The 72089-nt window shown below is 45.8% G+C and overlaps 2 protein-coding genes across 3 annotated transcripts; one reads left to right on the plus strand and one right to left on the minus strand.

Moving 5' to 3' along the window:
• The first annotated feature begins 4740 nt into the window (after positions 1-4740).
• Positions 4741-33283, plus strand: MTX1 (metaxin 1). Of its 2 annotated transcripts, XM_030188158.1 has the most exons (8): positions 4742-4862; positions 20917-20986; positions 21438-21517; positions 27573-27665; positions 27863-28045; positions 28479-28555; positions 31773-31927; positions 32020-33283. In XM_030188158.1, exons 1-8 carry the CDS (start codon positions 4782-4784, stop codon positions 32238-32240), a joined length of 960 nt encoding a protein of 319 aa, XP_030044018.1. In that variant the 5' UTR covers positions 4742-4781; the 3' UTR covers positions 32241-33283. The 2 variants fall into 2 exon arrangements, with proteins under 2 accessions (XP_030044019.1, XP_030044018.1); XM_030188159.1 differs by lacking the exons at positions 20917-20986; positions 21438-21517 and having other exon boundaries at positions 4741-4862.
• Positions 33284-37868: 4585 nt separating this feature from the next.
• On the minus strand, positions 37869-56809 carry GBA (glucosylceramidase beta). Its single transcript, XM_030186877.1, is given in 14 exon segments — positions 37869-39520; positions 39708-39824; positions 39908-40071; positions 41551-41775; positions 50408-50654; positions 50978-51141; positions 51528-51661; positions 54340-54439; positions 54441-54487; positions 54755-54839; positions 54841-54930; positions 54932-54954; positions 55068-55196; positions 56800-56809. Coding segments are annotated over 14 exon segments (1641 nt in total). The 3' UTR covers positions 37869-39414.
• Between the last annotated feature and the right edge of the window lie 15280 nt (positions 56810-72089).

Below are 72089 nucleotides of genomic sequence, written 5' to 3' on the forward strand. Positions count from 1 at the left end.
TATGACCCCATCCCACGTGGGTTCTATTACCAACTGCTGGAATAGTTCCCCCCTGTAGAGAATCCAGGATCTCCCTCCTAAAAGACCCCACAATTGGGATACCCCAATCAACATCTGGCATTCTAAAATCACCTATGAGTAGTACTTCCCCTTTCACACCTATATTTTGAGTGTTTTCAATTAAATCTCTGTCCTCTTCTTCTGTCTGTGAAGGAGGCCTGTATATCACACCAATGTAAGCACATTTGCCATTGTCTTTTCCAGATTGACCCACAGTGCCAGGTCTTGTAATTGTCTTTAACCTACAATGCCACTCCCCCTCCCTTTCTTCCCACCCTGTCTTTCCTGTACAGATAATACTGTCACGTTTCTCCGTGACCCATGTCTCTGTCTCACCGAAACCAGTGCTAAAAATACCATAAATGCACCATGATGACTCCTTCACCTAGCATAGACTCAGCCAGGCCGGGTTTTAGAAACAGTGCATTGTGGGGAATTGTAGTCACCAGGCTCAGCACCCTGTCATAACCTCACCACATCCTCCCGAGGAAGGAGGGCGGGGCGGACTTCTGGCACACGTGCTTGAGCTGCGCTGCAAGATAGGACGAAGGGGGCGGTGCTGAACAACTAGAATAAATAAGCGGGTGGTTACTAAGGGTGGAGGCAATGAGGTTTAATAGACAGGAGACCAAGTGAGGTCAAAACGTTGAAACCAATGAGGTCAGTCTCAGTTTCCCCTTCCCCACGCAGCCATCACATCGCTGTACTTTCAAAACAAAGCAAGCAAACTTATGAGCTGCTGCATCCACGTTGTTGTTCTTTACTGTTGGTAGCATTTGTATTTAATCTCACTTATATTTTCAAACATGCCGGCTTCTGCAACATACGGACGTACACAGAAGTATAATAACAGAATAACTTTTCATAGCTAGAGTAGTAATTTGTTATAAATTGTAATCGTTTGAAGGGGATAGTTATAGGGAAGCCATGTTATATTCATGCAGAGATTTTTTTTCTCCTGGTAAAGAGCCACTAAAACAGACATCATCTCATGAGAATTAGGTGCTCAAAACATTCAGAGTTTCTATCTATCTATTTATTTACTTATTTATGACATTTATATCCCACATTAAATATGAATTAGGTTGAAACCTGGGAACATTTGAAATCCTTTTTTTTTTTCTGTGCCTAGATGAAAAGCAAAAGATGGCATGTGGGAACTTGCTCCTTTTCTTTTGTGGATTGCAGAGGTATATTATAAAAATGCACTTGAAATTTTTATTACTATTATTTAAAAGGCATAGATTGACTAATGAGGGCAGAGCTACCTTCATGCAGAAGTCTAGAGTCAGTCTAAATGTGCCCACATTGTCCAGTTCAGCACACTATTAGCCTCCAGGTTCATACAAAGTTAATTATGTTCAGTGAAAAATAAATCTGTGGGCTCAGGCTGCCTGCTATGTGAATATTTAATCATTGCTTCATTATTGCTACCATGTATTATATATGGGCATTTGCTTTAAACTTTGATTGTTTTAATTTGTGTATCCAGACCTTACATACACATGGTTTGCTTTTTAAACCCAAAGGTGAATCCTAAGGGTGGTTGAACAATTAGGTATAAACTGTGTTGTTTCTGACTTTACCTGTTTTGGAGGGCTTTGGGCCCTGCTGATCTGTACATCTGCTGTCTGGAATTTTGGAAGATGGAAAAAAGGAAATAACAATTACATTTTGGATGTTCTCTGTAGAAGCTGTTGTTTATTTTTGCAATGCTTGTTCTGGTGTGTACATGTGATAATCTTTGAATAACTGCTTATATTTATGGCTGTGATTTCTGAACATGTGGTATCATTAAAGGACAAACTTTTAAATGCACAGTTGGGTATATATGCTAATCTCAACTTTGTTAAATGTTTCAGACATATCCATCTATTTGTTCCTATTATAAAACTGAATTATTCTGTCTCACTATATTTTCAAATGTAAGCCACATTGAATTCCACTTTGCTTGGGATAATGTGTGATATAAATGTTTTTAAAAAATCCTTTATCTTCCACCTTTTAAGACACTGCCTACCTGCTGGATAGTGATGGCACAAGGAAAGCAAACTTGGTCCAGTGAAGACTAACTCAAAATAACCTGTTCCTTAACTGAGCCCTAGTATTACCATATTGAAACTGCGACCATACCATGCCTCTGTGGTTATGTTCCATGAATAAGTTAAATGATTAACTGGATTTCTTGAAAGGATTACATAACTTAGGATGCATGACTAGGGCACAAACATACAGTTATTTATTCAATATCACAATTTCTCATGTACAGCCACAAAATAACCTTTTAGGGTGGATAGTGTCCTTTTATTATCGACCAGATAGAGATAAGAGTTTTAAGTTTTGGCACAGTATAAGTCATCACAAGAACAAAATATAAGAAAACCAATGGGCTGCATTAGGGGCTTATAGCCCTAGTTATGTTTAAACAAAAGAGATCTGCATGAAACAATTTGACTTATAAAACCACTTGCCCCTGAAACATGTTCAAAACAGAATAATCCATTTGTGTATCTAAAAGGTAGAGGAGTGTGGTAGCCGTGTTAGTCCACTCTTAAGGTTATCAATAGAAATCAAACAAAATAAAACATGGAAAAGAAAATAAGATGAGACCTTTTTTATTGGACATAACTTAATACATTTCTTGATTAGCTTTCGAAGGTCGCCCTTCTTCCTCAGATCGGAAATAAGCAAATGTGCTAGCTGACAGTGTATATAAGTGAAAACATTCAAGCATTACTATGACAGTAAAATAGATACTATTGGAGATTCTACATAGAATGTTGCTACTATTGGACATTCTACATGGAATGTTGCTATTCCACTAGCAACATTCCTGCGCAGGCTTCTGTTTCTGTGAGTCTGACGTCCTGCACGTACGTGCAGGACGTCAGACTCACAGAAGCAGAAGCCTGCGCGGCCACATTGGTGATCTACAAGGGCCGACTTCTACATGGAATGTTGCTAGTGGAATAGCAACATTCCATGTAGAATCTATAGAAATCATACAAAATAAAACATGGAAAAGAAAATAAGATGAGACCTTTTTTATTGGACATAACTTAATACATTTCTTGATTAGCTTTCGAAGGTCGCCCTTCGTCCTCAGATCGGAAATAAGCAAATGTGCTAGCTGACAGTGTATATAAGTGAAAACATTCAAGCATTACTATGACAGTAAAATAGATACTATTGGAGATTCTACATAGAATGTTGCTACTATTGGACATTCTACATGGAATGTTGCTATTCCACTAGCAACATTCCTGCGCAGGCTTCTGTTTCTGTGAGTCTGACGTCCTGCACGTACGTGCAGGACGTCAGACTCACAGAAGCAGAAGCCTGCGCGGCCACATTGGTGATCTACAAGGGCCGACTTCTACATGGAATGTTGCTAGTGGAATAGCAACATTCCATGTAGAATCTATAGAAATCAAACAAAATAAAACATGGAAAAGAAAATAAGATGATACCTTTTTTATTGGACATAACTTAATACATTTCTTGATTAGCTTTCGAAGGTTGCCCTTCTTCCTCAGATCGGAAATAAGCAAATGTGCTAGCTGACAGTGTATATAAGTGAAAACATTCAAGCATTACTATGACAGTCTGACAGGGTGGGAGGATGGGGGTGGGTCGGAGGTATGCATGGGGACATCAAAGCATATCATTGATATTCTAACAGGATGGGTGTGGATAGGTGAGGGGTGGGGTGATCAACAGAGACATACAGCTAAAAGGTAAACATCTACAAAACAGATGATGATGTGATTCCATGTGCCCCAATGAAAGGAGAGTTTAATTCTTCTTCCATTTAATTTCAATATATTCCATCGTCTTTATAACACCAGGCTTCCCAAGGCAGATTACAACAACATTTAAAATGAACCCATCAAGAAACAGGATATCCTCACTGAAATTTGGCCATTTGTACTGTATATAGTGTATTTATTTACTTTTTAGTGTAGAAAAATGAGCAGAAAATACAGAGTTTAAAATTGCTGTTTCAACTAGCAGCTATAATAATTTTAAAGCTGTTTTAGTGATCTTCAATTGTTAGATAAATCAAGGTCAGGTAAAAAGTAGCACAGGTGAGTTTATCTTGTTGGGCAGACTGGATGGACCGTGCAGGTCTTTTTCTGCCGTCATCTACTATGTTATGTATGTTATGTGATGATATTTATATCTACATATGGGAAGCTTTGAAATAAATTAAAAAGCTGTCCAATAAGTAAAAAAAAAAATCGTGCACCTTTTAAGACGCTGCCTATCCAATTGAATCAGATGGAGCAACAACAAAAAAAACCAAACGACAATGTGGCTGTAGCAGCTCATAGGTTTGATTGCTTTATTTTGAGTTTACGACAATGACGAATGCGCGAGGAAGCGGAAACTGAGATTAACCAAACCGGCTTCCTTGCTTAAAGTGGACAAGATAGGCTCACTTGCACTCCTTGGGTGGAGGCCTCACACTTGGAAGGAGTGGTGGGCGGTTGCTAGGACACGAGACAATATGTTGCTAGGGGAAGGGGCGGGGAGCGGGGCGTGGTCCGGGGGCCACACATCTGGAAGCAGGAGGCGGTGCTTTCCAGGCGCCACCCCCTCGCTCAGGTCCCATCGGTTGTTAGTGTGAATAGGCTCGGAGGTTGCTGGGAGCGGGCGTGGTCTGACAAGAGTACCCGGAAGGAGGGGGCGGAGTTACAGTGTCGTCTGGAGGAGCGAAGATGGCGGCGCCCATGGAACTGTTCTGTTGGAAGGGAGACTGGGGGCTGCCAAGCGTGGACGTGGACTGCCTGGCCGTGCTGGTGAGTGGGGAAAGGGAGAGGAGACCCCCGGGATTGTGAGTCTCAAACTGCAGAGGCGAGGATGTGCTTCCCTATACACATCTGTACAATTATAGACACAGGGTTAATATTTACACACGTGTATAATTTTGTGTCTATATATTATACAGATGTACATAAGTACATAAGTAGTGCCATACTGGGAAAGACCAAAGGTCCATCTAGCCCAGCATCCTGTCACCGACAGTGGCCAATCCAGGTCAAGGGCACCTGGCACGCTCCCCAAACGTAAAAACATTCCAGACAAGTTATACCTAAAAATGAGGAATTTTTCCAGTCCATTTAATAGCGGTCTATGGACTTGTCCTTTAGGAATCTATCTAACCCCTTTTTAAACTCCGTCAAGCTAACCGCCCGTACCACGTTCTCCGGCAATGAATTCCAGAGTCTAATTACACGTTGGGTGAAGAAAAATTTTCTCCGATTCGTTTTAAATTTACCACACTGTAGCTTCAACTCATGCCCTCTAGTCCTAGTATTTTTGGATAGCGTGAACAGTCGCTTCACATCCACCCGATCCATTCCACTCATTATTTTATACACTTCTATCATATCTCCCCTCAGCCGTCTCTTCTCCAAGCTGAAAAGCCCTAGCCTTCTCAGCCTCTCTTCATAGGAAAGTCGTCCCATCCCCACTATCATTTTCGTCGCCCTTCGCTGTACCTTTTCCAATTCTACTATATCTTTTTTGAGATACGGAGACCAGTACTGAACACAATACTCCAGGTGCGGTCGCACCATGGAGCGATACAACGGCATTATAACATCCGCACACCTGGACTCCATACCCTTCCTAATAACACCCAACATTCTATTCGCTTTCCTAGGCGCAGCAGCACACTGAGCAGAAGGTTTCAGCGTATCATCGACGACGACACCCAGATCCCTTTCTTGATCCGTAACTCCTAACGCGGAACCTTGCAAGACGTAGCTATAATTCGGGTTCCTCTTACCCACATGCATCACTTTGCACTTGTCAACATTGAACTTCATCTGCCACTTGCACGCCCATTCTCCCAGTCTCGCAAGGTCCTCCTGTAATCGTTCACATTCCTCCTGCGACTTGACGACCCTGAATAATTTTGTGTCATCGGCGAATTTAATTACCTCACTAGTTATTCCCATCTCTAGGTCATTTATAAATACATTAAAAAGCAACGGACCCAGCACAGACCCCTGCGGGACCCCACTAACTACCCTCCTCCACTGAGAATACTGGCCACGCAATCCTACTCTCTGCTTCCTATCTTTCAACCAGTTCTTAATCCATAATAATACCCTACCTCCGATTCCATGACTCTGCAATTTCTTCAGGAGTCTTTCGTGCGGCACTTTGTCAAACGCCTTCTGAAAATCCAGATATACAATATCAACCGGCTCCCCATTGTCCACATGTTTGCTTACCCCCTCAAAAAAATGCATTAGATTGGTGAGGCAAGACTTCCCTTCACTAAATCCGTGCTGACTTTGTCTCATCAGTCCATGTTTTGTATATGCTCTGCAATTTTATTCTTAATAATAGCCTCCACCATCTTGCCCGGCACCGACGTCAGACTCACCGGTCTATAATTTCCCGGATCTCCTCTGGAACCTTTCTTAAAATCGGAGTAACATTGGCTACCCTCCAGTCTTCCGGTATTACACTCGATTTTAGGGACAGATTGCATATTTCTAACAGTAGCTCCGCAAGTTCATTTTTTAGTTCTATTAATACTCTGGGATGAATACCATCAGGTCCCGGTGATTTACTACTCTTCAGCTTGCTGAACTGACCCATTACATCCTCCAAGGTTACAGAGAATTTGTTTAGTTTCTCCGACTCCCCCGCTTCAAATATTCTTTCCGGCACCGGTGTCCCCCCCAAATCCTCCTCGGTGAAGACCGAAGCAAAGAATTCATTTAATTTCTCCGCTACGGCTTTGTCCTCCTTGATCGCCCCTTTAACACCATTTTCGTCCAGCGGCCCAACCGACTCTTTGGCCGGTTTCCTGCTTTTAATGTATCTAAAAAAGTTTTTACTATGTATTTTTGCTTCCAACGCTAATTTCTTCTCAAAGTCCTTTTTTGCCCTCCTTATCTCCGCTTTGCATTTGGCTTGGCATTCCTTATGATCTATCCTGTTACTTTCAGTTGGTTCTCTTCTCCACTTTCTGAAGGATTGTTTTTTGGCTCTAATGATTTCCTTTATCTTACTGTTTAGCCACGCCGGCTGACGTTTAGTCTTTTTTCCCTTTTTTCTAATACGTGGAATATATTTGTCCTGAACCTCCAGGATGGTGTTTTTAAACAGCATCCACGCCTGATGCAAGTTTTTACTCTGCGAGCTGCTCCTTTCAGTCTTTTTTTCACCATTTTTCTCATTTTGTCGTAATCACCTTTTCTATAGTTAAACGCTAGCGTACTTGATTTCCTAGTTTCACTTCCTTCAATGCCAATATCAAAACCGATCATATTATGATCACTGTTATCAAGCGGCCCTCGTATCGTTACCCCCTGCACTAGATCATGAGCACCACTAAGGACTAAGTCTAGTATTTTTCCTTCTCTTGTCGGCTCCTGAACTAGCTGTTCCATGAAGCTGTCCTTGATTTCATCAAGAAATCTTATGTCCCTTGCGTGTACAGATGTTACATTAACCCAGTCTATATGCGGGTAATTGAAATCCCCCATTATTATTGTGTTGCCCAGTTTGTTTGCGTCCCTGATTTCCTTTAACATTTCCGCATCCGTCTGTTCGTCCTGGCCAGGCGGACGGTAGTACACTCCTATCACTATCCTTTTCCCCTTTGCACATGGAATTTCAATCCACAGTGATTCCAAGGAGTGTTTTGCTTCCTGCAGAATTTTCAATCTATTTGATTCAAGGCTCTCGTTAATATACAATGCTACCCCTCCACCAATCCGATTCACCCTATCACTACGATATAATTTGTACCCCGGTATGACAGTGTCCCACTGGTTATCCTCCTTCCACCAGGTCTCAGAGATGCCTATTATATCTAATTTTTCATTTAGTGCAATATATTCTAACTCCCCCATCTTATTTCTTAGGCTCCTGGCATTCGCATATAGACATTTCAAACTATGTTTGTTGTTCCTAAGTACATCATGCTTAGTACTTGACAGTATTAATTGGCAATCTTTTGTCTGATTTTTATTGTTATTTAAAGATACCCGATCTACTACAATCTCTTTTGCAACCTCACTATCAGGATACTCTATCTTCCCTGTTATGGTGATATCTTTGAAAGATACCTTATCCCGAACCATGCTCTTTTGAGCGACTGTCGGCCTTCCCCCCATTTCTAGTTTAAAAGCTGCTCTATCTCCTTCTTAAACGCCGATGCCAGCAGCCTGGTCCCACTCTGGTTAAGATGGAGCCCATCCTTTCGGAATAGGCTCCCCCTTCCCCAGAATGTTGCCCAGTTCCTAACAAATCTAAAGCCCTCCTCCCTGCACCATCGTCTCATCCACGCATTGAGACTCTGGAGCTCTGCCTGTCTCTTGGGCCCTGCGCGTGGCACAGGTAGCATTTCAGAAAATGCTACCCTGGAGGATCTGGATTTCAGCTTTCTACCTAAGAGCCTAAATTTTGCTTCCAGAACCTCTCTCCCACATTTTCCTATGTCATTGGTACCCACATGTACCAAGACAGCGGACTCCTCCCCAGCACTATCTAGAATCCTATCTAGGTGACACGTGAGGTCTGCCACCTTCGCACCAGGCAGGCAAGTCACCAGGCGATCCTCACGTCCACCAGCCACCCAGCTATCTATATGCCTAATGATCGAATCACCAAGTACAACAGCTGTCCTAACCTTTCCCTCCCGGGCAACATTTGGAGATATATCCTCGGTGCGAAAGGATAATACATCCCCTGGTGGGCAGGTCCTGGCTACAGGAGTACTTCCTACTTCACCAGGGTGATGCTCTCCTTCTAGGAGACCTCCCTCCTCCAAGGTAGCACAGGGGCTACCTGACTGGAGGTGGGACTTCTCTACAACATCCCTGTAGGTCTCCTCTATGTACCTCTCTGTCTCCCTCAGCTCCATCAAGTCTGCTACTCTAGCCTCAAGGGAACGGACACGTTCTCTGAGAGCTAGGAGCTCTTTGCATCGGGCACACACATATGACACCTCACCAATTGGGAGATAATCATACATGTGACGCTCAATGCAAAAGACTGGATAGCACCCCTCTCGCTGCTGGACTGCTGACTCCATCTTAGTGTTTTTTGAGTTTTTCCGTAATTTAAAACTTGCTAAAGTATTAAGGATATCAGCCTATCACTAACTTACAGTTCCTCCTTTAAACCCCAATCTTCAAGTTCCGAAAGCACAAGCAAAATTTGTTCACTTACCAGAGAAATATCCTCTTCTCCCAGAACTTATTAGAAGGAAAGCTTTCGCGCGCCGTTAGGCGCGCGGCACCTTGAGCAGAGGTCCCGAGTGGATCGGAACGGACCTGGGAGTCACTCTGGCGAAGGCTCCGAGGATATGCAGATGAGCTGCAAGTCCTCCACGGCACCTGAGAAGGCAACCGGTGGGAGAGCTGGGCACCTCTCAACCAAGAAAAGGCTTTATATATATATAATACACACACACATATAATCCTAAATCTGTATTATAGAAAAAAGACAGATTATACTTATCTGTACAATATAGAGACAGGATTAGGGTTAGCATATTTTTCATGACAAAAAAGAGGACACAATAAAATTCAGCCCACCTCGCCACACCCCAACTCTGCTACACCACACCGCTTTCACACCCCAGCCCTACCCCTGTCACACCGTGTTCCCACATTGCAGTGTCACCTTTACCCCCTCCCCCAGTCACATTCTGTAAGCAGGAAAAATACTGGTAAAGTAACAGAAATGCATTTTTTCCGTGCTAAATACAAAATGAACATGACATGCTCATAAAATGCTTAGAAATGTACATTTCATGAGCTTGTCCCCTTTTCTTTTCCCTCCCATCCATGAGCAGCATATCTCCCTCTCCTCTTCATCTTCTATGTATTCCCCTCTTTTTTTCTCCCTTTTCCCCATTTATGTCCCCTCCTCAATCTTTTTTCCAGCCTCCCTCCACCCACCTTTTTTTTTTTTTACAGCTCCCGCCACCCACCCACATGACTCCATCCATATCCCCTCCCCGTACCTTATTGTGCTTGGTGGTCTAGTACCATCTTCACGGCAGGAAAGAGCCCCCTCTTTTTTGCCCATTGCTGCTGCTGATCACTCACTGCTGGCGCTACTTCAAAATGGCTACTGAGAGTTCCAGCGGCAGCCTCGCAAGACTTGCAGAAGTCTCGCAAGGCCACCACTGGCCCACCCACCAGCCAGCTCACAAACCCGGACAAATGGGCAGGCTGGCAAAACCCACCCGGATGCCCCGTGGTGTCCTTGAAAAGAGGACATGTCCAGGTAAACCCAGACATATGCTAACCCTAGACAGTATGTATGTATTAATTAAATTTACCCCACATTAGCCCGAGTGACTCAGATTCGATATGCTGAACTCCTAGACTGTCTAGACCCAGACCCTGGAATTTACCCAGCAGACAGAACTTGGACCAATTTCGAGACACTATCAGAGGATACCGTCTCCCAAACGCTCAAAAGATTTGCCAAATCTCATTGCAAACTAGACATATGTCCAAACAACCTTATGACATCCGCTCCTCAACAATTCATAACAGACATAACGAAACACTTGAATTATATGTTACAAAATGGGCTCTTCCCAAAGGAGAAAGGAAACATTCTACTCACCCCCATACCCAAAGACACAAAGAAAAGTGACAGTGAACTAACCAACTACAGGCCAGTAGCATCCATACCCTTAATAAACAAGCTAACGGAAGGGTTGGTGACCAAACAACTCACAAACTATTTAAATAAATTCTCAATACTCCACGACTCCCAATCAGGATTTCGGTCTAACCACAGTACTGAAACAGTACTAGTCACTCTCATGACCAAATTCAAACAAATTGCAACTGGAAAGAACATACTACTTCTACAATTGGACATGTCAAGCGCTTTCAATGTGGTTGATCATGGAATACTATTGCTTTTGACTCATAACCACTTGTAACCACTCGCCTCCACCTACCCTCCTCTCTTCCTTCCCGTTCACATTAATTGATTTGATTTGCTTACTTTATTTTTTGTCTATTAGATTGTAAGCTCTTTGAGCAGGGACTGTCTTTCTTCTATGTTTGTGCAGCGCTGCGTACGCCTTGTAGCGCTATAGAAATGCTAAATAGTAGTAGTAGTACTACATATCCTTGAGTACTTCGGAATTGGAGGCAACGTTCTCAATTGGTTCAAGGGATTCCTAACCACACGATCATACCAAGTGACATCTAACTTGACCACCTCAGCCACATGGATACCTGAATGCGGAGTCCCACAGGGATCCCCCCTCTCACCGACTCTATTCAACTCTTAATGATGATACCCTTGGCCAAACTACTATCAAATCAAAACCTCAACCCATACATATACGCAGACGACGTAACGATCTACATCCCATTTAAACAAGATCTAAAGGAGATTTCCAACGACATCAGCCAGTCTTCATATCATGCATTCATGGGCGGATGCATTTCGGCTGAAACTTAATGCAGAAAGAAACCCAATGCCTAATACTCACCTCTCAACATAATAAGAACAAATTTACCGCCATTAACACACCAAATCTGAACCTTCCAATTTCGGATACCCTAAAAATTCTTGGAGTTACCATCGATCGACACCTAACACTCAAGAACCACGTGAAAAGCACAACCAAGAAGATGTTCCACTCAATGTGGAAATTAAAAAGAGTAAGACCTTTCTTCCCAAGGACTGTTTTCCGTAACCTGGTACAATCAATGGTGCTCAGTCATCTAGACTACTGCAACGCACTCTACGCCGGCTATAAAGAGCAAATAATCAAGAAACTTCAAACAGCCCAGAATACTGCAGCCAGACTCATATTCGGCAAAACAAAATATGAAAGTGCTAGACCCCTACGAGAGAAACTACACTGGCTCCCACTTAAGGAACGCATCACGTTCAAGATATGCTCCCTAGTTCACAAAATCATACACGGAGATGCACCAGCCTACATGTGAGACCTGATAGACCTACCACCCAGGAATGTCAAAAGATCATCCCGCACATTCCTGAATCTGCACTTCTCTAACTGCAAAGGTCTAAAATACAAAGTAATGCACGCGTCAAACTTTACCTACTTGAGCACACAGTTATGGAATGCATTGCTGCGCAATATAAAAACGATTTACGAACTAACGAACTTCCGCAAACTATTGAAGATCCATCTCTTTAAGAAGGCTTACCACAAAGATCAACCAATGTGAATATACACAACTCCCCCACATATATTCAGAACTGTCTTATAATAGTTGCTTGTTATACTACTATCATGTTTTATCATTATCATGTTACCCAAGATCCTTCTGTAACACTAAATGTCCATTTTCTAATATATTTCCATTACTCATGATGTATTGTAAGCCACATTGAGCCTGCAAAGAGGTGGGAAAATGTGGGATACAAATGCAATAAATAAATGATACATATTAAAAATTATATGAACAGATTATAAAGTACAATAAATAATGCTATAACATTGGCTTTGTAAAACAAATATAACATATATGGTGAATTAACCTGGATGCAACTGTTCTTAAGGGTAGATGGAAAGAGAAGAATATTAAATCATAATTAAGTTTGTAAACAAAGAAGTGAAGATGAATAAATATGGTTACAATTAGGGCTACATAGGATTAGGGAGGAAAGAAGAAGTGAAATTAATTGTATGAATGGATAATGTTCAAATAGAATTCTTTGTTTTCTGAAAGGCTAAATTGAAAAAAAATGAGTTTTCAGTAGGTTTTTGGTAGAGAATTTCAAATGTTAGTACTTTGATATGAGAAACTGGCATTGTGAATTGTTTTATAGATTAAATTCCTACAAATAGGGAAATGCAGAATGAGATATTCTCTGAATGCTGATACGGCATTACGTGGGGGTAATTCAGTGAGATTGTTCATGTATGATGGAGCAGAACCACGTAGAATTTGGTGAATAAAAACACAGAACTTGAAAGGTACAGTACTCTATCTTTTATTAGTAACCAGTGTAGGTTATATAAAAGAGGAATTGCTTTGGTGAAGCGAGGTGATCTACATTTAAGGCGTGCAGCGATATTTTGAGCAGTTTGTAATTTTTTGATAAGGCCATCTTTAATTCCTGCAAAAATTGATTTGCAGTACAGTCAAATTTTGTTAGTTTTAGGGATTGAACCAAAGAGTAAAGGTCTTGACCTCTTTAGTTTGCAAAGTGAATTAAAGACATGAGACCATGTTAGAAACTTGAGTTTCAGGGTAAGCAATTAATCGTGATCCCTAATTTTTTTCATTGATGAGTCAAGGGGATAAATGATGTTTTCTAATGTAACATTTTTAAGATTTATAGGGTGATGATGGTTAGTTACTACTTAAACTTAGTTTCTTCAGTTTTGAGTTTTAATTTAAAATTAGATGCCCAATTTGATCGAGTTCATTATTTCATATAATTCTTATAGATGTAGAAATATTTATGTATTCATATTTGTATCCCACAGTTATCCAAAATCAAGTTTCAGTTCAATGTGGCTTACAATTTAACAGTTGTTAGAGATTACATTGATTCAATTACATTTACAAGATTGTATGATGCTGTGTTTTACAGTGGTTGGCAAGATAACTATTAGTGCATATGGAATAGTCAGTGGATTTCTTGAGAAGATATGTCTTAGTTCATTTCTTAAATGAAAAGATGCGTTACAGTTAGAGGTTGTGTTGTGTATTGTTGTTCCAGAATAATTAGTGCATATTTTACTCATAGAATTTCCTGAAGAGGTAGGTCATTAGGTCTTTTCTGAATTGGAGGTAGTTCATGATGCTTCTTATGACTATGGGAATTGAGTTCCACCAGGTAGCTAAATCCTGCCATGTAGGTGGACTTGTATAGGACATTTTTGCAGTAGGACAGGTGAAGTTGTAGATAACCTCTGGTTCCTGGGTTTGCATTTCTTGCTGCTAGTTTGATCATGTCTAGTATGTAGTCCAGTGACATACTAAACAGTATTTTGAAGATGATCGTGCTTGTTTTGAAAAATAGTCTGGCCTTGATAGGAGCCAATGTAGCATTATGAGTAGTGCAGTTGCTCTATCATATTTCGACTTTTTGAATATCAGTCTTGCTGCTGTGTTTTGGACAGTTTGCAATGATCTTAGTAGGTTTTCTTTGCAGCCTACATATGCTGCATTACAGTAGTCTAGTTGGGACAATATCAGCGTCTGTTCTACAAGGCGGAATGACTGTCTGGGGAAATAGTCTCTGATTCTTCTCAGTTTCCATAGTGTTTTGAAGCTTCTTGACATGATTGTGGCAGCTTGGTCTTCAAAGGTCAGATGTTTGTTGAGAATGATTCCTAGTATTTTTATTTGTGTTTTGATTGTATAAGATTGTTGATCTATTATGAGGGTTCGGTAAGTAGTGGGATTGTGCACGCTAGATAAAACCATGAGTTTGGTTTTGTCTCGGTTCAGTTTGTTTGACAGTGGTGGCCTAGTTTTCCATGAGGTTGAGTGTGTGTATGTGTATATGTGTATATATATATATATAATCTTGTGTCTATATTGTACAGATGTGTATAATTCCTCTTTTTCTATAAAAAAAGACACAGGATTATATATATATGTGTATCTCTCTCTCTCTCTCTCTCTCTCTCTCTCTCTCTCTCTCTCTCTCTCTCTCTCTCTCTCTCTCTCTCTCTCTCTCTCTCTCTCTCTCTCTCTCTATATATATATATATATATATATATATATAGAAAGGGAGATTATACACATCTGTACAATATAGACACAGGATTATATGCATGTGTAAATGTATATAATCCCCCTTTCTGTATAGTTACACACGTGTTAATCCTATGTCTGTATTACACAGATGTGTGTATAATCCCCCTTTCTGTATATATCTTTATTTACACAGATGTATAATCTTGTGTCTATATTATACAAATCTTTTGTTCCATGGTCATACATCTGGGAATAATATTGAAAGAAGAACTAATCCGTGCAGAAAGTGGATATTTTGAGTATTTGAGCTGGCGCATACAGTTAATTGTACATGTGATTTTTATATAAATGTTATCAATAGAAATAAAACATGGAAAAGAAAATAAGATGATACCTTTTTTATTGGACATAACTTAATACATTTAATACCCACCCAAACGACCGAGGTATCGTACTGGGAATGGCTGTCGATTTTGGTGTGTGCTAAGACAGTTATGTCCAAAAAAAAAAGGTATCATCTTATTTTCTTTTCCTTGTTTTGTTTTGTTTGATTTCTATTGATTACCTTTAAAAGTGGACTAACACGGCTACCGCACCACTATATACATGTTGGAAGTCTGCTGGACTTTAGGGGCTCTGATACCTAGTTCATCTCCCAGTGCTGATGCTGAACAGCAAAGCGATGCCCGGGTTTGTTCCAGAGCAGTGGGACAAACTGCTGCTGCTGCGTAGTCAGTACACTTGTCCATTCAGGGGATGCACATATTTCTGGGGAGAGGTTGCTGGGCGCCTGCAAAAGATTTCCATCTGTCTGTGGTGAGAAGTTGAGGAGTGAAGTGGTCAGGCAGGAGGAAGCTTCTGGGTGGACCTCGTTTGGTATCAATAAAGTCCACTGTTCAGAGCTGCAGTGCACACGGGAGCATGGAAACAAGTTTTGCTTAAAAAGATATTTAAATAAATAAAACAGGCCTAGTTTCCTCTGAGGTTCAGGAAAATATTTCACAGGGCAGCTGCTTTTACCTCGATTGTGAAAATAGCAGACCCACCCAAACAACCGAGGTATCGTACTGGGAATGGCTGTCGGTTTTGGTGTGTGCTAAGATGGTTATTGTATGTGTGGATATGCAAATGTAAGCTGGCAGACAGTCTTAAGCAGATGTTATCCTGGATAGTTGGTGCTGTTAGAAATGTGGGGATTCATTTTATAAAGCTGTTTCTGCATCGTATAGAATTTCACAAGCCTCTGCATAATGTGGGCATGGTATGGGAAGTCTATGCTTAATTTTACGCATTCCCAGCAGCTCTGCTCCCATTCTGCTGGGAATGCTCAATTTCACTAAAAGGAGCGTGCAGGATGTGAGGGAGAAGGGAGAGCAGGGCAGGCAACACGGTGGGTCCAGAGATTGGCGCTGGACAAGGGTTCAGCTGGCGGAGGTTGGGGACCCCTGCCAGCAAAACCAGGGGCCCGGAGGAAATTGGGGGGGGGGGGGCAGGCCCCATGTAGCTACACCACTGTTACACCCATTCCTAAATCTACTAACTCTGATCTATGTCAGGTAGATAATTACTGACCAGTAGCGAGAATACCGTGCATTGCAAAGCTTTTAGAATTTCTGGTCTGTCATCAATTTCTTAAGTTTATTCTTTCTAATGATTGTTTGCAATTACACACTACATGGATTTCGTCCTTCATAGAGTTCCGAGACCTTACTTCTTTAACTTCAGAAATCAGAAATATCTTGAGTAGAGGAGGTCAGGCACTTCTACTGCAATTTGATATCTCTGCGGCCTTCGATGCTGTAGACCATTCTTTGTTGTTGTACAGGCTTGCAGAATTGGGTATTGGGGGGAAAGGTACTGAAATGGTTTTCAGAGTTTGGGGGAAAAAGATCTTATCTGGTATATAAAAATGTTGTTGTTTTTTTTCTGATTCCTGGCTGCTGGTTGTGGAGAATCCCAGGTGTCTTCTTTGTCTCCACTGTTGCTTAACATTTATATGAGACCGTTAGGTGCTTAGTTATCATCTCTTGGATCACAAATAATGAAATATGCGGATGACATCTTTTTACTATGTCCTGCTTTGGATACTTTTAAAAACACTTTATTTATGTTAATTAATTAACTTGATTGAGCCACGGGCTGGTGCCAGTTTTCTGAAGCTGAATAAGCAAAAGACAAACATCGTGTGGTCTGCTGATTATGATTCATTACCTAAGAAAAGTTTGAAATTGGTTATGGGGATGTTTTGCAGATAACTAATAGGTCTAAAATCGTAGGTGTTATACTTGATTCATATCTATCTTGTGATGAGCAAATCTGAAGCCTTGGCAAAAAAATATTGAATTTCAGATTGCATCAGCTAAGAGCAATACAGTCTAGTTTAAGCAGATTATGCTTTTGGGCTGTAGCTCAATCAGTCCTCTTGCCATGTTCAGATTATTGTAATTGTTTATATTTTATTTATTTGTTGCATTTGTAGCCTACATTTTCCCACCTATTTGCAGGCTCAATGTGGCTTACATTATTCCGTAATGGCGATCGCCATTTCCGGATGAGAAATACAAATGGAGGATTAACTTCAAAACGTTTGCACAGAATACTGCTGCTAGACTGATTCTGAAAGCAAGTAGATTCGATAAGAGTTTCTCCCCTTCTTGAAAGATTAAATTGGCTTCCAGTTTATTCACGTGTAAAGTTTGAAATAGCTTGTATGACCATTAAAAGTTTAGCAGGTCAAAATGCAGCCTGTCTTATCTACAGGGCGAGCTTCTCGATCAACTCCAGTCTGCTGGCGTTTCCAAGTATTTGCTTAATTCTTTTCAATATCTTGGAGCAAAAATTTGGAATAATATACAGCATCAGGTTAGGTCTATTCAGTCTTATTTTCTATTCAGAGAGCAATTGGAGTCTTTATTATTTTCAGAGATAAATATGGTTTGACTAATGTTATTAATTAACGCCTGCAATTCCAGCTAATTGAGATGTTTCTTGCCTTGTAATACACAGTGAATCCATTTACAGATACAGCAAAATCTAAGCTAGGACTAGAATAGAAGCCAGATGGGTTGAGCTGAGGCCCAGAGGAAAGTGCTATAAATATTTCCAATGTCTCTTGTCCTGCTAATGACAGCCTTGTTTGATTGCGGATAATTTACTGACACTAAACCACCCCCAGGTGGATAAATGCCCCCATCTTAGCTTGTTTTACTCAGAGCTGGCTACCACACCCTCGTTTAGAAACATTTGGACTCATCCTCCTTCTGAGCTCAGACTCCCATGGTTTACAGATTCCACCGCACCAGTAAGACCTCCACGTGTCGAGCAGCCTGTGGTTTCAACAGTGTCCCAAATCCCTGTCACACAGGCCACAATTCATCCATCTTCTGTTTGGGAGATCCTGGCTTGATGTTTCTTGTAAATATGCTCTCACCAAGAGCCACAAAATAAACATGTAGGCCTTTCTTTGGCGAGAATGCTTCATGGCGTCCTCGGAGAGCTGTAACTGTTTTTCCTTAGCCTGCAACCGTTTCTAATGAAAACCATGAGCTCACGTCGGAGCACTTCACTGGCTCTATTACTGGAGGCACGTGGGGTCTCCTGCTCCTTACCCCACGCTCCCCTCCTCTGCAATTTCTTTCTTGCTCTGGAAGATGATTTTCATTTCCTTTTGAACTTGTCAGGACCTTGAGAAAGGCCCTTTCTTACAATGAAATCACTTTTCTTTTTTAATTATTGAGGAGAGAGAAAAACAAAATCCCTAACAGGGAGCTGTGCAGAGACACAATTACAGAGAAAGAAGCTGTTAGGCAGGGGTTCTCAACCCAGGGGCACTTTTCAGGATGTCCATAAGGAACAATCATGAGAGAGATTTGCAGGTAACTCTGATGCATACTCATTGTGGATATCCTGAAAACCCAACTGGCTGTTTGTGCCTGGAGACCAAGGTCAGGTTACAAAAAGTAGCCTGGTTAACCTCCAGATCCCCTTTGATGCCATTGCCCCCTTTCTCTGTGCTCCGTTTTCCCTCTGCTCTCACCGAATAGTCCTTTGTCTTTATTTAACTTGCATCCATAAATTTTATACAAATAAACAGTAACACAACTTGCATAACTGAAGCAAGAAAAGTCTAAAACATCAATTCAAAACTATAGCTGACAACCCCCAGCTAATATCTTGATGCAGCCCTCTGCCAAGATCTCTCCGCTCCGCATCTAGTGGTGAAATTTTCTGTAATCTTTCTTTCCAATCTTTCTTCAGTAAGTCTTTGCATTGAGTAGATGTCATCTACTACTACTACTACTACTATAAATCATTTCTATAGCACTACCAGTCGTACGCAGCGCTTCACAATTGAACATGAAGAACAGACAGTCCCTGCTCAAAAGAGCTTACAATCTAAATCAGGACAGACAGGACCAATAAGGGTAGGACAGACAGAAGGACACATAGGGAAAGGGACTATTGAAGAGAGGAAGACAAGATAAGGTTACGAGCAGGTGACAAGTTAGGAATTAAAAGCAGCATCAAACAGGTAGGCCTTTACATATCCTGACTTCCGAAAGCCCTGGCCAGGCCGATTCAGCCTGTAGCACCTCAGCTAGGCTTCTCCTGCTCCAGGGTGCTATATGTCAACACCAACATCGAAAATGTAACCCTTGCCAGTTCTCCCACTGGCCTCCACTTTGCATTCACTGGTTTTCCTTCCAGCCTCCGTCCTGCTCTCGCCAGTTCCCAGCAGGCCCTCCATGTACAAAAAGTCAGTATTACAATATAGATATTGACAGGTACCCAAAAGATTTCATCTAGCCTGTATCCGCTATAAATTATCCTGTGAACTGTCACAGGGGGTGTGGGTGGAGAGTCCGTTTAAAATGGGATGAAATGCAAGGCTGAGAATTGTGTTAGGTGAACAGTCATGACAAGCCAAAGTTGCTCCTAATTACAAAAGATTTTCCTAGATACTGCTCCAGTCATTCCAGCCACTATCCTCACTCCGCAGCTACAGGGTACTATTCTGTAGGTGCACCATTGGCCTAGCCAGTAGGTGTCGCCATTGAATAATGATTTGGACTCCCTCCTTCCGCAGGGGCAATGAACGCTGCCTTTGTGGAGTGGAGGAGTAGCCTAGTGGTTAGTGCAGCGGACTTTGATCCTGGGGAACTGGGTTCAATTCCCACTGCAGCTCCTTGTGACTCTGGGCAAGTCACTTAACCCTCCATTGCCCCTGTATTATATATGTAAACCGCTTTGAATGTAGTTGCAAAATACCACAGAAAGGCGGTATATCAAGGCCCATTTCCCTCCCTTTGTAACATCCCTGATCCTAGGTAGTCTAGGGAGCAAGAAGCTGCCCTGGGTTGCCTGCATGGCGGTGTTTGACACTACCCCTTAGGCATTAGACTGGCCCCTGTATGCCTGCATGAGATCGGCACAGAGGAAGGTCCTTGCTGGGACCTCAGGAAAACATCTGCAGACATGTGGCAGCAGCAGAGAGAGAGAGAGGGCAGGGCAGAACTTTGCAACCCAGGCTGTAATTACTCGCAGGATTTCACAGATGCACCAAGATTACGCTAACCACAGAATTCCCTGTTTCCTGGGCTGGGAACTTCTGCCTGGAACCATATGAAGTAATCCCACAAGACTGCCAGCTCTAGCGTCTCCTGTTTCCACTGGTTAATTTAGAAGCTGCATTCATTCTGCTTGCTGAACTCATTACATCACTATCCACAGCACAAACACAGAGAAGACCTCGATGAGGAGGAGAGGAGGGGAATTTAGTGGCTCCTGGCTATGGGGTCCTCTTCCCCCCTCCCCCATCCTGGTTTCTCCTAGTGTTGCCCTGGTGCAGGTTTGCTTTTGCCTAAGATTATTTGGGGGCTTTTGGGTGGTGTTGCTTACTGTGGTGGGTTGGACCTGTGGGATGGGGAGATGTTAGAACATCTGGTTGCTGAGAGCCTTATGGTGAACCAGTGATGGAAGATACTTGGCTTTGTAATTCAGAGCACGGGGTGCCGTGCATCCATCACCTGAGGTTCGTTACCTGTGCAATCTGAAGCTTCCTGAAACTTTGCTACAGGGGGGGTGGGGGGTATTCTCCAGCTTTGTGTCAAACTGTCACAAGTCATCTCAGCAGCCCCTCTCTCTTTCCTTCTTGCAGACATACGCCAGATTCTCCGGAGCTCCTCTCAAAGTGCATAAGATCACAAATCCCTGGAAAAGCCCGTCAGGTAACGGATGAAGGGTCTTCAGATGCCAGATGATGTGTTTGAAATCGATGAGTGGAGGGCAGAGGAAGCATTGCATATGTGTTAGGATGTGGACTCGAGTGAGAAATGAGCCGAAATAGAAGCAGGTCTGTCCTAGTAGTAAGTGATGACGCAGGTTAACTATCACAGAAAGAACCGTGAGAAACAGGCATTAGAACCATGTCCCTCTAGTCTCCACATGCCCTTTAGTCAGATATGGTCTATCTCACCTGCAGTCGTACAGAGTAGGAACAGAACCATGTGTTTTACCCCCAGTGAAGGGGCTGTCAAAAGCAGGAGGTGTGGTGAAAGAGCTGATCCCTTATGTGCCAGCGTGAAAATGCTTGTGAAAGTGGAAAAGGGCTTGTTTGGGCAAACGTGTCCTAGTGATCCACAGTACCTCTCACAAACCGCTGCTTCCGTTTCTGTGCAGGAAGCCTACCGGCCCTGAGGACGGAGGAGAACGGGGTGATCTCTCAGACGCACCAGATCATCACACACCTTCGCAAGCAGGTGAGCTGGTCAGCTGCTGGAATACTGTGCCCACTGGACCACACCAGTCCCGATCCTACATACACAAGTGCTGCCCGAGGCCTGTGGCATGACGGGTAACTTGGTGATTTACTGCTCAGTGTTCAGCAGGGGGCACTGCTCATACACTCTACTTTGATGGGTTTTACCCAGGAGGCCATACATTTCTCAGCACAGGCTCATGTTTCAGTACAGACCTCCCTGACACTCATGTTATTACGCATTATTAACTCTGCCCTATATTCATCACGCTTGGAGAAGACAATCTCTACGGAGTGCAAAGTGCCATCCCAACAAAATCCCTTGCTACCCACTTCCCACGGGGTCCAGTATCTTTCCGTCTTCCTCTCCCCCTCCCCCACTCCCTGTGGAACGGCGTGGGACCTCCTCTCTATTCCTCCCCCTGAGGTGTTCTCTGTGCCGCATTTTACATACTGTGATGCAACTTCCTGGATGCGGTACAGAACAGCTCTCGAGCCAGCCAGTGGTAGTCTGCTTGAATGGTTGACACTGCCAGCAATGTACCAAATGATTTTGGAGGTGGGGAGAAAATGAATAGAGAAGAGGTGCCAGCCGCGGGAGCAGAGAAGAGAAAGATGCTGAACTCGCGGGTGGGTGGGCAGGGGGGAGAGAAACAAAGATGTCTGATCACAGGGGTGGGGTTGGTGGGAGATGCTGGAACCAAGAGATCAGATGAAGGGGTGGGGAAGAGATCAGAGAGATGCTGGTGCTAGAGAGTTGCACAGGGACAGAAATCTAACCCGTCCCTGCAAGATTTTAACCTGTTCCCACAAGAATTTAATGATGCATTAAAAAAAATTCCAGTTGGCTCTCTGTGTCTTTCTGGGTTTGAGCCGCAGCACTGTAGGCAAGGAAGGAACAGACGTTGGAACTTGGAACACTCTAGTGCGCACATGTAAGACTTGTCTCTGATTCACTGGCACTGTGTTCTGAGAGGTCGCTACATGCATGTGTCAGGTCAGGTGACATCTGATTGTGCCTGTGTCAGAGCTGAGGTCTACGCATCAGCCTGGGAGCAAAGAGGATTATAGTAACATAGTAAGTGACGGCAGATAAAGACCTGAACAGTCCATGCATTCTACCCAGTAGTGACACTCATTATCAATTCATGATTAAATCAACAATGAATGTGATATTATATACTTGATTATGGTCTTTCTGGAGCATAGACCATAGAAGTCCGCCTGGCCCTATCCTTATGTTCTAACTCCTGGAGTAGCCTCGAAGCCCACTCCAGCCTAGTCGTCTTCTCATTTGCAAGACACAGACCGCAAAAGTCTGTCCAGCACTGTCCTCATGTTCCAGCCACTAAAGTTGTTGTCTAAGCCCTTTCCAGCCCATCCAAAACCAGATTGCCATATGAGGCACAGATCGTACAGGTCCCCCGGTATTGGCCCTAGTTCATCACAGCCAGAGTCGCCATCTAAGTGTCACTCGACACATCCACACACATGCAGCCATTTAAGTTTAGGTTTTTTATAACTTCCATTTCTAAATAGAGATCCTCTGTGTTCATCCCGTGCTTTTTTGATTCCATCACCATTTGTGTCTCTACCACCTTCTTAATGGAAGACTTTCCGCATCTGCACTATTAAAGCAGAAGGAGGAGGAGGAGGCAGCACTCAGAGAACTTGGTATTTGGTAGGTGAGAAGCTGGTGCAGGTGCAGCTTACGCTTCCACGGGAACCCTGCAAGAACTGCTTCCGTCCCCTCAAAATTCCGCGAATCCCGTTCCCATGCAGGTCTCTAGCTGGTGCCACTGAGGGAAGGAGAAGAGAGAGAGACACTGGGATGGTAAGGAGTGAACAGAGGGAAAAGGAACTAGATGGTTGGGGGAAGGGGGGAAGAGTTGAAGAGACAAAGAGATGCTGGACTGGGGGGGGTGGTAAAAGGAGAGAGATGCTGGTCCCTCAGATGGAAGGTGCAAGAGAATGGGAAGAGAGGGGGAGAAGTTGATCATGAGGAGGGACAGGGACAAAGAGGGGTGATGACACAGGGGAAGGGTAGGGTGCTGAACTATGGGAAGAGATAGGGAAAGGGACAGAAGGAGGATGGTAGGACAGAGAGGGATACACACAGGGAATGATGGTGGACAAGGAGGCAGAAGAAAATGTCAAATGCACAAGAAACCCTGGAAACAGACGAAGATGGATTAGACTCGGGGTGGAGGGTAGGGGAATGGATCAGAAGATGGATGGGACCCAGGGGTGTAGAATAAGGGAACAGAGTAGTAATGGATTGGACCCAGAGGTGGGGTTCAGGGGAACAGCGCAGTAGATGACTGGGAGATGGTGATCGTGTGGGAGATTTTTTTTTTTTTTTTGGGGGGGGGGGGGAGCAGAGAATCATGGATGGGTAAAATGGAGAAAGAATTTGAGGGGATAGGAAAGACCTGATAATTGAGTATGAGTGGAGGTGTGTGATGGGTTGGGAAAATGAGTGGAAATGGAGGGGGGGGGGGTAAGAGAGAGGGGAGGAAGTGTTGGGAAAGGTTGAGACGTAATATGAATGACCTGGAAGACAGGAGAGAGGATGACAGGTATTGAAAAGGAATGGGAGTATTGGAAAAGGGGTATGAGATGAAGGGGATGGGTCTCTGAGGGGGTTGAATGAGAGTGGACACGGGGTTTAAAATGATGGTGAAGGAGAGGCAATAGGAGATGGAGTAGAGCGTAAGAGATAGAAGAATAGCTTGGAGGTAAGGGAAGGAGAGAGAGATAGGATGGACCTGGATTTGGTGAGGGGATGAGAGGCAGTGGAGGGTAGGTGAGAGGGTGAGCACCAAGGATGGAAATGGAGGACTAGGGAGTAGATGAAAGATGGTGGGTGAGGGGGGAGATAGGAAATTAGGGGAAGGAGAGGGACAGAGAGGGCAATGGGAATACTGGAAAGGGGGAGATGGGAGCTGACAAAGAGGGTGAGAGAAAGGGAGAATGAGGGTAAAATCAAATAAACTCAGAGAAGAGAAAAATGGGGAACAAAACCATGAAAAGAGATCAGTGGCAGGTAGATGAAGAGAAGGAAAAGAAGACAAGAGAGAAGAAAGGGAAAGGCAAACCTGGAAAATAATTTGGGAGAAGACTTACACAAGGAAAGTGAAAAAAAGTCTGGGACCTGCCCAATCAGTAGTAGGTATTTTGGTGCTGTAGGGCCCAGTGTAATATTTATTTATTTATTTATTGCATTTGTATCCCACATTATCCCACCTCTTTGCAGGCTCAATGTGGCTTACAATTCGTCATGGATACTGGAAATAGAAGAGAATATACATTTGGTTTTACAGAGGGTTATGGGTTACATGGTGGTAAGATACATGAAAGTGTTAAAGCAAAAGGTATTACAGCAGCGTCAGGGCTCTTATGGTATGGTAGCGTTGCTATGTAGGTTTTGAATGTGTTGTTTTGCAGGGTTTTGTGTTATTTTGCAAAGTGTCAGGTCCTGTTTAAATGCTCAGGACTGGTGGCTTCCACATTCCACACAATCAGTCAGTCTCTGGCAGTGGAAGGAGCATGTGCTGTTCATCATTTTTGTGCAGCATGTTGTTGGAACATGGAGGTGCAGGGTTTCTATTGAGATTCTGTCCAGTCCTGTAGAGAATCCAGACTTCTCTACGCAGAAGAATTTGTTGAATGATACTATTATAATGGCAGGGTTTCTTTATACATAGAAGGCTGTGGTGTCCTATTTTGCTAATTTAAAAATGGGAGTGGAGAGGGGACGGGAGTATGATGTGGAGAAATGTCACTGGTGATGAGGCCTCAGGCTTGTTTGCACTTCAGAGTGAGCTGTGGAGACATTCCTTTGACTAAAATGACTTGCAACCCCTGTGACCTGTGTGCATTAAAAGGGTCCGTGAGCCTTTTAAGTAACAGGTGGAAAGTGCTGACCCTACAGAACCCAGAACTGTAACAGCATGCACACGTGGAAAAATACATCCTTCCCCAGAAGTAGCTAAAACAATTGCACTGCTGGACTCACATGTGTAATACAATGAAATTCATTCAAAGAATGAGTACTGCAGAGGTCCTGCATCCCTTCTGTCTATGGGGGTTGTGAGAGACCCCGAGTCTCATGTTGATTCCTGCTGGCCACCTGGACTCAGATGCCAGTAAAGAACTGAAACCAGCCTTGCATAACAGAGCAGCAGCAGCATCTGTCCAGCTGTGCTGATAAATGGAATATTTTTGGAACGGTCCTGAGCAGCAGGAATGTACCATTACATAAACTCTGCTTCCTTGGGAGAAGAGCGAGTGCAGCCAGGTGTGTGCTGGGGAGGGGACACCCAGCTGTTGCCTGTATCCCCCCAGCTCTTAGCTGAATGCATGCAGATTATTAGAGGCAGCGCATAGAGGAAGAGGCTGGCCAGCACAGCTGTAAGACACTGCCCAGCTGCCCAGTAAATTCGGCCCATCCCTGGGACTCTGATCACATGGGCTTGGCGTGTGAGGCAGGGAGGGGACGCAGCTGTTATATGAGAGAAATGTGAAGCTAATGGGTTTGGCGGGATGAGAGGCTCCATTAGTATTCCTTAGTGTCTAACATGAACTCGGATCACGCCTCATACATGAACCATGTGTGTTTACTAAACAGGGATAAGGAAAGGGGGCTTCATAACACTGGCACTAGCGCTAAGCAGATAAATATCGGCACTGCATTCTCCCCCCCCCCCCCCCACCCACCCAGTTTTAGAAATGCCCACAAACTCTTTTTAAAAGTTTTATACAGGGGTGAGTAAACCTTCTAGTCAGGGACTAGAATGGATCCCATTTCCAGGTCAGGGATACCAGTGTGGTTGGGTCCAGCCAGTGTGAATCCAGGGCAGGCGCTGGCTGCCATATTTAATGTGAGTTTCTCCATGACCCTGGCTTATTTTTAAATGTAGAAACCTTAGATTCCTTATGTGTCAGTATTTGCATGTCACCCCACAGCATATTAGGTATAAACGCAACTGCACAGCAACAGAAGTTGCTCCTTATCTGCGACAGAGGTTCTGGACTTGATGGAGCAATTAAAAAAGTGCTAGATTATCTAAATTAGGGCAGGCCAACCAGGACTCAGGAGCCAAACTGGCTCACCCGTGTCTAAGTTTTGGCTTGCAACCCAGCACATATTTTTCTTTATCGTATGGTGCCTGCAATCACCTCGCTCTTCCTCTAGCGCCTGTGATCACCTCACTCTTCCTTTAATGCCCGCGATCACCTCGCTCTGCCTCTAGCACCCGCAATCACCTCGTTCTACCTCTAGCACTGCCGCACAATCTTCCTCCAGTGGTGCCCGCGATCACCTCGCTCTTCCTCTAGCGCCTGTGATCACCTCACTCTTCCTTTAATGCCCGCGATCACTTCGCTCTGCCTCTAGCGCCCGCAATCACCTCGTTCTACCTCTAGCACCCGTGATCACCTTGCTCTGTCTGTAGCGCTACCCCACCATCTTCCTCTAGTGGCGCCTGTGATCACCTCGCTCTGCCTCTAGCGCATCCGCACCATCTTTCTCCAGTGGGGCCCATGTTCACCTCGGTCTGTGTCTTTCACCACTGCAGCCATCTTCCTACTGTGTCATTAGCCTGAGCCTGAATGTCCAATTTTAATGACGTGTAGCATTGAAAGTAGACAGTCAGACTCTGGCTGAAGACACTGAAGGGAAGATGGTGCTGCAGTGGCAACAGAGCCAGAGTGAACGTGGACACCAGACAATTAAACAAAAATGATAAATCAAATGCTGGGCAGTGAGCCGGTTTGGCTCCTGGGTCCTAGTTGGCCTGTCCTAATTTAGACAATTTAGCACGTTTTTAATTGCTGTATCAAGTCCAGAACCTCTGCCACAGGTAAGGAGCAAGTTCGGTTGCAGGTTGCTTAGTTCTGGCTTCTGAATGTTGGCGCTCTGGCACGCTTCCATTTTTTTCCAAGATGGCCTTTCAGAAGCTGGTTCTGATTTTGGGAGGTGACCTCTGCCTGGGCTCTGCGTGATGCTATGGTGTGCCTCTCCCACTCACTGCTCGTTCCACTCTCTTTCTCAGAAATATAACGCAGATTATGACCTGTCGGCCAGGCAGGGGGCTGACACCCTGGCGTTTGTGTCTCTGCTGGAGGAGAAGCTGCTCCCAGCCCTGGTGAGTCTCTGTTCTGCTGCTGGCACAGCTCTCACTGCAGAAGTACTGCCTCGTGAATGCCTCAGTAGGAAATCTGAAGGTTTGATTGTATGCTTGCTGGATCTTGCCTGTGCTGTACCTGTCCTGTGGTGGGGCAGTAGCTTGCCCCTTTTAAAATTATTATGTTGCGTTCAGATCCATATTTTTCCCCTTTGAAGATTCACACCTTCTGGATCGATGCTAAGAACTATGTTGAGCACACCAGGAAATGGTATGCGGAGTCCATCCCCTTCCCTTTGAATTTCTTTCTTCCGAACCGGATGCACCGGCAGCACATGGAGAGACTGCGGCTGATCCGCGGAGATGCTTGGATTGAGGATGAGGGGGAGCTGGAGAAAGAGGTAACCCTGGGACAATGCCCGAGCAATAGGAGGGGAGGGTGTGTGGTTTTCACCCATAGTCATCATAACCAGGTGTGAGTTATAGGGCCCTCTCCGAGCAGCAGATGGTGAGAAAACAACAAGGCAAGCGTTCAAATAAAAGCGAAAGACAGATGTAATAGATAAACAGTCGTTATTTAATATCCAAAGGCTCTCAGAGATTTACATATCTGTTCCGGACATGACCACACTGTGCCTTGAAATGGCTGCATCGGGCTAAGTTACCAGCTGGTGGCAAATTACCTTCTCCACGTCTTGTCTAACAGATAGTGAGGTTAAAAGCAATGCTGCACAAGAGGTTTGATATTTTCAAGGGCTTTTAGTCATGTTGTCTTTCTCTAAGGAGAGGGAAGCGGCTTTCAGTGATGGCTTCTCTCGTTTCTTTGCCTCACAGCTGTACAGAGACGCCCAGGAGTGCCTGTCTCTCCTGTCCCAGAGACTGGGAAGCCAGAAATTCTTCTTTGGAGATTCGTGAGTAGCGTGATGTGGGAGCACAGGATAACGGGGCACGAAGGCAGCCCAGGGCACTGAGTTAGCACAATGGCCGCTCACCTAAGGCCTGGTTTTATAAGTGACTTGAGCATGTAGAAAGCAGAGTCTGGCACTTATAAAAGTACCCTGCTGTATATGAAGAAACCAGCACCTGCTTTTATACCAGGAGCCAGAGACTGGTGGAGTGGGGACAAATTCAGGCATATGCATCAGTTCTTACTGGTCCACACTGTTGCTCCTGCAGCTTTATAGAGACTGACAGGTGCAACAGGGCCCCCTCCCTGCCTCACACACAGGGATCTGTGTTCCACTGTGAAGACCAGGAAGTAAAAAACGTGGAGTTCTGATCCCAATTGGTGATCTCCCAGTGCATCCTTGTACCTGACAGTGCTAGGGCAGGAAGAGTGTCCTGTTTGTTTCTGCTGACTGGTGCACTGATGAAGCTGTCCTGACATGGACCCCGGCCCCTGGCAGCAAGAAAGGCAATGCTTAAAGCAAAACCACGGATCTGCTATTGCTAGAATGGTATGTGCAGCCAGGACTCGGGAAGATGAGGGCTGAGCGTGATATTTTGCACACTGGCCTAACAGAGCATTCCTCTCCTGTCATTCCTTTCTGCTTGTCTTTTTGGCTGAATTTCACCAGATCTCTCTGCCTTGTGATAAATTGTGCCTCTGGTGTTTTGGCATTTCATGGGGGCTGGCGAAATAACTCACGGGTCCTGCGATTTTGAAGCATTACTTTTATTCCTGTGAGTCAGACCAGCAGGGAAGGTGCAGCTAGCAAACTGGTACCAGCACTTTTCTCTTTAGAGGCTCCATAACACCTGAGCCTGGGTACTTAATGCTCAGTTGAATGAGTACAAAGATCCTCCCTGCAGGAAGACTTGGAATCAGAATCCTTCAGTCAGACATGACAGAGGAGTTTCCAATTCTAGCTGCCTTCCTTGACCTCAAATGCTCTGTATCCTCCTGCTTCTGTGCACCATTTCCTACAGCCTCATCTGCTGGGAGAGACTGGGACTGCAGCCTCTGCAGACAGCATGCCCACATCTTCCCGTACAGTGCCTCCTCCAGGAAAAACTGGGATTGCAGGACCCATGAGTTCCCCTGCAAACAACATGCCCACACCATACCCTATGGCACCTCCTCTGCTAGAGACGGGGACTGGAGCCCGTGAGTTTTCCTGCAGACAGGATGCCCATACCATCCCCTGCAGCCCCTCCTTTGGGTGAGACTGGGATTGCAGAACCCATGAGTTCCCCTGCAGACAGCATGCCCACATCATCCCCTACAGCGCCTCCTCTGGGAGAGACTGTGATTGCAGAACCCATGAGTTCCCCTGCAGACAGCATGCCCACATCATCCACTACAGCGCCTCCTCTGGGAGAGACGGGTTGCAGAACCTGTGAGTTTTCCCACAGCTTGTTCTGAATCATTTCCTATAGCAGCTCTTGCTGGGAGGGGCTGGGACTGCAGGACTTCTGAGTTCCCTCCCTCACTTCAAACATCCTGCCCACACCATCTCCTACAGTGCCTCCTCTGGAAGAGACTGGGATTGCAGGTCCTGTGTGCTTTCCCCACATCTTGTTCTCCCGAATCATTCGCCTTGAGTGCTTTTGCTGGGAAGGGCTGGGACTGCAGGACTTGTGAGTTCTCTCCGCCCTTCAGACATCCTGCCTACTCCATCATCTACAGTGCCTCCTCTGGAAGAGACTGGAATTATAGGACTTGTGAGTTGTCCCTCAGATACCATGCCAACACCACCCCATACAGTGCCTCCTCTGGGAGACACTGGGATCACAGGACCTGTTGCCCCTCAGACATCATGCCCACACCACCCCCTACAGTGCCTCCTCTGGGAGAGACTGGAATCGCAGGACCTATGAGTTGCCCTTCAGATATCATGCCCACACCACCCCCTACAGTGTGCCTCCTCTGGGAGAGACTGTGATTGCAAGAACCCATGAGTTCCCCTGCAGACAGCATGCCCACATCATCCCCTACAGCGCCTCCTCTGGGAGAGACTGTGATTGCAGAACCCATGAGTTCCCTGCAGACAGCATGCCCACATCATCCCCTACAGTGCCTCCTCTGGGAGAGACTGGATTGCAGAACCCATGAGTTCCCCTGCAGACAGCATGCCCACATCATCCCCTACAGCGCCTCCTCTGGGAGAGACTGTGATTGCAGAACCCATGAGTTCCCCTGCAGACAGCATGCCCACATCATCCCCTACAGCACCTCCTCTGGGAGAGACTGTGATTGCAGAACCCATGAGTTCCCCTGCAGACAGCATGCCCACATCATCTCCTAAAGCGCCTCCTCTGGGAGAGACTGGGATTGCAGAACACATGAGTTCCCCTGCAGACAGCATACCCACATCATCCCCTACAGTGCCTCCTCTGGGAGAGACTGGGATTGCAGAACCCATGAGTTCCCCTGCAGACAGCATGCCCACATCATCCCCTACAGCGCCTCCTCTGGGAGAGGACTGGGATTGCAGAACCCATGAGTTCCCCTGCAGACAGCATGCCCACATCATCCCCTACAGCGCCTCCTCTGGGAGAGACTGGGATTGCAGAACCCATGAGTTTCCCTGCAGACAGCATGCCCACATCATCCCCTACAGCGCCTCCTCTGGGAGAGACTGGGATTGCAGAACCCATGAGTTCCCCTGCAGACAGCATGCCCACATCATCCCCTACAGCGCCTCCTCTTGGAGAGACTGTGATTACAGAACCCATGAGTTCCCCTGCAGACAGCATGCCCACATCATCTCCTAAAGCGCCTCCTCTGGGAGAGACTGGGATTGCAGAACCCATGAGTTCCCCTGCAGACAGCATGCCCACATCATCCCCTACAGCGCCTCCTCTGGGAGAGACTGGGATTGCAGGACCTGTGAGCTTTCCCCACAGCTTGTTCTCTTGAATCATTCCCTATAGCACCTCTTGCTGGGAGAGGCTGGGACTGCAGGACTTGTTCGTGCCCATTCCATCCCCTACAGTGCCTCCTGTGGGAGAGAATGGGACTGCAGGACCCAAGAGCTTTCCCCAGATTCCCTATAGCACCTCTTGTTGGGAGGGGCTGGAACTGTGGGATCCGTGAGCTCCCTTTATCTTTACATTGCTTTCAGTGACTTTACCGGCTTGCCTTTTCAATTACAGTAGTGCTGTGATCTGCGCTTTCTCTTGCAGCCCAGCCTCCCTGGATGCATACATCTTCAGCCACCTGGCACTTCTCCTGAAAGCAAATCTTCCCAGCAGTAAATTACAGCAGCACTTGAAGTCTTTGGACAATCTGTGTAACTACTGTGTCTCAATCCTAAGCATGTATTTTACCTGGGATATGGGTAAGTACTCCCCCCCCCCCCCCCCATTCAGTGCTGCTGTAAACAGGACACAGGAGGAATACTTTCACTGCCTTACTTCTCTTTCCCTGCAGCGGCCTCCCAATCCACATCCCCAAGGAGGGCTCAGGCCGAGCCACAAGATGGTGATGAGGAACCTCACAAGCGGCGAAATCAGATTCTATCAGTGGCAGTTGGGCTGATAGCCATGATCGGATATGCTCTTCTGAGTGGGATAGTCTCCATCCAACGGGGATCGGCTGGCAATGCTGTAACTGGCCGAGTAGTCATAGGGGAGGAAGATGAGGAGGACTGAACCTGAACTTTGAACTGCTCTAATTGGGGAGAGGACGTAACTTGAACTGTTTATCTTTTTGCAATAATGCTGCATCCTGTACAGCCCTGATTCAAATCTGTAAAGTAAAAATCTCTCCCTTGAAATGGTCCCTGCTCTGGCTCATATAAGAGGAAGGTGCTCAGATTTCTAAAGCAGGAGCATCGGGAACTGGAATCGGAGATGAAGAGATGTTATAAGCAACCAGCGTTTCAGACCAAGAAATAGCATGGGTCGGTGGCCACGTAGAAGGCATACGGCCTCTTGTCTGCGCCTAAGTGGCGTGAAGGTACAAGGCTGCCTGTGTCCCTTTTTTTCACATGCATCCAGCTGGCAGGAAGGCACATGGCCGGGTGTCATGAACTGAGCCCAGAAGGTAGAATTTATTCTGGAGCCAGACTGAGGGAGGGCAGTTTCAGACAGCCAACGTTACTGGGTAAAGGACTCTGAGAGGTGCAACAATCTAGCTGGTTGACGCTTTTTCTGTAGTAGCTCAAGGTGCGTTAAAGTCAGGTCCGCTAGCTATTTCCCTGTCCCCTGAGGGTTTACAAGTTTGTACCCGAGGCAGGTTGAGGGTTAAGTGACTTGTCCAAGATCAATGGTATATCCTGCTCGACCTCCAAAAATACAGCAGCGGTTGAATGGGTGGCAGGGATGCTCAAACCCCACCAGCCGAAGGTTTGCTGCCCAAGCCCCCACCTGTGCTACCTGAGCAAAAAGGAAGTCAGCAGCGTGCTTCAGCCACTGATGCCAGTACGTGCTCGGTTCTTGCTGGTGAGGTGAGGGTATGAATTTTAATGCGGAGGGGGAGCTGAGAGGAAATGCTCCCTTTCCCTTCAAAATGTGATCTTGGGCAGAGATGTAGTCAGAAGCCCAAGGAGCAGCAGAGGGATTTGAACTCTGGCTTTCAGCTCTAACCATTAGGCTCCTCCTGCATTTAACACCTTTGGATGTGTGATTGATGATTAAGAGGGGCTTAATCGAACGGGGCGCCCAAGTTTTCCGCAAAGGGGTATTATCGGAACAAGATGGGTGTCCATCTTTCGTTTCGATAATACAGTCGGGGACGCCCAAATCTCAACATTTAGGTCAGCCTTAGAGTTGGTCATCCCCGGTTTTCGGCGATAACGAAAACCGAGGACGCCTATCTCAGAAACAACCAAGTGCAAGCCCTTTGGTCATGGGAGGAGCCAGCATTCATAGTGCACTGGTCCCCCTGACATGCCAGGACACCAATCGGGCACCCTAGGGGGCACTACAGTGGACTAACTGATGCACTAACTGAACGGACCTGCATACTGTTGCGATGGACCTGAGGGAGTCAGGGGAAGTCATCCCCGATTCCCTCCGGTGGTCATCTGGTCAGTTCAGGCACCTTTTTGAGGCTTTGTCATAAGAAAAAATGGACCAAGTAAAGTCGGGCAAGTGCTCGTCAGGGACACCCTTCTTTTTTCTATTATCGCATCGAAGACGCCCATCTGTTAGGCACGCCCCAGTCCCGCCTTCGCTATGTCCCCGGGAACTTTGGTCATCCCCGCAACGGGAAGGAGTTGGGGACGCCCAAAATCGGCTTTCGATTATGCCGATTTGGGCGACCCTGAGAGAAGGATGCCCATCTCCCGATTTGTGTCAAAAGGTGGGTGCCCTTCTCTTTCGAAAATAAGCCTGCTAGCCACCTTTGATAATACCCTGTGTGTGACTGGTTTGTCAAGAATAAAGTCGGTGACGTTTATACAGCGAAGGTCTTTCAATTCAGTTGAAATACAGCAGCCTAGCTACTAGTGGGGGGCAGAAATTTGGCCATTTATTTTGTATTTCAGTTCATTAATTAACTTGTATTGGGTTCATGGCTTTTGGAAGTAGCTGAAGGCAAGTTTCAGTTAGAAATACTAGGCAGGTCCCTACCCCAAAGGGCTTACAATCTAAGTTTGTACCTGAAGCAGTGGACACGTGACTTGTCCAAGGTTAGGAGCAGCAGCGGTGGGATTGAATTGGGCTCTCCTCCAGCCAGGTAGGTCCCTTCCATGATGAATTGGGTAAAAAATTCTCAATTGAGAAGAAGGTAGGACCTTGCTCTTCCCTCCCAGTCCCCAAGGGCTACCAACAGGTCATAGGCACAGCCATATTGGTCAGACCAATGGTCCATCTAGCTCAGTATCCTGCTTCCAGCAGGTCATAAGTGCCTGATAGAAACCCAATTAGTAGCAACGTTCCATGCTCCCAAGGCCAGGGCAAACCGTGGCTTCCCACATGTCTATGTCAACAGCAGGCTATGGACTTTTCCTCCAGGAATTTGTGCAAACCTTTTTTTAAACCCATATACACTAAGCGCTTGTTACCACATCCTCCAGTAATGAGTTCCAGAGCTTAATTATTCATTGAGTGAAAAAATATTTCCTCCTGTTCATTTTAAAAGTAGTACATTAACTTCCTTGAGTGTCCCCACATAGTATTTTCTAGATGTCATGCCCCCCCTCCCCCCTCAGGCATCTCTTTTCCAAGCTGAAGAACCTTTGGGGCTCATTTTCGAAAGAGAAAAATGATTGAAAGGTGGCATAAAGCAGCATTTGGACATCTTGCTTGCCAAAACCTTCAAATTGCTATTTGTGGAACCTATTTTGAAGATGTTTATTTATGCATTTAGTCTGCAGTGCCTCCAAATCACAAAGGGACGGGTGGGGGGTGGGATTAGGGCATTCCTAACAGAACAAAACAAAAAATGTCCAGAACTAAAACTAAGATGTGTTGAGCTAGACCTGTTTTAATAACGACTAAAGCCAAGCAACAAAAAGCAGAGAGGAAAATCCTCACGCAAATCAAAGACAATGAAAACGAAAAAGTGAGGACAAATGTTGAGGAAATCCAAAAAACTTTATTAATAAATCAGATGATGACCAGACACGGCCGTGTTTCGGCATCAAAGCCTGCATCAGGGGCCAAACAAATCTTTTTCGGTTGCCGTTCAATTATAGACCAACAGAAAATATGGTAATGGGACTTCCTTCAAACTCAAAAATTGAGCGGTCAACTATGGAGTGCCTCAATGGCAATGCACAGAAATGACGTTCTCAACATTTGTCTCCACTTTTTTGTTTTCATTGTTATTAATAACGACTAAGCCACAAAAAAGTGACCAGATGACCAGTAGAGGAAAAGAATCACCCCCCCCCCCCCAATGGTCCCGAAAGATATGAAAGAAACAGTACCTACCAGCCTCTATGACAGTGGCCAGTCCTGTTAGAGCAGCAAGCAGGTCTCTGGAGTAGCCTAGTGGTCAGTGAGTGCACTATGGAGACGGGGACCCAGGCCCATAATCCACTCTAACTTTTACACTTGTGGTGGAAAGTGTCAGCCCACCAAAAACCTACCGTACCTACATATAGGTGACACCCGCAGACATAAGCGCTATTTTAGCGGTGTACAGTTTCTCTTCTGTGCCGTTGTATTTAAAATGGCTGCCAAGACTTCTGGCGACAGTCTCAGCAGCTATTTTGAGAAAACACGGCGACGGCGCCTGCAGCACAGAAGAGAAAAGCGGAGACAGAGTAGCGGCAGCAGGCAGGAAAGAGTGGGATTCTTTTTGCCCCCGCAGCCACAGAGGCCACCACCACCAGGGCGGGCGGCAAAGTAGGACTGTAGTACGCTGGAGGGGGATGACGGCATTACTGTGTGTATGGGGGGGGGGGGGGACAGGTTTGGCACAGAATAAGTCATCACAAGGACAAAATATAAGGAACCAATGAAATGCATTAGGGGCTTAAAGCCATTTAGTTATGTTAAAACAAATGTGAGATCTGCATGAAAGAAAATATATCTTTTTTTTAATTATTTTGACTTCTGAAAACCACTTGTCCCTGAAACATGCTCAAAACAGAATAATCCATTTTGTACAAAATAGATGAGGTGAAAATGTGATTCCATGTGCCCCAATGAAAGAAGAGTTTAATTTTACTTCTAAACTTTATAACACCAGGCTTCCCAAGGCAGATTACAACAACAGTTAAGATGAACCCATCAGTAGACAGGATATCCTCACTGAAATCTGGCCATATATTTCTGTATTGTATAGAACAGTGTAGAAAAATGAGCACAAAATACAGCCATTATTAGTGCTGTTTCCACCAGCTATAATAATTTTTGTTTTCAGTTTTATTTCATGATAATTCTATCTACAGATGGGAAGCTTTCAAATAAATTAAAAAGCTGTCAAATTAAAAAAAAACACCTTTTGTTCTTCACCTTTTTTTTTTTTAATTGATTTTCGATACAAATACAATCAAGAGCTCACAACATAACAACAAGTAGCATTTTACAAAGTATGGCAGTACCGGAGCTCACATGTAAGAAGTAGCTATCCATATCTAGGCTGAAAAATGGTGTGGGGAAGGAGAAGAGAGAAAGTGTGTGTGGGGGGGGGGGGGGGGGCCAAATGAGAGTTTGCAGGGGGCTGCCAGAGACCCAAGCAGCGGGCCCTGCCAATGTGCATTAGTTCACATTACATGTCTTCCAGTTTCCTAAGGTCCTCCTGCAGTTTTTCACAACCCCGCATACATTTCGTACAACTCTGAATAGTTTTGTGTCCTCTGCAGATTTAATCACCTCACTTCTGGTTCTTATTTCCAGATCGTTAATAAATCTGTTAAATAGCACCAGTCCCAGTACAGGTGGGTTTCAGCATAGCCTAATGAATATGCATGAGCCAGATTTGCATACAGATATCTCCTATGCATATTCATTAGGGATATCCTGAAAACTTGCTGAATCATCTAGTCCCAAAAACCCAGAGCATGGATTACATTCTTCGATTTCAGTAGTGGAGCTGACAGGTAAATATGGCAAGCGTGCAGGTGGTGGGTGGGGCACTTTGGGCTTTCTCCACCGCCTCCCAACCTCAAGACTGGCCCATCTTTCTGATAGCATCTGCCCCTTAGCCAACCAAACAGATAGAAATTCCATTCCAAGACACACATAGCGCTCCAGCACATGCTGAATCACAGTGCTGAGACATGCCAGCAGCCCCTGTCGCACTGCTACCCCCAGGCCCTGTCACAGGGCTAATGCACACCTGCAGCCCCAGCCCCCATCGGACTAATACCAAACATGTAGCCTCCAACCCCTGTCTCACTGCTAACACATTTGCAGCCCCCAGCCCCTCTCCTGGTAAAGGAGTAGCCTGGGAACCAAGTTCAATTCATACTGCAGCTCCTTGTGACCCTGGGCAAGTCACTTAACCCTCCGTTGCCCTAAGTACAAAAACATAAAGATTGAGAGCCACTAGGGACAGAAAAATGTAAACTTCTTCATTAAAATGCAGCACCCCCCTCCCCTGCACAGTGATTACACATGGAGACATACATGTGCCCCTATCACGGCTCTGCTCTCTCGTACCGGGACAGGCCTCGTGTCATCCCCCAGCCTGAGCCAACTCCAGATGGAATCCTAGTGCTTGGTTGCGGCCTGCTCTAAGTGTGAGCGATTTCCTGCAGCAGAAACATTCCAGCAGCCAGAAGATTAATCACAGCCTTGTCAAGCCTCAGTAATGCACACTTAGGCTGGAGAAGGCTTTCCAGGACAGAAGCGCATTCAGGCAGGCTGAGGTCAGACTTTGTACTGCTGCCAGAGCAGGAGAAATGTGAACCCCCCCCCCCCCCGGAAAAACGCTGCCACTCAGGCAGTTACGCTGTCTTCCTCTGCACTGCCGGTAGTCTGGACCCACTGCTCTAGCATTTTCCAACATCCTGCCACTAGCGAACATTAAGCGGGGTTCGTTCACCAGCTGCTTAGCCTTCTGTCCACCCCGCGTCGATGGGATCATTAACGCAAGGCTTGAGAAACCTCCTGCCAGCTGCTGAGAGATTCTACCCCAGCGAGTCACTGCTCAGCTGCCATACTCACTTTTTCCCCATAAACATCGAGGTCACACCATAACCTCAGGCTTGATTCCAGGGAAAGAGAGAGGCACAGGCTGCTGGGTACTGCCAGGGGAGGGAGGGACAAGAGTTTTTTCTGCCACCTCTTTCCTTGGCAGCATCACTTCAGTTGCCCCCCCCCCCCCCCGCCTGATGCTACTTTTCTTATCTAGAGCCCACATTCCCCCCTCCCCACTTCTGTAACAGGAGGCAGCCCTCTATGAACCAGGATCTCCCTCTTACCCCTAGACCTTGGGGGGGGGGGGGGTGGTGGAGCAGAGGTGACTTTTCAGCCCAAAGAACGCAAGGGTGCTTCAGGGTTGACCTGGCCAGTTCCTCTCCTTTTTTACAAACCCACAAGTAGCAGACACTGGGAAACAGAACAAAAGAAAAGCAGTTTAGGGCCTTTCTACAGGACAGATGAATCCAAGACTCAAGAAGCTGGTTAAAGGACTGAACAGGAACGCCACAGGCTGGTGGCTTGCAGGCAGAAGAGGGACTAGGGATGCATTCCCCTCAGCTCTGGCCTTCCACCATACTGAAAGAGAACGGTGGTTGGGCACAGCCCAGCCAGCCTGCAGCTCTATCCCTGCACCACATGTTGGGGCATCAAACAGCCCAGGTGAGAAAGCAGAAATGATGAGTAGTAGAATGTGCCCCAGAGGCTCAGGAGGCCTTTAGCTATGGGAAAGGCTACATCTGAAGCATGTCCTCCACCTACTAGCATCATTCCAGGATCAGTGCGCCCCCTGGTGTATGAAAACGTAAATGGCCTGAGTGATGTTGACCTGCATCAGCTTCGGAAGAGAAGAAATTCTAAACGTTCCCAATCCCAAAGGGCTTGTCTCTCCCCCCCCCCCCCCCCCCCCCCCTGTTCTACACAGTTGTGTCTCTGAACCCTTCCTCACACCCCAGGACACCAGGAAGAAAAGGACCAAGGGGTTACCGATCACTTAAGCAGAAAAAGTAGTTACTTAGAAAATCAGGTCAGACACTTCAGACAGGAACTCGGCTGGGTCACTTTACAACTTTTACAACAGCATTTGAAACGTGCAAAACCCAGGAAACAGAGACAAAAAGTCTGGTTCTGCTACTAGGGTGGTCTGGCTTTTTTGCAATCCCTTGACTTGTAAGGTACGAGACGGTCTCCGCATCTCTGCCGCGTCCTTCACTCCCACCCTGCAGGTCACAAAGCTCCACGTTCTTTGAGTGGCACATGGGGTCTCACGTTTCCAGGGCTTGTAGGGTCACTGTTGCTTCCACAGATAGGTCTGGATGGAGTTTGCAGGTGACACGGCCTGAATGTTCCCCACATGAGGGTCAGAAATCTCAAAGGTGATATTCTCTGGGGTCCTAGTGCAAGAAGGGGACAAGAGAGAGATTAAGAAGCGGAGCGAGGAAGTAAATGGGAAGGGGAAATGAGCTGAGGAAAGCAGGCAGAGGAGATTATAAACTGATCCTGCAAAACTCCACAGCCTCGCTTTTTGACCCCTTCCCCTAGTCAGTTGCAGCTGCCGGAGTCAGACCCCGAGATGCTCACCTGTTTAGGATCACCACCACTGCCACCCCATCTGGACGCAGGAAAGCTACAGACTCCAGTTCATTCTCTTCACTGGCCTCTAGTCCAACACGCTGCGAGCCTTCCACGATAAACTTACTGCTCAAACACAGGAGGGGGGGAGGGGATTATTATCAGGGAGGTGTCCAGAAAGCAGAGCTCTCCAAAGCCCCCATCCTCACCTGAAGTGAGCCATGTGGTAAAACGTAGGCTGCTTATAGAACAGGTCTTTGGCCGGGTCAACAATAATGGGACTGTCTGTGAAGTTCTCCTCCCAGTTTGGCCCTCCCTGCATGTTCAGTGCTATGTTCCAGTCAGTCCAACCCGTGACGTACTGGTTCAGATCCTGGGAGAGAGGGGAAGGAAACCACACTGAACAAACAGGTGCAGGCGTAATCCCACACGCCAATTCACACACGCACACTGAACACCGAGCTAGAAATACAACAAGCTGAAACATGTACATGTAAGTGTCACCCCCTGCTGTGTTCTTCCTTTCACCACTTGGGCATGTTAGTGTGTCTCAGGTGGTGTGTGAGTGAAAGGGGAACTATCCACCCCTGTGAATGGGATGCTGTGTGTCTCTAGGGATGAGCGACAAGTGTTGGCTAGTAGTTGGGAGGCGGGGATAGTGCTGGGCAGACTTATATGGTCTGTGCCCTGAAGAGGACAGGTACAAATAAAAAGTAGCACATATGAATTTATCTTGTTGGGCAGACTGGATGGACCATACAGGTCTTTTTCTGCCGTCATCTACTATGTTACTATATGGGGGATTCTGTGGATGATGTGGGGTGGTAAACTGTGTGCGTGTTCCACGCTCCCTCACTTCCTTCTTTTCATTACCCCCTTCCACCCCTCTTGCTCTCATGGCCGATTTCTTTCCCACAGCCTCGACACTGCCTCTTGTGTTCTTCCCCATGGCACAATTTCCTAGTTTGTTCACGGTACTATCTCTTCTTCCCACCCCAGGGATTTGGGATCCTCACGGCACCAACTTTCTACCTGCTGCTGAACCTACAAGTCTTCAGGTGGTGAAGCCTGACTCTCTCCACCACCCCGTTAATTCCTCCCAGCTCTGCGTCAATACTACGAGAGTGGAAAATCCTAAAAACCCATGTATCCACCTAGAGCTTCTGACAACCCAACAACACTGCTAATCCAAAGTGTAAAACCAATGTTTATGAGCTAAACACCAGAAAACCCCGCGTCCCCTTCCACTCTCTCGCTCCACTCCTGGTGTGCCTTCCTTCATCCTGCAATCTACTTTTCTAACATTCCTACACCGACTCCCTCTCATCTGCACAAATGCATTTATGTTTTGTACCCTCAAATGACCCTGAATTAGCTGGAAAATAAAATACCTAAGAACAGAAAAGCCCTGTGTCTACTGGGCAGGGGCATAGCCAGACCTCGGCAGGAGGGGGGTCCAGAGCCCAAGGTGGGAGGGCACATTTTGCCTCACCTCCCCCTCTGCCCCTAGGTACCTTTGCTGGCGGCGGTCCCCAGCGCTGATCTGTGCTGTGAATCCTGATTGGCACTGAAGAAGACTAAGGCTGGTGGGGGTTGGGGACCCCTGCCCACAAAGGTAGCTGATGGCGGCAGGGGAGAGTCGGCGGCGGGTCGAAAGTGGAGGGGGCCAGGGCTAAATCTGTGGGGGCCCATGCCCCTGTGGCCCCCACCTAGCTACACCCCTGCTACTGGGTATCTCCAGCCCACACCCACCCCAAGAAAAATCTCTACTATAGCCATAGTCAATTATACACAGAGACGACGTTATGAAACGTTTTAAGCCCAAAGTCACACTGTGTCTAGGGCAGCTTACCTCGATGATACTGTGGCTGTACTGGGTGCCCCTGTTCCAGCAGCCCAGGTGAACCCCCTTATCCCAGGGCAGGAAACCCGTGCAGGCCTCCGTGCCAAAAAGGAAGTAATCTGGGTACAGGTGATGGGTAGTTCCCAAGGTCACATCAGCTGGAGTGAAGTTTTCGAAATACCAGTGAACACCAATGCCGTGGATGTACCGGGCCGCACGCAGGTCACTTAGCACCTGTGAGAGAGAGGGATCTGTATCAGCCGTAAGATTAGTAAACAGTGCAAATAACACCGATTTGGGATTCTCTCAAAGCACTGAACTACCTCCTGGGTCCATGCAGTGCTCGCTGGCCCCATGGGATTGATGCTGTGATGTGCCGTAGCCTGGTGGACTCTCAACGCAGCTTGAGGGAACATTGCTACTGGCCACATCGTTACCTTACGGACACCGATTAACAAATACGCAAAAAAAGCAGCCTTTCTGGGACAAGAGCTGCACATTTTGTCAATGTTATGTTTACGTTATGGGGGTTTTTTTACGCTTAGTTGGCACATTATAAGTACATAAGTACATAAGTACATAAGTAGTGCCATACTGGGAAAGACCAAAGGTCCATCTAGCCCAGCATCCTGTCACCGACAGTGGCCAATCCAGGTCAAGGGCACCTGGCACGCTCCCCAAACGTAAAAACATTCCAGACAAGTTATACCTAAAAATGCGGAATTTTTCCAAGTCCATTTAATAGCGGTCTATGGACTTGTCCTTTAGGAATCTATCTAACCCCTTTTTAAACTCCGTCAAGCTAACCGCCCGTACCACGTTCTCCGGCAATGAATTCCAGAGTCTAATTACACGTTGGGTGAAGAAAAATTTTCTCCGATTCGTTTTAAATTTACCACACTGTAGCTTCAACTCATGCCCTCTAGTCCTAGTATTTTTGGATAGCGTGAACAGTCGCTTCACATCCACCCGATCCATTCCACTCATTATTTTATACACTTCTATCATATCTCCCCTCAGCCGTCTCTTCTCCAAGCTGAAAAGCCCTAGCCTTCTCAGCCTCTCTTCATAGGAAAGTCGTCCCATCCCCACTATCATTTTCGTCGCCCTTCGCTGTACCTTTTCCAATTCTACTATATCTTTTTTGAGATACGGAGACCAGTACTGAACACAATACTCCAGGTGCGGTCGCACCATGGAGCGATACAACGGCATTATAACATCCGCACACCTGGACTCCATACCCTTCCTAATAACACCCAACATTCTATTCGCTTTCCTAGCCGCAGCAGCACACTGAGCAGAAGGTTTCAGCGTATCATCGACGACGACACCCAGATCCCTTTCTTGATCCGTAACTCCTAACGCGGAACCTTGCAAGACGTAGCTATAATTCGGGTTCCTCTTACCCACATGCATCACTTTGCACTTGTCAACATTGAACTTCATCTGCCACTTGCACGCCCATTCTCCCAGTCTCGCAAGGTCCTCCTGTAATCGTTCACATTCCTCCTGCGACTTGACGACCCTGAATAATTTTGTGTCATCGGCGAATTTAATTACCTCACTAGTTATTCCCATCTCTAGGTCATTTATAAATACATTAAAAAGCAACGGACCCAACACAGACCCCTGCGGGACCCCACTAACTACCCTCCTCCACTGAGAATACTGGCCACATTAATGATGGGGTGATTACAAGAGGGAAGAGATCATACTTTTGGAATCTCCTGCACTATAAAATTAATTATTATCTGCCATTTGTCAGTACAGGTCACAGCAGTTTCCAGTACAAATTAAATAGAAAGGAAATCCCTATATAATAGGAAAGACTCTACTTAGCATCTTGGCCTCAATCTTAAACTGTTACAAACTGGAATGGGGCTGGGGAGTAAATTTGTAAGTGCAAAGATTTATAGCTGGTGTAAGTAACATGTACTAATGGTGTCAGGACCATTGTATAAACTGGGCTCTCCGGACAAATATTACATGGAAAGGGAAAGGGAACTGGGACTTGATATACTGCCTTTCTGTGGTTTTTGCAACTACATTTAAAGCGGTTTACATATATTCAGGTACTTATTTTGTACCAGGGGAAATGGAGGTGACTTGCCCAGAGTCACAAGGAGCTGCAGTGGGAATCAAACTCAGTTCCCCAGGATCAAAGTTCACTGCACTAACCACTAGGCTACTCCTCCGCTCTGTAAAGGGAATGAGTCTATGTGGGGTCTCTTTTTTGGCACCCGGATGCCGCACAGCGACAGCACATTGTATAACGACATCTGGCCGCCGGATTCTGTGTTACAATTTTAGTGTAACATGCAATCGGCACGCCTAACATTCAGACACCTGCGGTTACCCTAGCTGTACACCAGGGGTCACTGGGCATGTATCATTTACTGGATTCTGCACATTGTGTGAGGAAGCGGCAGCCCCACCCATGTAAACACCCCCTCGTATTTATGTGCACCCTGACAGAGCAGCGCATCAGTATTTTGTACGAGGGAAGATACGCCTAATGCTTAGTGAAGTGCCAGGCCAGCTTAAGCTATGAACCAGGCGAGGCTCTGGCCTAGGGCGCCAGAGAGAAAGGGCCTGAGCCTGTGATGTCATTGGCCGTATAGGTTAAGCCGACCCAGAGCTTACCTGGCAGCATTGCGTGTGCAGGGAAGAAAAAAGTCGGCAACCCCCTTTCTCTTTCTGTCTCAGGCCACCTTCCCCCTCTAACTTTGAAGGCAGTTTTCCCCTCCCAAACACAGACAGTGTTTCACCTAATGTCTCCCCTTCTGCCACGCCCCAGCCTTTCCTTTGATATAACTTGCTGTTTCCACAGGGGCCGATGCGGATAGCGTTAGGTGAAATACTTTTGGTATTCAGGAATGGGGGAAACTGCCTTTAAAGGTAAGCTGGGGGGAAGGTTGGCTCAGGGCGCCATCATAGGCGTAGTTTGACTGTTTCATTTGGGGGGGGCAAAGAATGGGCGGAGCATATTAGCATATCATTTGCATATACACATATGCAAATGAATATGCTAATATGGAGGAAGGAAATGAAATTTACAGGCAAAATATCACAGATGCACATTTCAAAAAGCTGACACATTTCAATTAATAAATTATGAATAAAATACTTTTATTTACCTTTGTTGTCTGATCATTTAGTTTTTCTATTCGCTTTGATCCCAGTGTCTTCTGTTTTATGCAGTGTCTTCTTTCCAGTAGGCTTCCCTCTGCTCCCCACCCTCCCAGTCCCATCCATCTGTTGCTCCTTCCCTCTGCTCCCCACCCCTCCCAGTCCAATCCATCTCCTGGTCCTTCCCTCTGCTCCCAACGCTCCCAGTCCCATCCATCTTCTGTTCCTTCCCTCTGCTCACCATCCCTCCGTCCCATCCCTCTTCCCTCTGCTCCCCCCCCCCCCCCCGCGAGGTCCAAGATGGTGACTCCGTCTACCCCTCTCTCTTCCTCCCTCCCTCCGGCGCAGGCAGCAGTTTTTTCCAGCGTTCCTGGCAGCGGTAGCGATGTACACGCTGCCTTCGGTCTGCCCCGGAAGCCTTCGCTTAAAGTTCCTGTTCCCACCTATGCGGGAACAGGAACTTGAAGAGAAGGCTTCGGGGCAGAGCCAGAGGCAGCGTGTACAACGCTACCGCTGCCAGGAACGCTGGAAAAACTGCTGCCTGCGCCGGAGGGAGGGAGGAAGAGAGAGAGAGGGGTAGACGGACACGCTCCTCTCCGTCCGGCGTCCGCTTGGCTTCCCTGCCCTCTCTGTCTGCGTCCCGCCCGAAAGGAAATGACGTCAGAGGAAGGCGGGACGCAGACAGAGAAGGCAGGGAAGCCAAGCAGATGGAGAGGAGCGCGTGCCTGCATGTGTTTTTTTTTTTTTTTTTTAACTAATGGCGCGGCGGCGCCTCGCATCGTTTGGGGGGGCATTGCCCCCCCTCGCCCCCCCCAGTCTACGCCTATGGGCGCCATGCTCCCTTGAGCCGGCCCTGGTGCAGTGGCCTGAAAACCTGGGGAACTGGGAGCCTTAGTCCACAGAATCATGTACGGCATAGTCCCAGGATACATGACAGACCTTATAGACTTCCCAATAAGAAACAAAGTCAGATCGTCAAGATCCTACCTAAACCTACACTACCCGAATTGCAAAGGACTGAAATACAGAACAACTTACACAGCCGGCTTCTCCTACATAAGCGCACAACTATGGAACGGGCTCCCAAAAGCTGTGAAAACAATCCACGACCACTTGAACTTCAGGAAGTCACTAAAAACCTACCTCTTCTAAAAGGCCTACGCCAACGACCCCATGTAACCCTCTTCACCTACCAACACAGCATGACTATGATTGAACAGGACAACACGCAATCTTCATCCATTCAGACCCTCCACTTATACCTCATACGATCACTATACAACTTTGTATTTGTTATCCACCGACTGGGCAAACGCCTTTGACGGTACTGTGTAAGCCACACTGAGCCTACAAATAGGTGGGAAAATGTGGGGTACAAATGCAACAAATAAATAAATTGTTTGAAATCAGAGGAAAGAGGAACAACAGCAAACTAAGGTTTGGCAATTAAAATTCAATGCGAAGAAATGCAAAGTGATGCACTTAGGGAGTAGAAATCCACGGGAGAAGTATGTGTTAGGCGGGGAGAGTCTGATAGTTACGGATGGGGAGAGGGATCTTGGGGTGATAGTATCAGAGGCTCTGAAGGCGACGAAACAGTGTGACAAGGCGGTGGCCATAGCCAGAAGGTTGCTAGGCTGTATAGAGAGAGGTGTGACCAGCAGAAGAAAAGAGGTGTTGATGCCCCTGTATAAGTCGTTGGTGAGGCCCCACCTGGACTATTGTGTTCAGTTCTGGAGGCCGTACCTTGCTAAGGATGTAAAAAAAAAAAAATGGAAGCGGTGCAAAGAAAAAAGCAAGGCGCAGTGCCACGTAGGGTGCACGGAGCCAAAGATAACATGGCGCCATGCCCCGACGGGGATACGCGCCGAGGAGGGAGCGAGGGAGGTGCAAGGGGGGGCAGGAGCCCAACACCGAGGGGCACCCCGCTGGCAACAGGAGGAGCCAGCAAAAGGGGGTTTAAAAGGCGCCCGAGGGAGCCTGGACAACCTTTTCAGCGTCCAGGACAAGCAGACTGACCTCGTACAAGCGAGCCTTGGCAGCGTCCACGTGCGTTTCTTCTCCAGTCCCGACCTCCAGTTCCAAGTCAGCCCGGGTGCGGTGAGTACTGCCGGGGCGAGAGCCGTGGAAGGGCTGAGCGCGGAGCAGCGGGACACGGAAGTATGTGAGGCGCAAGGACGGTGTAGCGGGCATAGGGCATGGTCCTCCGTGATTTGTTGCCGCAAGGTGCTGGGCCCGACGCTGGGAACAATAACTGCGAAATTCGCCATGCACGGAGATCCAATGTGGAGGCGAAGGTTGCTGGCTGCCCCAGAGGGGCGAACAGTGAATTTTGCGCTGCTGTCGGGGGGGGGGGGGGGGGGGGGGGAGGGTGAACGGGCCAGCGACGGGGGCAGGACAGGAGGTTAGCGTATCCTTCCCCTGCCTGCTTAACAATCATGAGCCTTATCCTGCCCTGCTCCTTGCTCATTCCTAGTGGGTGGGAACAGCGGGTGCATGTGAATTGGGTGGTACAGACGCTAGGATGCATTCCGATAGGCCCAGGCAGGCTCTGTCCCACCCACCTCCACAGCTAAATTTCTATACCCCCCCCCAAGGGATTATAATCGTTGTAGCGATGCTTCCCTCGATTTAGCTCAAGTACAGGCACCATGCCAGCGTAAGAGATATAAACTATATATTACCCGGGAATGTGTTATCCAACCCACCTTTCATTAGTTTTCAAATGCAAGTCAGCTGTTATTAACCTGGAAGGCAGGAACGACTTGCTCTCAGCCGGGGGATGCTATATGGTGGTTGGCCAGCGGGGGGCAATGTTGTCCCAAGAATATTCAGGCAAGCAAAAAAAAAAAAAAGAAGGGGACCTGCAGCCTTTTTGTAGGTCACAGGATCAAGACCACATGCTTTGTATAGCGCAAACGTGCGGCATTAGACGGGCAAGCGCAAAGTGGCGTCCCTGGAGTATTGTGTTCAGTTCTGGAGGCTGTACCTTGCTAAGGATGTAAAAAAAAAATGGAAGCGGTGCAAAGAAAAGCTACGAGAATGGTATGGGATTTGCGTTACAAGACGTATGAGGAGAGACTTGCTGACCTGAACATGTATACCCTGGAGGAAAGGAGAAACAGGGGTGATATGATATAGACGTTCAAATATTTGAAAGGTATTAATCCGCAAACGAACCTTTTCCGGAGATGGGAGGGCGGTAGAACAAGAGGACATGATATGAGAGTGAAGGGGGGCAGACTCAAGAAAAATGTCAGGAAGTATTTTTTCACGGAGAGAGTGGTAGATACTTGGAATGTCCTCCCGCGGGAGGTGGTGGAGATGAAAACGGTAATGGAATTCAAGCATGCGTGGGATAAATATAAAGGAATCCTGTGCAGAAGGAATGGATCCTCAGAAGCTTAGCCGAGATTGGGAGGCGGGGCTGGTGTTTGGGTGGTGGGGCTAGTTCTGGGCAAGACTTCTACGGTCTGTGTCCTGAAAATGGCAGATACAAATCAAGGTAAGGTATTCACAAGAAGTAGCACATATGAGTTTATCTTGTTGGGCAGACTAGATGGACCGTGCAGGTCTTTTTCTGCCATCATCTACTATGTTACTATATAATTAGAAAGCCAATTACCACTGTAAACCATCAGTAAAATAACAACAGTGTCCAGCGTTAGCCAGGAAGGAGTGCCTGGGCGTATGCTTTCACTGCTGCCGTATGTAAAGCTCTGTCCGTTTTACTCTGATGCAGCTTCTCAGCCAAATGCTGGCCACCGTCGATGGGACCTTGCTGTTTGCTTTTTTTCTGGGAGCACAGATACAGTTTTGAAATTAGTTGTAAACATTTTTTTTTGCTACACACAAAGAATGGGAAGGGTTTTTTTTTTAACCAAAGAGGTTATTAACCGTTAAAGTCTCTCTAAAGTACCCTACAGACTGCGTTCTGAGACTTTTTCCTTCCCGACTTAACACGTCAGTGGGTGACATTTGTACAATTTAAGAGAGATTGTTTATAGTTAAAGAACCGGATTCAATCCCCACTGCAGCTTCTTGTGACCCAGAGCAGATCACTTAACCCTCCATTCCCCATGTACAAAACTTAGATTGCGAGCACACGAGTAACAGAGAAAGTATCTGTGTTGTAATATGTAAAGCGCTTTGGCTGTAGCAGAGGAAGGTGGTAAATCAAATCCATGACCCTGACTAGCACGTAAGTATAAAGTAACCCATGGAAGTGCCTGTGATCACGTGGCGTTATAGCGCTGCTCTTTAATGACGTAAGCACACACACACACACGTAGCTCCAGCAGCTGGCTTCAGAAGTTAACCGGTTAAACCGTTTGAAAACCAACCTAATACTACTACTACTACTACTACTATTTAGCATTTCTATAGCGCTACAAGGCATACGCAGCACTGCACAAACATAGAAGAAAGACAGTCCTGCTCAAAGAGCTTACAATCTAATAGACAAAAAATAAATAAAGTAAGCAAATCAAATCAATTAATGTGAACGGGAAGGAAGAGAGGAGGGTAGGTGGAGGCAAGTGGTTACAAGTGGTTACGAGTCAAAAGCAATGTTAAAGAGGTGGGCCTCTGGAGCAAACCTGCTCTTCCAAAGCAGTACTAGCTCTCAGGACTGAAACAATTAAAATCATGTTTGTGAAAAGGCAGCACTGCAACTATTATCCCAGCCCTAGAACCCCACTACAACTTGCCAGGGGCGGCTCGAACATTACTCCACCTGAGGCGGGGGCCTCGGGCAGTACTCTCCAGAAGCCGCATTTTGGGGGGGGGGGGGGGGGTGGCGGCTTTGGTCTAGTTTTGTCTGCATATTTCTAATTGGTGATCAGGCTCTCTATTTGGCGAAGGCCTGTATGTATTGTGCACGTGAGTGAGGTCCAGATGTGGTTTCTGTGCTGAGGCCTGTTTTGTTTTCCTGGTGCAAAGTTGCAGGGCTCAGGCAGCCGGAGGGCAGCGTATGGGAATCGCTGCCGGGTTTGGAATGTCACCATGACGAGGTAAAACACTGGTGGGGTGGGGTGGCATGTTAGCTCTGCCTTAGGCAGCATATTGCCTTGGGCTGGCCGTGCAGAACAGGCCTCAGCACAGAATCCACATCTGGACCTCACTTACCTGCATAATACATACAGGCCTTTGCCAAATAGAGAGCCTGACCACCAATTAGAAATACGCAGACAAAACTAGACCTGGACACTCCAAAAAGCACATCTCTCTATAAAGTGAACAGTGGAGAAACAAAAGAGAAATGTACTTCCTCTTGCACCGTCGATTATGGGATTAGGTGGCGTAAGCGAACCTCTCATGTGGCTGCTCCCCCCCCCCCCCCCCCAATGACTGTGATAATTAATAATTATTATCACTGCAACACCATCCCAGCAGGGCAGACAGGTCTTTATCTGCCATCATCTACTATGTACGTTACAACCTTGTAAAAAAATGCATGATTGGACATTGGAAACCAGTTACCAAAAGCCATGCAAGCTTCCATGACCTGCCTACCTCTAGCTATCATAGAAAAAGGCCATTGCAGGGTGAGGTGCTTGGGTTGAAGGAGGAGAGCTACATTTGCAGATTCAATTTTCAGATATACTCAACACAAATTGTAGCAATGTTTAGACCTGGGTTACCTCTTTAAACATTTAACACAGAGAATGTAGCTAACTTGAAAGGCTTCCCAGTTAAAAGGAAAAGCAGAAGTGCCAGGACACTCTGAACTCACGACTTTGGCCCAGTAGGGGAGCAGCAGGCGCATGTCATCGAGGATCAGAAGCTGGACGTGGCTGTGGTTACTGCCCTCCAGGGCTGGGCCAAGATCCCATGCGATAAAATCTCTCTGGTGCTCAGGTGTGAAGCCCAGGCACTGGAACGGGAACTCAGTTATCATGCCAGCACTCGGCTCATTCTGTGCTGTCACAGCCCAGAATGTCAAATTGTATTTGGCATATTCATCCAAAAATCTGTAGAAAGGGAGATTGCAAATGATTAATTCCCACTGACTAAAACTTTCATCTCCTGCCCCTGAGGACCATGTGAGGCCGTCACTCAACATATGGCCTCCCCCACCTGCCATGACTGATGTAGTTTAATTGTTGACCTAAGTGTTTTTTCTGGGTTGGGTCCGGGTACAACCATGTGCTTTCACAAAGCTCTGGATCATTCCCTGTTCAAGCACCGTCGAGGACCACACCTTCACTTGCTCATCCCCAAAGGGTGAAAGCACAGTCACCTGGGAGACTTCCTGAGCTCTGCTTCTGTCCCCCTTTCAGAGCTTCAGCTCACCTCACAAAGTAACTGGGCCCAGGTCTTGTGATACTTGTCTCCAGGCTGCCCTTTCAAGGTTCCCTTGCCATATGGCGATTCATTGGTCTTTAGCCAGGATGGCGAGGTCCAAGGGCTGGCAAACAGAGAGATGGGTTTCCTGGATATTGCTATCGCCTTCTGGATGAGGGGAATCTGAAAGGAAAATGAACCCACAGCAGTAGGTGACGGGGGAAATGCAGACCAAGCCATTGGAATGGTTTTTAAGACAGTGGTGGTATAGAAGTCTATGGTGTGGGGGGGGGGGGGGGGGGGGAGAGAGGAAGGGGTGAAGAAGGGGGGAGGAAGGGGTGAAGAGGGAAGGTGGTGGATGGAGGGATACCCAATTCTAACAAATTTAAGGAAAGAACATTTTCATTCAGAAAGGGGTTTCATTTTTAAAAAGCCAAAATTATTTTTACCAGGAAAATTACCAGTTTGCCACAAGTGGAATGGAGAAAGGGGGCAGGGCTTGTGCACAGCTAATGTGTGTCAGACACTTCCCCTTACACTAATATCTTGCCCTCCCCCCATACGCTTACTTTCAGCTTTGTGTCCTCAAATTGCAGACTGAAATTCTTCAGCTCAAAGTCATCTCGTGTGTCATCATACGTATAACTACGTATGGAAAAATCACAGCTCGCCATGGGAACACGGAGCACGTTGTACTCGATGCCTGTGTGAAAGGATGACATGTCAATGAAATGAAACCCAAGGAGGAGTGAAAAGGAGCAGGGTTCCCACACTCCAGGGACAGTGACAGAGCTTACAAATAAGGCTACGGATGGTCCTAGGAGCGGGGGATTTGGTTTTATGGGTGAAGGGCTAGAACTTGAGGTGACCTCATGAGGGCCCTTCCCAGGTTAATATTTCTGGTGGTTCCATCTACAGATCCAAGCTGCAGTATTTTCTGTTCTGAATGTAACAGAGCCCAGATCAGGAATACCTCGGTGACAGAAGTGTGCAAGGCAGCAGCTGAGCCAGGGCCGTGCCTAGGGTCTCTGGTGTCCCCCTGCAGACTATCAGTTGGGCCCCCCCCCCCCCCCCCCCCCCCGTGTGGCACAAGATGGCAAGGCTTACAAGCCTTTCTTGCAAAATACTTTTGACACTGTCAATCACAATTTACTTCTTGACACACTGTCCTCTTTTGGGTTCCAAGGCTCTGTCCTCTCCTGGTTCTCCTCTTATCTCTCCCATCGTACCTTCAGAGTACACTCTCATGAATCGTCCTCCACCCCTATCCCACTCTCTGTTGGAGTTCCTCAGGGATCTGTCCTTGGACCCCTTCCTTTTTCAATCTACACCTCTTCCCTGGGCTCCCTGATCTCATCGCATGGTTTCCACTATCATCTTTATGCTGACAACACCCAGCTTTATCTCTCCACACCAGACATCACTGCGGAAACCCAGGCCAAAGTATCGGCCTGCTTATCCGACATTGTTGCCTGGATGTCCAACCGCCACCTGAAACTGAACATGGCCAAGACCGAACTTATTGTCTTCCCACCCAAACCCACTTCTCCTCTCCCTCTACACTCTATCTCAGTTGATAACACCCTCATCATCCCCGTCTCAACTGCCCGCAACCTCGGTGTCATCTTCGACTCCTCCCTCTCTTTCTCTGTGCATATCCAGCAGATAGCCAAGACCTGTCGCTTCTTCCTCTATAACATTAGCAAAATTCGCCCTTTCCTCTCTGAGCACACCACCCGAACTCTCGTCCACGCTCTCATTACCTCTCGCCTTGACTACTGCAACCTACTCCTCACTGGCCTCCCACTTAGCCATCTAACCCCCCTTCAGTCCATTCAGAACTCTGCTGCACGTCTTATCTTCCGCCTGGACCGATATACTCATATCACCCCTCTCCTCAAGTCACTTCACTGGCTTCCGATCAGGTACCGCATACAGTTCAAGCTTCTCCTACTAACCTACAAATGCACTCGATCTGCAGCCCCTCCTTACTTCTCTACTCTCATCTCCCCTTACGTTCCTACCCGTAACCTCCACTCCCAAGACAAATCCCTACAGCTTTGTTGTCATGCAAATTGCACCAGAGCTCACTGCTGCCTAATCTTTCATGCTGTGCAATATCACAAACTCTTCCTATCCAAGCAGAATGTTTTATATTATTTATTTATTGTATTTGTATCCCACATTTTCCCCACCTCTTTGCAGGCTCAATGTGGCTTACAATACATCATGAATGGTGTAGATATATAAGAAATAAACATTTAGTAATTACACACAAAACATTTAGTAATTACCAGGGGCGTAGCCAGACTTCCGTGGGAGGGGGGTCCAAAGCCCGAGGGGAGGGGCACATTTTAGCCCTCCCCCCGGCGCCGCCCCCCCCCCCACCATTGCCGCCCCCCCACATCTTTTCCAACCCATTCCCGCCTCCGCGAACCCTCCCCCGCCGCCGCCTACCTTCAATTTTGCTGGTGGGGGACCCCACTCCCCGCCAGCCAACGTCCTCTCCGTCCTGCTCCTGCTCTTGTTGCATGCATTGCTGACCTCTCCTTCCTTCCGTGCCCCGCCCTCGCAGACGTTACGTTACGTCAGGCGAGGGCGGGACACGGAAGGAAGGAGTGGCCTGCCCTGCTGCTGCGAGTGCGAACTTGGTGAAAGGAGGTGTTTAAGGTTAGTTCCAACGTTCGGGAGCGACGGAGGGGGGTGGAGGGGGGCCTGGCAACCTCGGATGGGGGGGGGGGCGACCTTGTCCGGCTTTCAGCGGCCCTGCTTTAAAAGGAAAAAAAAACTTTGCTAGGTCTTACTTTTGGGGAGGCCTTATATTTTACAATTGCAGCAACACCGCTACTAGGTCTTATTTTCGGGGGATGACCTATTTTCAGGGAAACACGGTATATAGCACTGGCTGTACTCTTTGAAGCAACTTTAGCAGAGCGTGTCTGCCTCAGCTAGCACTGCTGGGCTGCCTTCATTTCCTGACGCGGAGAGGGAAAGCCAGGGGAGAGAGGAGAATCACAACTTCAGGTAAAAGATTTTGCAAGTGAGCGGACCTGGGCGGCGCACTCCAGAGGTCGGCACCCCCTGCGGTGCTTACTCCGCTTACCGTGTTGGCACGGCCCTGAGCTGAGCCATAAGTACATAAGTATTGCCATACTGGGACAGACCAAAGGTCCATCAAGCCAGCATCCTGTTTCCAACAGGGGCCAATCCAGGTCACAAATACCTGGCAAGATCCCGAAAAACGTACTAAACATTTTATACTGCTTATCCCAGAAATAGTGGATTTTCTCCAAGTCCAATTTAATAATGGTCTATGGACTTTTCCTTTAGGAAGCCATCCAAACCTTTTTTAAACTCTGCTAAGCTAACCGCACATCTTACCCTCCTCTGAGAAGTAGGAATTCAGCAGGTGCTGTTGGGTGGCTTCAGATAGTGTCAGGATGTTCAAGGCTGCTGCGTCGGTCATTGCCCCACCGAATCCCCTTAATCCTCTGATACTTCTTTGCTGTGTTTAGTTTCAGCACCAGCCCTGCAAGGAAGGCACATGTTCCCGAGCTCAGAGACAGTCTGGGTACAGTCAAAGAAATCAAAAGCACTTGCCTACCTCTGATATTGCAGAACTGCTAACCCCTCCTATCACCACAAACCTACTGGCATATGCTTACTACATACAACACATGCCTCTCCCTGACAGCAAACACCTTCCCCGCTACACCTCTTCCCCAGCAGCAAATGCACGGTGACCTGTGCCTCCCTCCACCCATTAGCACACACCTGCCTGGCAGTCTGCTCTTACCTGTTCCAGCCAACGTGTAACTTTTCTGGATCGTTCCTTCACTGTTCTCCAGTCGTTTTCCAGCCAGGCTGCTCTCATACTTGCTGGTAATTGCCCAAGTCAGGAACGGCAAGTGGAACCAAGGTGTCGCAGTAAGTGGCGTTACAGACACAAACCACAGAGTTGTGTCCGAAGGTTCAATGGAACACATGGCTGCCCACCTTGGGAGGAAGAGGAGACGCACAGGTAACATTTACCATTATGCACCTGCCCCTCCCAGAAAGAAATGTACTGCACTCGGAACAGCTTAATCAGGACAAAAACTGCTACTCACCCAAAACCGACTGCAAAGTGCTGAGAATGGGCAGCAGCCCTAAGATTCCCAGGTGCCTCATGCTGTGATTTTCTTCTTCCAGGTCTTTGGTAAAGTCTTTTCCAGAAGCCTTCACCATACAGGACAAGGCTGGGAAGAGAAAGCCAAGGAAGACTGTTCTACAAACATATCAATCAAGCGTATTGGGTGAATCATGTCAGCTCAAGTCAAGATTCGCAAAGCCACAGTGAAACCTGCTCTTATTTTCCTGCTGAAGCTCAAAGTGTGTGGGGTGGAGGCACTGTAATCTATTGCAACACCGTTTCCCAACTTCACCTTGAGTTTAATTCGAAATGTCCCTAGACTGTAACTAAACCACACTAGTGATTCCTGGCGTGGCAAATGCGACACAGCCCAAGTACAACTTGGTTATTTGAGAAGTTCTTTTATTGAGTATTTAATATGTACGATATAGTCTCCAGTAGTGCTTTCTATTAATTGATCACAGTTTCCAGATGTTTTCACGTTTTTGAAACGCGTTAATAAGTGATTGAGGTATTAAAGTTTTCAGTATTTTTAATCCGATTGTATTTCCCAGCTATGCCTGGTTTCTTAACATTTGTAACTACATAGAACTGATATGGTTTATTGCAGTATAAAAGTACTTCTTAGTTTACATACTTCCCACAACTGTCCTGGTGACCCTACAGCCACTTACATTATCAAGAAATCCACACTAATATGCATGAGATGCATTAAATATGCTAAGTCTCCCAGTTATGCAAATGTAACAGAGTCAATATGGACATCCTGAAAACCATTGAGAGAAACGTCTGACATATTCAGGTGACACTGGCAGTAAATCTCACAGAAAATAGAGAAGAAAAAGACAGGAAAAGACCGTCCCACACCAACTGCTTTGGCTCTGTAATCCTTCCTCTCCCTCGCAGATCCTCTGGACTTTGTCTCAGACTTTCTTAAATTCCGATATAGACTTTTGTCTTCATCACCCTCCACCGGGAAGGCCACTCCACAAAGAAGTATTTCCTACAGTACACTCCAACCCTTTTTTCCTTTCAGGAGTGAGAGGAGTAAACTAGTGTTTAGTGCAGCGGACTTTGGCTCCTGGGGAACTGGGTTCGATTCCCACTGCAGCTCCTTCTGAGTCTGGGCAAGTCACTTAAGCCTCCATTGCCCCTGGTACAAAATAAGTACCTGAATATATGTAAACCGCTTTGAAGTGTAGTGCAAAAAAACCTCAGAAGTCCCAGTTCCCTTTCCTATTTGAGATTCTACAACATGGAATGGTTGCTATTCACTAGTAACATTCCATGTAGAAGCCTGCCCTTGCAGATCAGCAACGCGGGCCCACGCAGGCCTCTGTTTCTGTGAGTCTGAGATTCTACATGGAATGTTGCTAGTGGAGGAGTAGCCTAGTGGTTAGTGCAGTGGACTTTGGTCCTGGGGAACTGGGTTTCGATTCCCACTGCAGCTCCTTCTGAGTCTGGGCAAGTCACTTAAGCCTCCATTGCCCCTGGTACAAAATAAGTACCTGAATATATGTAAACCACTTCGAATGTAGTTGCAAAATACCAAAGAATCAAGTCCCATTTCCCTTTCATCCTACAACCCCTGCTTTCACTGAAAGAGGCCTCAGGAACTTGGCTCACCTACCCTTGCTCTCACCTCTCCTACTCCCTTCACGCTTGCCCATCCCCTTTCACCTCATCTACCTCTCCAATTGCTCACTTACCCGTGCTCATCCTTCTACTACATAGTAACATAGTAGATGACGGCAGAAAAAGACCTGCACGGTCCATCCAGTCTGCCAACAAGACTACTCCCCTCATCCTTGCATCTATACATTCTTATCTCTTTTATTACTCCGATAACACCCCAACTTATTTCTCTTCATGAATACTTTTGTAATCCCAATTACTATGTAAGCCGCATTGAACCTGCTTTGAGTGGGAAAGCGCAGGGTACAAATGTAATAAATAAACCCAGGCTACACTAACTGGTTTTACCGCTTGCTCCAGCATTAAGTGGGAAATATTTTCTACGATTTGTTTTAAACGTACTACTTAGGAACTTGGTGGAATGGGCCTCTTTGTACTTTTTTGAAAGTAAACAACTGGACAACTACATAGAAAGCTTCAGACATAGGGTAAAATCACAAGTGTCCAGCAAACAAAAGAAATTCTGTACAATCTTACTCCACCAGAAAGAGCGGCCATAAGAACTGTACAAACTAACCAACGCATTATCATCAAACCCGCAGAGAAAGGAAGCTCAGTGGTGATTATGGACACAAAAAATACATTGAAGAAGGGCACAGACAGCTCTCAGACAATACATACTACAGGGAACTAACTGAGGATCCCACACAGGATTATACAAAGCAGCTGAAAGACCTGATCAGAACATTTCCTAAACAAGTACAGCCACATCTGAAGAAACTCATACCAAACCAGCCTTCTGTGGGCACATTCTACATGCTACCCAAAATCCACAACCCGGAAACCCTGGCAGACCAATCATATCAGGTATTGGCACACTCATGGAGGAAATACTGGACTCATAGAGGGAATTCTGAAACCTCTCGTGCACAAAACAAACAGCTTCATACAAGACACCAAAGACTTTCTGAATAAATTGAAAAATTACCACCCTTCTGGTCACGATGGATGTTAGAATCACTATACAGCAACACCCCCCAATGCGGATGGCATAGCTGCATGTGAGAAACTCCTAAAAACATCCACACTGGACCATCAATACTCACCAGAAACCATTACAAAACTAATCAAATTTATTTTAACTCACAACTACTTCCACTTTAACAATGATATCTATCTGCAAATAATGGGCACTGCGATGGGGCACCAGGACAGCACCCAATATGCAACCTTTTTATGGCTGAGCTGGAAGAGACATTTCTGAATACACACCAGACCAAACCTCTAAAATACTACCGGTACATCGATGACATTTTTTATGATTTGGACGGAGGGTGAAGAAACTCTGAAACAATTTTATTCTGCCTTCAATAATACCATCCTACAATCAGATTCAAAATTGACTACTCCCAGAAAAAGTCAATTTTTTGGACACACAGTCTCAATCAGCGATGTCCAAGAAAAAAAAGGTATCATCTTATTTTCTTTTCCATGTTTTATTTTGTTTGATTTTCTATTGATTACTTTTAAAAAATGGACTAACACAGCTACCACACCTCTCTACTGAAGACTAAACAATTCGTGTTTTTTATCCATTTCACTGCACTTAGGATTTTTCAGTACTTTATCATACCAGATCCTGAATACAATATGGACTGCAGATGTCCATATAGGTGTCCCTCTAAACACCAAAAAGCATGGATACAGGACAGTGACAGCTTCAGGAAAAATAATATGTTTGTAAGATGGCTAAGCTAAATGTTATTGTGCCTGAATAGAAATATTTATGTTGCTATGCCACAACATTAAACGTGTGTGTCTGTTTTGAGCCATGATAATCTAGACATTTATTGTGTCCAAAGTATGCTGTTTGGCTTCTACATTCAACATGAATTCATTTCTGGGCTCTTGCTACGCTGCTCTCTGTCCCCAGTGTGGTCCTTCTTCCTCCTCCGCCTCTCTTCCTCGCTCTGGACCCCCTTCTCCTCCTCCCCTTCCAGGACTGAGCGTGGGGTCTTTCTCTTTCAGCCTGCAGCCACACTCCGGCTTAGGTTATCCTCTTCCCCTCCCAGTCTTGCCTGGGAGGGTGCAGCTTCCTCTCTTTGCCCTTCTCCTTCCCAGCTTTTGCCTCGGGAATGGCTTGTTGCTTTTTCCCCCCTTTGGCTGCTTCTCTCCTCCTGTCCGGGTTCCATGGATTGGCTTGAATTTGCTCCAATCCAGGGGTGAGACTGCCTCCTGCATCCCCCTTAACTGTCTTTGGCTCCCTCAGCACCCGATTGGTGCTGTGGCCTGTCCTGGGCCAGCCCAGCCCCTACTCTCTGTTTCCTTCTCCCTGGGCTGCTCCTCCTCATTGGTCCAAATATTGGCTGCCTCCCACACTGCCCCTCAGGCTTGCTTCACATGCCCCTCAAGCTCCCAGCTTCCCTGGAGCCTCAGACAGCCAATCAGCCCCCCCCCCCCCCCCCCTCCTCACACACACACAATTGCAAAACTCATAACATTTAAATAGCAAAGCCTCTTTCTCTGGCTCTTAAACCTTCTCACACACCATTTTACTGCTTCAGCGTTAATGTGAAAACCTGAACATTTTAAATCACTTTTAACCCCCAAACCAGGAAACTCACAATTTGTAGCATTTCATAGTTAAACCTTCAGAGCACCAGCTCTGGCATCTTATGGGCACCTGACTTCTTACTTTTATAATAGTGCTGCAGCGTTTTAAACACTTTAAGCATTTTAACTAAAAAGTGTCCATGTTTCTGGCCTGCCCTGAGCCCTCTGCCCCTCCCTGTCCGCTGCAGGTAAAGCTGCTTTTTTCCATATTTATACCTGCACTCTCCAGTACTTTGCTTTCCCCAGTATTTTCAGTCCCCTGCACGCTGCGTTTTCTTCTGTTCTCCCCTTCCAGTTCCTGCAATCTCTGATGTTTTGGTTTCCCCCCATATTTTCTTCCCGCTCTCACTTACCAGCACTTGCAGCCCTCAGCCAGCAGAGATGCAGAGGATCAGCTGACTGACACCAAAAAGCACCAGGCTCAACTCACTGTCAGGAGTCGCCCCGCCTCCACTTCTGCTGTCCACACGGAAAACCTGGACTGGCTCAGCCTGGGAATAACACAGAAGACAACAACCCCCCACTCTCCATAACCTGCTGGGATGGCTGAGTCTTTCAAATCAAGCAGTGAGTGCACAGACCCCAAGAAAGCACTATCAGCTTCTTAGTCCTAATTCGAGCACTGGAGACATAGGGCAGTAATAAACAAAGAGCAAGGGTGATTTCACAGCTTTCCCCCTACCCTTGTGGAAGATCTATGTACTGACTCAAAACAGTAGGCAGGATGCCCATGCCCGTCCCCCCCACCCAGTTCTCCTAAGGATCCTGACCGAAGTCAGCTATTATGGGCTTGTTTGTGATAAGTCCCTGCACTCTGCAGTAGTCTGTGCTGTATTCATAGGAGCCAACGCTGTGGGTGCGTGAGCCACCCTCAATATTAGACAAACTCCTTCATTGTGTCCGGGAGGGTAATTTCCATTGGATTTAACACCCCCAATCATTTTTAAAGTTGGCTACTATGGCTGTATTAATGCATTACTTATATCAGTATTGGGCTCTGACCAAACTGCTTTTCAGCCATCTCTGCTGTATCCATGGCTTTAAGTGCATTAGAGGGGGCACCTACATGGATTTCTAATTAAAATCTGCCTCTTCACCTGCCAAGGACTCCGTGGCTCCAGAAAAGGAGGACGGATTGAGCCAGCCGGGTTTTACTTCCATTTTAGCAATGGAAGTAAAACCCGGCTGGCTCAATTACTTCCATTGAAAGCAATTGCTTTCCATTGAAAGCAATGGAAGTAAAACCCGGCTGGCTCAATCCGTCCTCCTTTTTCTGGAGCCATATGGCTGTCCTTGGTATACCAAGGAGGTCTGATGAAAACAGAGACAGGGTGAGCCTATCTAGTCCATTACATAGTAACATAGTAGATGACAGCAGAAAAAGACCCGCACGGTCCATCCAGTCTGCCAACAAGACAACTCATGTGTGCTACTTTTTGTGTATACCCTACACAAAATATTTTCTTTCATGCAGATCTCTCGTTTTTTTTTTTTAAACATAACTAAGTGGCCTATAAGTCCCTAATGCAGTCCATTGCAGTACTATGCTCTTCAGGGCACAGACCGTATAAGTCTGCCCAGCACTATCCCCGCCTCCCAACCACCAGCCCCGGCACAGACCGTATAAGTCTGCCCAGCACTATCCCCCGCCTCCCACTACCGGCTCTGGCACAGACCATATAAGTCCGCCAGCACTATCCCTGCCTCCCAACCTCCAGTCCCGCTTCCCACCACTGGCTCTGGCACAGACCGTAAGTGTGCCCCACACTATCCCCCGCCTCCCAACCTCCAGCCCCGCTTCCCACTACCGGCTCAGTCCATTAGATGGACTGAAGCCAATAGGTAGAGCTTGCTGGCATTTTAGTACACCCAAAGCAATTGCAAACGATTATTATCAATAGAAATCAAACAAATAAACACGGAAAAGAAAATAAGATGATACCTTTTTTATTGGACTAACTTAATACATTTCTTGATTAGCTTTCGAAGGTCGCCTTCTTCCTCAGATCGGAAATAAGCAAATGTGCTATGTCCAATAAAAAAGGTATCATCTTATTTTCTTTTCCATGTTTTATTTGTTTGATTCTATTGATAACTTTAAGAGTGGACTAACACGGCTACCACACTCCTCTACTAAACAATTATTAGAAATAAGGGACTGCCTATGCGTGTCCATCTGTAATAAATCTAAAGCTGTTTCAGTTTGATAGGCAGTGCCTTAAAAGGGTGGAATTAGAAAAGGTACAGAGAAGGGTGACGAAAATGATAAAGGGGGTGGGACAAGTTTCCTATGAGGAAAGGCTAAAGCGACTAGGGCTCTTCAGCTTGGCGAAAAGGCGGCTGAGGAGAGATATGATAGAGGTCTATAAAATAATGAGTGGAGTTGAATGGGTAGATAGATGTGAAGCGTCTGTTACGCGTTCCAAAAATACTAGGACTAGGGGGCATGCGATGAAGTTACAATGTAGTAAATTTAAAACGAATCGGAGAAAATGTTTCTTCACTCAACGTGTAATTAAACTCTGGAATTCGTTGCCAGAGAATGTGGTAAAGGCAGTTAGCTTAGCGGAGTTTAAAAAAGGTTTGGACAGCTTCCTAAAGGAAAAGTCCATAGACCATTATTAAATGGACTTGGAGAAAATCAGTATAGAATGTTTGTACTTTTTTGGGATCTTGCCAGGTATTTGTGACCTGGCTTGGCTACTGTTGGGAACAGGATGCTGGGCTTGATGGACCTTTGGTCTTTCCAGTATGGCAATACTTAAGTACTTATGCAAAGATTTTGTTTGTTTGTTTTTTTTACTTATTTTACAGCTTTTTAAATTATTTGAAAGCTTCCCGTATCCAGATATAAATATCATGAAATAAAAATGATTATCACTAGAACTGCGTAAAAAGTATTGTAGCTGGTACAAACAGCAGGTATAAACTCTGTATTTTGGGCTGATTTCTACACTGTTCTATACAATACAGATGGCCAAATTTCAGCAGGATATCCTCTTTCCTGATGAGTTCTTCTTAACTGTTGTAATCTGCCTTGGGAAGTCTGGCGTTATAAAGATGGAATATATTGAAATTAAATGAAAGTAAAATTAATCTCTCCTTTCATTGGGGCACATGAAATCACCTTATTCTTTTGTACAAATGGATTATTCTGTTTTGAGCATGTTTCAGAGACAAGTGGTTTTCGTAAGTCAAAATAATAAAAATAAATATTTTCTTTCATGCAGATCTCTCGTTTTTTTTTTTAAACATAACTAAGTGGCCTATAAGTCCCTAATGCAGTCCATTGGCTTTCTTATACTTTGTCCTTGTGAGACAGAATAATAGATTCAGTAACATTCAAACGGTTTTTTTTTTCTGTTTTTTTAACCATCTTTATGAAAAGCATAACATGTTGGTTCAATAAGCTTTATGCAGAACAAAAAAAACAGTGAACAGTTCAACATTGCACAATGTAAACTTTACAAATACAAAGGGTTCTTTTATACACAGTAAGCAAACAAGGAGAAAAATCCTTGAGAAGCTCCTAGATGTACAATACAACTTGCAGGAGCAGGACCTCTTCATTATTGGCAAAAACCTCCTTTCATTTAAAAAAACAGCCCCCTAAATAAGTGGAACCAAAAGTCAACACAAAGAACTTAGCTTTGGCTGCTGGGTCTCTTCTCTTCCTTCAAACAATCTATTCAAACTGACCGTGATGTTGTAATGTACATCTAGGAGCTTACATATATAGTACATAAGTGTTGCCATACTGGGTCAGACCATCAAGCCCAGCATCCTGTTTCCAACAGTGGCCAATCCAGGTCACAAAAATCTGGCAAGATCCCAAAAAAGTACAAAACATTTATACTGCTTATCCCAGAAATAGTGGATTTTTCCCAAGTCCATTTAATAATGGTCTATGGACTTTACTTTTAGGAAAGCGTCCAAACTTTTTAATACTCTGCTAAGCTAACCACCTTTACCACATTCTCTGGTAACGAATTCCACAGTTTAATTACACGTTGAGTGAAGAAACATTTTCTCTGATTCGTTCTAAATTTACTACATTGTAGCTTCATCGCATGCCCCTAGTCCTAGTATTTTTAGAAAGCGTAAACGACGCTTCACATCTGCCCATTCAACTCCACTCATTATTTTATAGACCTCTATCATATCTCTCCTCAGCCCCCTTTTCTGCAAGTTGAAGAGCCCTAGCCGCTTTAGCCTTTCCTCATAGGGAAATTGTCCCATCCCCTTTATCATTTTTGTCGCCCTTCTCTGCACCTTTTCTAATTCCACTATATCTTTTTTGAGATGCGGCGACCAGAATTGAACACAATATTCGAGGTGCGGTCACACCATGGAGCGATACAAAGGCATTATAACATCCTCATTTTTGTTTTCCTTTCCTAATAATACCTAACATTCTTAGCCACAGCAGCACACTGAGCAGAAGGTTTCAACGTATCATCAACGATGACACCTAGATCCCTTTCTTGGTCTGTGACTCCTAACGTGGAACCTTGCATGATGTAGCTATAATTCGGGTTCCTCTTTCCCACATGCATCACTTTGCCCTTGCTCACATTAACGTTATAAGCCATTTAGACGCCCAGTCTCCCAGTTTCGTAAGGTCCTCTTGTAATTTTTCACAATCCTCCCGCGATTTAACGACTTTGAATAACTTTGTATCATCAGGAAATTTAATTACCTCACTAGTTACTCCCATCTCTAGGACATTTATAAATATGTTAAAAAGCAGCGATCCCAGCACAGACCCCTGGGGAACCCCACTAACTACCCTTCTCCATTGAGAATATTGACCATTTAACCCTACTCTCTGTTTTCTTTAACCAGTTTTTAATCCACAATAGAACACTACCTCCTATCCCATGACTCTCCAATTTCCTCTGGAGTCTTTCATGAGGTACTTTGTCAAACGCCTTCTGAAAATCCAGATACACAATATCAACCGGCTTCCCTTTATTCACATGTTGTTCACCCCTTCAAAGAAATGTAGTAGATTGGTGAGACAAGATTCCCTTCACTAAATCCATGTTGACTTTGTCTCATTAATCCATGCTTTTGAATATGCTCTGTAATTTTGTGCTTAATAATAGTCCTTCTACCATTTTGCCCGGCACCAATGTCAGTCTCACTGGTCTATAATTTCCCGGATCTCCTCTAGAACCTTTTTTAAAATCGGCGTTACATTGGGCCACCCTCCAGTCTTCTGGTACCACACTCGATTTTTCAGTTCTATCGGTACTCTGGGATGAATACCATCCGGGTCCAAGAGATTTGCTACTCCAGTTTGTAGAACTGCCCCATTACATCCTCCAGGTTTACAGAGAATTCATTAAGTTTCTCCGACTCGTCAGCTTCGAATACCATTTCCAGCACCGGTATCACTCCCAAATCTTCCTCGGTGAAGACTGAAGCAAAGAATTCATTTAATCTCTCCGCTACGGCTTTGTCTTCCCTGATTGCCCCTTTTTCTCCTCGGTCATCGAGTGGTCCAACCGATTCTTTTGCCGCTTCCTGCTTTTAATATACCTAAAAAAAAATTTACTATGTGTTTTTGCCTCCAACGCAATCTTTGTTTCGAAGTCCCTCTTAGCCTTCCTTTGACTTGACATTCCTTATGCTGTTTCTTATTATTTTCAGTCAGTTTCCTTCTTCCATTTTCTGAAGGATTTTCTTTAGCTCTAATAGCTTTCTCACCTCACTTTTTAATCACGCCGGCTGTCGTTGGTCTTCTGTCCTCCTTTTTTAATATGCGGATATATTTGGCCGGGGCTTCCAGGATGGTGTTTTTGAACAGCATCCACGCCTTATGTAAATTTTGACCCTCGCAGTCGCTCCTCTAACTTTTCTTTTCACCGTTCTTCTCATTTTATCATAGTCTCCTTTTTAAAGTTAAATGCTAAAGTATTTGATTTCCTATGTATACTTACTTCAAAGCTAATATCAAATCCGATCATATTATGATCACTGTTATCAAGCGGCCCCAGCACCATTACCTCCTGCACCAGATCATGCACTCCACTAAGGACTAGGTCTAGAATTTTTCCTTCTCTCGTCGGTTCCTGTACCAGCTGCTCCATAAAGCTGTCCTTGATTTCATCTAGGAATTTTACCTCCCTAGCGTGTCCCGATGTTACATTTACCCAGTCAATATTAGGGTAATTGAAATCACCCATTATTAATGTGTTGCCCAGTGTGCGTCCCTAATTTCCTTTAACATTTCTGCATCCGTCTGTTCATCCTGGTCAGGCGGATGGTAGTACACTCTTATCACTATCCTTTTCCCCAGTTACACATGGAATTTCAATCCACAGTGATTCCAAGACGTGTTTTGTCTCCTGCAGAATTTTCAATCTATTTGATTCAAGGCCCTCCTTAACATACAATGCTACCCCTCCACCAATTCGATCCACCCTATCACTACAATATAATTTGTACCCCGGTATGACAGTGTCCCACTGGTTATCCTCCTTCCACCAGGTCTCAGAGATGCCTATTATATCTAATTTTTCATTTAGTGCAATATATTCTAACTCTCCCATCTTATTTCTTAGGCTCCTGGCATTCACATATAGACATTTCAAAGTTTGTTTGTTGTTCCTATTTACATCATGCTTAGTACTTGACAGTATTAATTTGCAATCTTTTGTTTGATTTTTATTTAAGGACACCTGATCTACTACGGTCTCTTTTGCAACTTTATTTGCTACATTTGTACCCCACATTTTCCCACCTATTTGCAGGCTCAATGTGGCTTACAATACATCATGAATGGTGGAAATATATAAGAAAATAGACATTTAGTATTACAGTAGGATCTTGGATAACGTTATAAAGATAAAGCATGATAGTAGTACAACAAGCAGATATTTAAGACTATTCTGGATATATGTGGAGGAGTTCACATTTGTTTGGCTTCCAGAACCTCTCTCCCACATTTTCCTATGTCATTGGTACCCACATGTACCAAGACAGCCGACTCTCCCCAGCACTATCTAAAACCTATCTAGGTGACGCGTGAGGTCCGCCACCTTCGCACCAGGCAGACAAGTCACCAGGTGATCCTCGCGTCCACCAGCCACCCCGCTATCTATATGCCTAATGATCAAATCACCAACTACAACAGCCGTCTTAACCTTTCCCTTGATCCACTTCAATCTGGCTTTCGCCCCCTTCATTCAACTAAAACAACGCTTGCTAAAGTCTCCAATGATCTGTTCCTAGCCAGATCCAAAGGTCTCTATTCTATCCTCATCCTTCTCGATCTATCTGCTGCTTTTGACACTGTTGATCACAGTCTACTCCTTGATACGCTGTCCTCACTCGGATTTCAGGGCTCTGTTCTTTCCTGGTTTTCCTCTTATCTCTCCCAGCGTATCTTTAGTGTATACTCTCTAGTGGATCCTCTTCTACTTCTATCCCACTGTCAGTTGGTGTACCTCAGGGATTTGATTTTATTTTTATTTTAGTTACATTTGTACCCCACGCTTTCCCACTCATGGCAGGATCAATGCGGCTTACATGGGGCAATGGAGGGTTAAGTGACTTGCCCAGAGTCACAAGGAGCTGCCTGTGCCTGAAGTGGGAATCAAACTCAGTTCCTCAGTTCCCCAGGACAAAGTCCACCACCCTAACCACTAGGCCACTCCTCCACTCTTTTCCATCTATACTTCTTCCCTTGGCACTCTGATCTCATCCCATGGTTTTCAGTATCATCTTTACGCTGATGACTCCCAGATCTACCTCTCCCACACCAGAAAATCTCAGCCGAAATCCAGGCCAAAGTATCAGCCTGCCTATCTGACATTGCTGCCTGGATGTGTCAGCACCATCTGAAACTAAACATGACCAAGACTGAGCTTCTTATCTTTCCCCCTAAACCAACCTCTCCTCCTCCCCCATTCTCTATTTCTGTGGATAACACTCTCATCCTTCCTTTCTCATCAGCTCGTAACCTTGGGGTCATCTTCAAACTCCTCCCCTCTCTTCTCTGCACATATTCAACAGACTGCTAAAACCTGTGGTTTCTTTCTCTATAATATCAGCAAAATTCGCCCTTTCCTTTCTAAGCACACTACCAGAACCCTCATCACCTCTCGCTTAGACTATTGCAACTTGCTTCTCACAGGTCTCCCACTTAGCCATCTCTCTCCTCTTCAATCTGTTCAAAATTCTGCTGCATGACTAATATTCCGCCAGGGTCGTTATGCTCATATTAGGCGTTCTCCTCAAGTCACTTCACTGGCTTCCTATCCGTTTCCCGCATACAGTTCAAACTCCTTTATTGACCTATAAGTGCATTCACTCTGCAGCTCCTCAGTACCTCTCCACTCTCATCTCTCCCTACATTCCTCCCCGGGAACTCCGTTCACTGGGTAAATCTCTCTTATATAGTAACATAGTAGATGACAGCAGAAAAAGACCTGCACAGTCCATCCAGTCTGCCCAACAAGATAAACTTACATGTGCCATTTTTTGTGTATACCTTACCTTGATTTGTACCTGTCTTTTTCAGGGCACAGACCATACAAGTCTGCTCAGCACTATCCCCGCCCTGCCTCCCATCACCGGCTCTGGCACAGACCATATAAGTCTGCCCAGCACTATCCCTGCCTCCCAACCACCGGCTCTGGCACAGACCGTATAAGTCTGCCCTGCACTACCCCCACCTCCCAACCACCAGCCCTGCCTGGATGCACCCTTCTCCTCCACTGCTAACTCCAGACTCCATTCCTTTTATCTTGCTGCACCATATGCCTGGAATAGACTTCCTGAGCCGGTACATCAAGCTCCATCTCTGACCGTCTTCAAATCTAAGCTAAAAGCCCACCTTTTTGATGCTGCTTTTAACTCCTAACCCTTGTTCACCTTGTTCAGAACCATTATTTATCATCCTCACTTTAATATTCCCTTATCTATTGTTTGTCTGTCCTAATTAGATTGTAAGCTCTGTCGAGCAGGGACTGTCTCTTCATGTTCAAGTGTACAGCGCTGCGTACGTCTAGTAGCGCTATAGAAATGATAAGTAGTAGTAGTAGTTCCCGCCCGGGCAGCACTTGGGAGACAATAACCTTGGTGCGAGAGGATAGTACATCCCCTGGTGGGCAGATCTGGCTACAGGAGTACTTCCTACTTCACCAGGGTGATGCTCTCCATCTAGGAGACCTCCCTCCTCCAAGGTAGCACAAAGGCTACCAGACTGGAGGTGGGACTTCTCTACAACATCCCTGTAGGTCTCCTCTATGTACCTCTCTGTCTCCCTCAGCTCCATCAAGTCTGCTACTGTAGCCTCAAGAGAACTGACATGTTCTCTGAGAGCTAGGAGCTCTTTGCATCAGGCACACACATATGACATCTCACCATGTGACACTCAATGCAAAAGACTGGATAGCACCCCTCTTGCTGCTGGACTCCATCTTAGTGTTTTTGAGTTTTTCAATAATTTAAAACTTGCTACAGTATTAAGGAAATTAGCCTAATATAAAAGTGTCTTTTAGATTATATTGTATGATTTATTAGTGTTTCCTTCTTAGATGGTAATGAAATGTAATTTACAAACTCTGTAAGAGCACTCCCTTGCATATTACCCTAATTACAATAACTGACTATAAATGTTGTCCTAGGGGTGGATGGTAAGACTAAACTGGATCCTGCAGTGCCTGCTAGATTCTGTTAATGCTGTGGTACAAAGTTTTTAAAACTAAGTGGAAAAGACTATGGAGATTAGTTGTTAAAATTTGCTTTTTATATTTTTATTTTTGCCTAACACTAACCTACAATTCCTCCTTTATACCCCAATCTTTAAGTTCCCAAAGCACAAAGCAAAATAGCGTTCACTTACCAGAGAAATGTTCTCTTCTCTCAGAACTTCTCCGACTGTGCACTTTGTCGTGAAACCCTTTACAAGTTTGCATTACGTATGTACATTACACCTCACAGAGCTCACTGGGCAGCCCTGATCTCTATTGGACATTGGTCCTATATGTCAAGTGCCAAGGCACATCTGGGATACATGTTTTAGTCATGTCCTCTCTCCAATGTCCTTACATTTTTTGCCAAAATATGGTTGGTCTCAGTGGCCTGCACACCTCACTTCTCTTTGGGATTTATATGCTGACATGCCTTAGACGTCATGGGTGCAGTCGCTTTTTTGCACTGAATGGTACTATTTGCTCTCAAGTAGGTTCTTCAGAGCTGATTTCAATCCACTGCCAGACCTATCAACAATGGCTCGTCTTGATTGTTGATAGACCTACATATTGGAGAGACTACAGATATGGAGTCTGTTGTAAGGACCTGGACTTCTTTTTAAGGCAACATGGGAAACATTTTGGAACATTTTACCACCCAGGGCTTGTAATCCTCTGCTTAATTTTTTTAAGTAGTTCAGCCCTGGCTCCTTCCTTTTTTCTTTTTCATTTATTTTCCTGTTGTTTAGTTTTGCTAAGCCTTGTTGCAGGGGATGGGTTTTGGGCTGGAAGAGGGGAAGTGTAGGGGTGGGTAAATTTAAATACAAATTGTTTTCTTTGGTATATTTTAAAACATTTGTTTAAGCTTGCCTTTTTGACATATTGGTCTAGTTTGTATTTTCACTTGCAATAAAATGAGTTAAACATAAAAAAGGAAAGAAATCACACAGTCGGAGAGTAAGAGATACTGGGACGTGGAGGGGGGGGAAGCAGGGAAAAACAGGGAAAGGAAAGGCAGTGGGGTAGGGAAACAGAGAACAGAGGAGAGCAGTCACAAAGAAATATTACAGACATGCATCTAAGGCCTGCTGATAAAGTCAAGTCTTATTGGCAGTCTTAAAATGGGGTCAGGACGTTCACTTCATATTGACAGAGGTAAATTGTTCTAGAAGGCAGACGCAGTGAAATAAAAGGCCTTATGCCTTGTTTGTTCATATTGGGCCTGTTTTGGAGTGGGTAAAACCACCTTGTGGTCATTGAATGAAGTGGACTGCACGAAAGGGGTGTAGGGAATTGAAGGAGCTGAGATAGGAAGGCAAGGCATAGCAGAAGGCTTTGAAAGCCAACAGAAGAAACTTATAGTGAATACAAAAAGATACCGGTAGCCAGTATGGTGGTCCTTTAGGTGACACTCAGTCCGATCATAAAACCTGACAATAGAGGTGAATAGCTGTATTTTGAAGTGTCTGTAATTTCTTTAAAGAGGTATGAGCGATTCTGGAATAAACAATGTTACAATAGCCAAGCCTACTGGAGAGGAGTGAGAGTATACGGGCATGGAAGGAGTCATGGCTAAAATAGTCTCTTCTAGATTGCAGTTGATGAAGGATGAAAAAAAAAAACAGATCTGAGAAAATTGAGATTTGGGGACAAAAGAGAATTGTGAGTTGAGAATAACCCTAAAATATCGGAAGGATTCAACAGGGGTGATGGTTTGAACATTTTAAGGTTACAAGGCGTGAAGGTGTGGAGGGACGGGCAGTGATCCAGCATGCAGTAGTTTTGTCTATGTTGAGGTGAAGACGGTGAGTGGACAACCAGTGGGAAACGGAATCAAGGCATGCGTGTACTGCAGCAATTTGAGGACCATCAGGGTCAGTGTAATAAAGGAGCAAAATGTCATCAGCGTTGATATAACTCGAGATAAAAAAAAGTTTGGATAACAGTAGCTAAAGGACCTTCAAGATAGAGATTGAAGAGTAAGGGAGAGAGGGGTAGATCTTTAGGGTACATCATAGTGAAGTGGGCAAGGGTTCTAAGGTAGAGGAAAACGTTACAAAGTTAAATGAGGGGTTGGTCAGAAATTAAAAGAGGAAGTGGTCCAATGGCTCAAGAGACCAGGACAACAGTCTGGTGTCTAAACTGTCCTGGATAGGTGTGAGGGCTTGGGAGGCACTAGGCCACCAGGGCCTCACTCTTCCGGGGGGGGGGGGCAGCTCCTGTGTTTGACAGGCTTGGGCACTATCCTCCCACACTTTTCCTACAATGATCAACGCTAATATTGTGCTTAAATTTGCATGTTATTAGCGTTGATCATTGGACAGTTAATTCCCCACGCTGTTCCAGTGATATTTTTAGGGTACTGTTTCGGAACAGCGTGGGGAATTGATCATCATTGGAAACAAAGGAGAAAAAAAAAGGGGGGAGTCCACTCCTTCCACAAAAATGCAAGCAAAACAAACACAAGATGGAAGAAAGCCAAGTCCAAGTGAACTGCTCATGGACTCAGCGTCCTCAAACTTGTGCTTTGCTAGCACTCAAAGTTGCTTTGGCGTTTAGCAGAGGACTCATCTATTGACCCCTGAAAAAGGCTTGCCGCTGAAACACGGACCATGTAGGGTCCCAAGAAACTTTGTTTGGAGCTCTGTGTTTGGGCTGGTCACTTGGACTTGAATTGATCATCATGCCATCAGTGCTTCCATGGCTCTTCTTTTAGCCATCAGTCCTTCCAGTGTGTGCACAACATCTAAATATGGCCAACTTTGCCTTTTTGTTTCCTTTTTACAGACATGATAATGTGCGCTGAGTCGAGCACCCCCAATCATCCATGCTTTATGTGTAGAGAAACCTACATGGGATTCTAATGAAGATCTGCTCTTCAGCTGTCATAAGAACATAAGAATAGCCATACTGGATCAGACCAATGGTCCATCTAGCCCAGTATCCTACTTCCAACAGTGGCCAATCCAGGTCACAAGCACCTGGCAGAAAAACAAAGAGTAGTAACATTCCATGCTACCAATCCCAGAGCAAGCAGTGGCCTCCCC

This window comes from Microcaecilia unicolor, chromosome 14 (genome assembly GCF_901765095.1).
Source record: "Microcaecilia unicolor chromosome 14, aMicUni1.1, whole genome shotgun sequence".
Taxonomy (NCBI): Eukaryota; Metazoa; Chordata; class Amphibia; order Gymnophiona; family Siphonopidae; genus Microcaecilia; species Microcaecilia unicolor.

Coding starts and splice junctions, on each gene's coding strand:
- MTX1 (XM_030188158.1), top strand. CDS start 4,782: ATGGCGGCGCCCATGGAACTGTTCTGTTGGAAGGGAGACTGGGGGCTG. Junction 4,863..20,916: donor TGGACTGCCTGGCCGTGCTG/GTGAGTGGGGAA, acceptor TCCTTCTTGCAG/ACATACGCCAGATTCTCCGG. Junction 31,928..32,019: donor GTATTTTACCTGGGATATGG/GTAAGTACTCCC, acceptor CTTTCCCTGCAG/CGGCCTCCCAATCCACATCC.